General features: G+C 34.2%; 8 protein-coding genes, 1 long non-coding RNA gene and 1 other non-coding gene across 10 annotated transcripts; 5 read left to right on the top strand and 5 right to left on the bottom strand.

Moving 5' to 3' along the window:
• Positions 1–942: 942 nt before the first annotated feature.
• Positions 943–7000, bottom strand: LOC112032233 (probable receptor-like protein kinase At5g24010). The gene is given in 8 exon segments (XM_065773280.1): positions 943–1940; positions 1943–2842; positions 6155–6295; positions 6298–6489; positions 6492–6582; positions 6585–6726; positions 6728–6848; positions 6851–7000. Coding segments are annotated over 8 exon segments (2475 nt in total). The 5' UTR covers positions 6927–7000; the 3' UTR covers positions 943–1128.
• Positions 7001–12333: 5333 nt separating this feature from the next.
• Positions 12334–14175, top strand: LOC136067428 (uncharacterized). The gene is made up of 3 exons (XR_010628915.1): positions 12334–12508; positions 12915–12980; positions 13930–14175. It is a non-coding gene; the product is annotated as an uncharacterized LOC136067428 (long non-coding RNA).
• Positions 14176–16898: 2723 nt separating this feature from the next.
• On the bottom strand, positions 16899–19817 carry LOC112032232 (probable receptor-like protein kinase At2g23200). The gene is made up of 2 exons (XM_024065000.2): positions 18665–19817; positions 16899–18490 (listed from the first exon to the last, which is right to left on the bottom strand). The coding sequence occupies exons 1-2, from the start codon at positions 19575–19577 to the stop codon at positions 17055–17057; spliced, it is 2349 nt and encodes a 782-aa protein (XP_023920768.2). The 5' UTR covers positions 19578–19817; the 3' UTR covers positions 16899–17054.
• A 3558-nt stretch (positions 19818–23375) lies between these two features.
• LOC112032247 (uncharacterized) lies at positions 23376–24293 on the bottom strand. Its single transcript, XM_024065011.1, has 2 exons — positions 24210–24293; positions 23376–24101 (listed from the first exon to the last, which is right to left on the bottom strand). The coding sequence occupies exons 1-2, from the start codon at positions 24291–24293 to the stop codon at positions 23376–23378; spliced, it is 810 nt and encodes a 269-aa protein (XP_023920779.1).
• A 2856-nt stretch (positions 24294–27149) lies between these two features.
• LOC112032260 (uncharacterized) lies at positions 27150–28450 on the top strand. The gene is made up of 4 exons (XM_024065026.2): positions 27150–27475; positions 27588–27686; positions 27787–27936; positions 28138–28450. Exons 1-4 carry the CDS (start codon positions 27236–27238, stop codon positions 28177–28179), a joined length of 531 nt encoding a protein of 176 aa, XP_023920794.1. The 5' UTR covers positions 27150–27235; the 3' UTR covers positions 28180–28450.
• Positions 28451–30573: 2123 nt separating this feature from the next.
• Positions 30574–33119, bottom strand: LOC112032257 (uncharacterized). The gene is made up of 2 exons (XR_010628916.1): positions 32745–33119; positions 30574–31030 (listed from the first exon to the last, which is right to left on the bottom strand). It is a non-coding gene; the product is annotated as an uncharacterized LOC112032257 (transcript).
• Positions 33120–35869: 2750 nt separating this feature from the next.
• LOC112032256 (WD40 repeat-containing protein HOS15) lies at positions 35870–47583 on the top strand. Its single transcript, XM_024065022.2, has 14 exons — positions 35870–36218; positions 37243–37388; positions 37504–37885; positions 37994–38088; positions 38171–38217; positions 38751–38898; positions 39753–39816; positions 42486–42644; positions 42741–42862; positions 43268–43342; positions 44843–44896; positions 45008–45081; positions 46867–46941; positions 47039–47583. The coding sequence occupies exons 1-14, from the start codon at positions 36158–36160 to the stop codon at positions 47256–47258; spliced, it is 1722 nt and encodes a 573-aa protein (XP_023920790.1). The 5' UTR covers positions 35870–36157; the 3' UTR covers positions 47259–47583.
• Positions 47584–47885: 302 nt separating this feature from the next.
• Positions 47886–51879, bottom strand: LOC112032246 (pentatricopeptide repeat-containing protein ELI1, chloroplastic). Its single transcript, XM_065773302.1, is given in 4 exon segments — positions 47886–48135; positions 48137–48748; positions 50064–50640; positions 51837–51879. Coding segments are annotated over 4 exon segments (1482 nt in total).
• An 839-nt stretch (positions 51880–52718) lies between these two features.
• Positions 52719–55309, top strand: LOC112032259 (protein NONRESPONDING TO OXYLIPINS 2, mitochondrial). Its single transcript, XM_024065025.2, has 3 exons — positions 52719–52961; positions 53053–53171; positions 55023–55309. The coding sequence occupies exons 1-3, from the start codon at positions 52807–52809 to the stop codon at positions 55028–55030; spliced, it is 282 nt and encodes a 93-aa protein (XP_023920793.1). The 5' UTR covers positions 52719–52806; the 3' UTR covers positions 55031–55309.
• Positions 55310–63611: 8302 nt separating this feature from the next.
• On the top strand, positions 63612–64561 carry LOC112032258 (zinc finger protein 7). Its single transcript, XM_024065024.2, has one exon. The coding sequence runs from the start codon at positions 63868–63870 to the stop codon at positions 64444–64446; it is 579 nt and encodes a 192-aa protein (XP_023920792.1). The 5' UTR covers positions 63612–63867; the 3' UTR covers positions 64447–64561.
• Positions 64562–71683: the final 7122 nt, after the last annotated feature.

A 71683-nucleotide genomic window follows, 5' to 3' on the forward strand; every position in this document is an offset into this window, starting at 1 on the left:
TGAGCCAAACTTTGTCTACAATTTATTTCCTTTCATGCTCCTTTTTAACCAAACAAATGAAATTTATAATTATTTCTTAAACTAAAAAATTTGGTATCACAAACAAATGCACAATTTTTACCATAATTCTTCATGTAGAAAACTGTGAATGGCAAAGAAAATTGATAGGTTCATACAAAAGAAACAAGCAATCAATCATAGTGGCAAAAGTTGTAAATTTATTCACGTTACTAGAAGAACTAAAGAACTCATTTAAAAATATCTTCTTCGTTCTCTCACTTTCATTTCATTCATATGTTCTTGCCTCCTATCTTCTTCAAGGGCTTAGGTTGATTCGGTTTCTTAACATACCGGTTATTACAGCTTGCTGGACATAGATGACAATGAACCACAAATCAATTGTTATGCCACTTCACATTCCCACTATCTTTTTAACGTTAGAACTCTTTATCAACTTATTGTTGGGTTCGGTTAATGTATGTCCTTAGGGCATACATTAATCATCCATTTTAGAAAACGTTTTATGAGAAATTGAAAGAGTAACTAACTTTTTGATAATTTTTTCAATTTATAATAAAAGTTTCCTAAAATGGTTTACGCTAGTAAAACCCTTAATTGTTTGTTCTCATGCTCAATAATTCAATGAACCGGCATAACAATTGTTATGGGAACTCTATGATGTGTTGATTTTAATAGCTGATGTGGCATCTACTTTTAAGGTTTTTTTAAACAAATTAATTAATGAATCTGAACCATTGATTTTAAAATAAAAGGTCAAGATTAAAAGACTTTTATGTAATAGATTACTCTAAGAATTCTAGAAGTTTTGAATTTAAGTTTGTGATGGGATCAGCAAATAAGAAACCCTAATTTAACTTCCAAAACCCTAATTTGACTAAACAATATTAAAGACAAATAAAATTAAGAAAATAATATCTTTAATCCTAAAAATCTGAAAATTTCATAAAGATTCTCTTACATCAAGTATTCAAATATGTACACACCACCAAAGCATTTTTAGTGGACACAGCCTAAAGCATTTTACAGTTACGATGTCGATGACAGGAAGCCACAAACGTAATAAAGCCAACGTAGCTCAAAACGACCAGTGAAGACTATCTGGCACCATCAATCCTCAATTGGGTTTTGACTTCCAAGGATAGCCTTTGTATCAGAATCATCATCCCCTCCAATGGGTGTATGATCATCTTCCACCGTTAGGATTCTATCAGAAGGCAATTGCCAAGCAAGAGGTAACTGCAACTCGAATGAAGTATTTATTGTGCTGTCTTCACGTGGGTCTGCGTGCATTGCAGTTTCTTGAAGCTTCAGTGCATATTGCAAGTCATATAGCACTTCATGCATTTTAGGCCTGTCAGCACCACTTGTCTTCAAACACTTCTCAGCAGTCTCACCAAACTTTCGCAATGAACTGGGCTTGATTTTACCAACTAGCACTGGATCGATAATTTTCTCAAGTAGGCCTTTCCTTTGCCACAGCATGCCCCATTCAGCTAGGTTGATCTCATCCATTGGAAGCGAGTTGTTAATAGCTGGTCTGGCACAAATAATTTCAAGAAGTACAACTCCAAAAGAGTACACATCAGATTTTTCTGTCAACTGTAGGGTGGTAAGGTATTCAGGATCAAGATAACCAAAGCTACCCTTTACGCCCATTGTGAAATGTTCTGGATCGAGAATCCCTGACTTTGAAAGGCCAAAGTCAGCAACTTTAGCCACATAATTTTCATTAAGCAAGATGTTTGTAGTCTTCACATCACGGTGAATGATTCCTCCAGCTGGACCAGTGTGTAGGTAATGTAGACCCGTGGCAGCACCAATGCATATTTCAAGTCTTTGCTTCCAAGATAATTCAGACCGCGAGGGTGAACTCTCAGAATTGTCATTTGAATGATAGAGGTGCTCTCTTAGAGTCCCTTTTCCAGATATTCATAAACCAGTATCATCTCAGACCTTTCATCGCAGTACCCAATCAAAGAAACAAGATGTTGATGCCGGATTCGGGATAACACTATGATCTCCGTTTGGAATTCCTCAATACCCTGACCATGCCCTGCTTCACTTCGTTTCACAGCCACTCTTGTACCATTGTAAAGAGTTCCTTTGTAGACTTTCCCAAATCCACCCTCACCAATCAGAAGTTTTGCATTGAAGTTCTTAGTTGCAAACTGTATTTCAGCTAAAGATATTCTCCAACTGAGGTTCAGATTCGAAGGTAGGGATGAATTAGCACTTCCTTCAGTCAACCTGTTAAAACTTAGCCCTCCAAAAAGAAGCTTTGTCAAACTTTGGTCAGTTACTGATTTCCTGCATTTCAAACTCAATGCCACCACTACAATCACAATCATAAATGCTCCACTACCTACAGAACCAATGATCTTTATAACAGGGGAGAGTTTCTTGACTGGTTTACATTCATCCAATATGGAATCTGATGTTATCATGAACTCCATAATCTCCAGCCCATTCAAAAACGCATTACGAATGGGAGAGCCATTCTCCAAAGGGCTTATACTAAAATTGGCAAATCCTGAATCATCTGAATCAACCACATAATCGATGTAAAAGGGAACAGCGAAGTCTTCAGTTTTATTATAAGGATCTATCAACTGAACAAAGTTGCTATATATATAGAGATTGAACATTGTGTCATTTAGTGTTTTAAAAACTATGTCACAGAAATGGACCCGAACAAAGTGAGAAGTATTCTTACTGACAGGAAAACGCCAAGTTAAAGTTCGGAGACTGGCGTTGCAGCTATCGCAGTCTGTCTTCAATTGTTTGGCTGTCTGATAGACATCATCTGGGGCTGTATAATTTGTGGCCAGTGTAAGTTCNCAAGAGGTAACCTCGAAGCCCATCACGTGGAGGTGTGGGGAACGATGCTATGAGCAAAGCCTTGAATCAAATCTCTAGGTCACCCTTCACGCACAGGATTGAAGGAGCGAGACTTACTCGAAGTTTTAACCAGCCAACCTTCACCATTTATAATGGTAAAACGGATCCTGTGGAACATGTGAGTCACTTTAATCAGAGGATGGATGTCTATTCCAGAGATGAGGCTTTGATGTGCAAAGTTTTCCCCTCCAATCTTGGACCGGTTGCAATGAGATAGTTTGACAGCCTAGAAGCAGACTCCATCGACTCCTTCAGAGAGCTTACTCAAGCATTTCGTTCCCGTTTTGTCACATGTAGAAGAGTGGCCAGGCTCCTGTCTTCACTTTTATCCTTGAGCATGCAAGAAGGTGAGACCTTGAAAATGTATTCAGATAGGTACTAGGAAATGTTTAATGATATAGAGGGCAATTTTGATGGCATGGCCCTTAGCATGTTTAAGCTCAGCCTCCCCATTGACCATGTTTGAGGAAGTCCTTAACTGGCAAACTAGTACTAACATGCGTCAGCTCATGGACTGCATCGAAAAATATAAAGAAGTTGAAGAGATCAACAGCAAGGAAAGGAAGGATAAGGTTATCCCCCAAGAGATGAGGGATTTCAAGTCGGACTGTTACAATAACAACAACCACGGAGAGATTTCGCTGGGCAATCAGGATAACAAACCTTCAAGTAGTTAACACTGTATTCAAAGAGCCAGATGTACCAGGTTTGGAAAAAGTTAAGAATGAACCATTCTTCAAGTGGCGAACAAGATGGTAGGGAACCTTGAAAGCGCAACCATAATCTCTATTGCCAATACCACCAAGATCATGGGCATACCACAGAAGATTGCAGGAGTCTGTGGATCATTTGGACCAACTGGTCCGCGAAGCTAAATTGAGACACCTCTTGCATCACTCCAGTGGCCGAGGAGGCCAGATGAAGCCAAATGAACTCTGAACGCCAGAGGAATGATTCTTTAAAGCTTCCATTGGGAACTATCAACGTCATCTTCGCCGCACCAGGGAGAACAGGATCCTAGCCGTCCAAGTTATGTCGGTAGCCCGATTATCGGCAGGGGACTTGGCCAAGATCCGAAGAAATCTAGACTAGATATTCAACCTGTTTTAGGCTTCTTGGACGAAGACAAGATTAGGACCATCCAACTCCATGATGACGCTTTAGTAGTCACCCTCAGAATTGGAGGATATACTGTAAAGAGGGTAATGGTGGACTAGGGTAACTGGTAGAGGTAATGTACCCTGACCTCTAAAAGGGCTGAACCTAAAACCTGATGACTTAACACCATACAGTTCTCCCCTGGTTAGCTTCGAGGGAAGAATCGTCACCCCAAAGGGCCAAATACAGTTACCCGTACAGACTGGCTCGGAGTAGTGGATGTGGATTTCATTATTGTAGATGTATATTCCTTTTATACGGCAATTGTAACCAGACCTTGACTTCATACGCTAGGGGCTGTTTCCTCTACTTGTATCAAAAAGTTAAATATCCATCCAAAGTGCAAGTTTGTGAAATCCGGGAGATTAATCCTCGGCCAGACAATGCTTGATGGCTGCCATCCAGCATAAGCCCGAAATGGAGTCCTCGGCCAGGGCCGAGGAGATTTATAACAGTTAAAAAGTCGGGTATCGCCCGGTGAAGATCTAGATGAAGGCGTTAGATGTGAAGATTTAATAAAAGTTCTAATTTGAGACAATTCCGAAAGGTTCTTTCAAGTCGGATCTCAGATGCCTCTACCAGAGAGAGAGGAGCTAGTACATTTCTTTAAAAGAAACCTTGATGTATTTGCCTGGAACGCTTACAAGCCCCAGGGGTGATCCAGAATTCATTTGCCACCATCTGAAAGTCAACCATTGATTACCCCTAAGAAGCAACCTCCTCAGCGCCCATCTAAGGAGCATGCTGATGCAGTAAGAGAAGAAGTAACAAAGCTCAAACAAGCTGAAGCTATTAAAGAGGTTTTTATCCTGAGTGACTAGCAAACACTATGGTGGTGAAGAAGAAGAATGAAAAATGTGAGGTGTGTAAACTTCACTGACTTGAATAAGCTTGTCCTAAGGATCCATTCCCTATGCCAAAATTGATCAATTAGTAGATGCCACTGTCGGCCATCCTCGGATGAGTTTCCTGGACGCCTTCCAAGGTTACCATCAAATACCGTTAGCCCTAGGCGATCAAGAGAAGACTGCATTTGTCACTCCTATTGGTAACAACCATTACAGGTGATGCCCTTTGGTTTGAAAAATACAGGATCTACTTACCAAAAGATGATGACGAGGATGTTTAAGCCGCAGTTGGGCAAAAGTATCAAAATCTATATAGACGACATGGTGGTGAAAAGCAAGATCGTTTCGGAGCATGTAAAAGATCTTGAAAACATTTTTGAAATTCTAAGAAGCACAAGTTATGTCTAAACGCCTCCAAATGCTCATTTGGTGTGGGGTCAAGCAAGTTCTTGGGGTACATGGTGACTCACAAGGGAATTGAAGTTAACCCCAATCAGATAAAGGCTATCCACAATCTACAGGCTCTTCGGAATCCCAAAAATGTCCAGAAGTGTACCGGAATGACTGCTGCCTAAATCGATTCATCTTCCTATCAGCAAATAGGTGTAAACCTTTCTTCTCGTTGATCAACAAGTGGAAGGGTTTGAGTGGACTAAAGAATGTGCTATGGCTTTTCAGCAACTTAAGGACTATCTCGCTCGGCCACCCATCATGTCCAGTCCTGAACCAGACGAAGTCCTATTTGCTTACATTGTTGTGGCTACTTGTGCTGTGAGCTTGGTGTTAATACGGGCAAATCGCGTGTGCAAAGGTCTGTCTACTATGTAAGTAAGTCGTTGCATAAGGTCGAGATTCGTTACTTGCCACTGGAGAAGGCTATCCTGGCAGTGTGCTTGGAACGTGAAAACTCCCTCATTATTTCCAAGCTCATACGGTCTTGTTCTCACCCAGCTCTCGCTCAAGGCTATACTCCGAAGTGTTGATTACACTGGAGGATTGATAAATGGAGCACGATCTTGGGGGCTTTTGATATCAAGTACATGCCTCGCACATTTGTCAAAGGTCAGGTCCTTGCAGATTTGGTGAGCGAGTTCACGGAGCCCAAGGTAGAAGAAATAACGCCAACCTCGGACATTGATGAAAAATCGATTGGCATGATTCTCAACAAAGCCCCTCACATTGGGAAGTGTATGTGGATGAAGCAGTGAACCAGAAGGGTTCTAGAGTGGGGCTAGTGCTAGTTTGACTATAAGGCGTGCTGTTCTTCGCAGAATCGTTGTTGGGCATTAAGTAACTATCATCTGCTACCCATTTCCTCCAGTAAGTTCATCGTATCAATTTGAGAACCTCCAAAGTTATCCTATGGATTGTTGCAGAGCCCGAGAGAGCAAACCTTTGTAGTTACCAGCATTTCCAGCAGAAGTAACGCGAGTGATTATAGTGATGCGGGTCTCGTTGGCGAGAAAGACTTCTATGGCGTTTACGAAGGCCAAAGATGAGTTTTGAGAAGGTATGAATTGATTCTGAAGTCTCCTTGTGGATGTGAGCAAGAATTCCTTAATCACGGAGAATCACTACTGTTTCGGATGCTGAAATTGGTTAAAAGTGAAAACCCAGAGGCCGAAACATTGAACAATGCATCATATAGATTGCACGACCTGACGAGTAAGCAAAGAAATGGAGCCGTACGATGTATGTACCATTCTGGTCTATTTCAAATCTATACGAACATGGCTGTCTGTAAACTCTTGCTGTTTGATAGAGTTTTGGAATCCATGTTGATGTGTTGCTGACAGTTCGCTTTTCCAGTTGAGAAAGAAGCCGAATTTCTGTCGGCAACAAAGACGTGGTCGTTGTGAGCTTTGCGTCTAGCTTGCTCCACAGTTGATGAAGTACTTATTGGATCAGTGTAAGCTAATGAGAAAAGCAAAATGAAGAGAACTGGAGAGGTAAGAGAAAGCAAAGTTGGAAAAGAGTCTTATGGGAGTGAACCATTTCCATGGATTTTTTGTGAGAGCAGCTAGTTCTTCTGTGGCAATTATGAGGGTTGCTGAGGATGTAATAAACTTGGTAAACAAAGACTTTTGACTTAAAAGTCTTTTGTTTCTTGTTGTGTGTGTGGTAAACAAGACTTAAAAGTAAATACATTCTACACTTTTGACTTAAAAGTATATACATTCTACCTAATTGGAATAGTGATTCAATCATTCAATATTGATACGGATTCAACAAAATGCATGTCGCCAATCTAGGAAATACACGACTTTTTATGAAAAGTTCTATTTATTGTCTCTAATAAAGAAATTACACCGACCTAAACTTTTAATTCGATAGCATCTGACTAACTAGTTTTTTTGTATGATATATAATATTTTTTGTTTCTAATTTTTGATTTGTTCCTCACTAATTAAAATGACAAATCTTAAACACCCTTAACTCAACTAACTTAAACTATAATTTAATATTAACTAAGTATGAATAATACTAATGATCTAAGCTAAATATACTATATATAGCTGAACTGAATCATCATTAGAATCTTCATTGTAAACTATAAAGAAATTATTAAAACATGAAAAGATAAATAAATGTTAACGTATCTATGATTCTATCTTAACTTACAAATTAAAAAATAAATAACCTACTTAAATCCTAACAAATTTGAAATAAACTAATAAAAATTCTTAGTTTACATTGTACTCTCAATTTAAGATTTATATTGTCTCTAAACAAATGTGTATTGTACATTTTTACAAATTTTACAATATTGTACACATTTGTTTAGTCTACAATGTAAATCTTACATTGACAGTACAATAAAACCTATAATTTTCCTAAACTAATAAATAAAAGTATTTTAAGTAGTAATAATTAAAGTTCACTTAATGGAAATAATTAGTATTTCATTGTATTAAGAAAAAAATATATCAAATGAAGTTATAGTTTATTTTTAATATTCTTTTGTAATACAAACATAGACAAATTTGTAATAAGAAATCTTCGTAGAGTATAAGATTCATCTCTTACTTAAAATAGATCTTTTATGACCCTCCAAGGAACTTGGTAATTCCGAGGAAGCAAACCTTAAAGAAGTGACAAGCTGGTTAAATAAGGATATTATTTTGATTACCTTCCTGAGGAACATGAGGAAGATGTTGCAAAGCTTAATGTGATGATCATCTCCGAATTAATGAGCACTCCTACTTAATGTTAGCCACATTAAATGCTAAATAACTAGTCTAAACAGTGAGAACACCCCAAAAATCTGTCTTCGATTAAGAAATAACAGAAGGAAAGGCTGATAAGACAAGTGTCCCCAAATCCAGCTAAGAAAGATACAACTCAAGATAGAAGGGGGGGGGTGAGAGTATAAAAGGAGGAGGCAATGAGAAGAGGGATCTAGAAAAATTTACAAAGAAGAACAAGAGAGAGAAAATAGAGAGAGCAAAAGCTTGTATTTTCCTTTTAAGTCTTCATTTGTACCTTGGGGAACCATTTTTCTTCAATCAAAATGCCTATTCCTACTTTCTTTGTCTTTGATCATCTGTCTAGTTCTCTCATTGTGGAATTAAACCCCTACTTAATTATAAATTAGTTATGTTAATCAAGAACTTAAGTTTGGTTCTTCTGAGTTTGTGTTTTAACCCCCACAATATACATATATATATATATATATTTGAAACGATATCTTAATTAGTGTCATCACAATCAATAAAAGTAACTTGACTTTATTGGGTTGAGGTGATTTTAGGAATAATAGAAATGAAGGAAGGAAAATAATCGGTAAATGGACATTTTTACTTTTTTTTTAAAAAAATTTTATAAGTAGATATCAATTGACACCAGGGTGGGAGGGTTTTTTTTTTATCCAAGTCTACAAATTTTTAGCACTAAAATGGAGAGAATATATGTAGGGAAGGAAAATTTACCTTTTTACCCCTAATCACTTTTTTTTTCTTTTCTTTTTCATCATTTTGTCAAATATTAGGTGAAAAATATTTTCACCTTACTACTATTTATGATATTCCATTTACTTTTTTATTGGTCTGAATATATCGTTGGAATCTTATAAGTTAGATTTCAAAAAAATAAACAAAACGAAACATACTGCACATATATTACAACAAGTCCATAATGAATTTGAAGCATATTTCTTGAAATTTATATGTTGAAATACATTGTTATAAGATTTCTGTTGTTGTTATTAACTTCAAAGTTCAAAAAAAAAAATTAGAAATAATGAAATCAAAAAAAAAAAATACTTATATGATAAATTAATAATAGAAATTAATAAAAATTAGGATTAACGTAAAAGGTTTGGCTTCAAACATGTTTGAAGGCTTGAAGCTTTGGGATCCAACCAACAATTGAAAGATAACATGTGTCCAATAATTTGTGCAATGTACGTAACTTAATGGGTTAGTTGGGTTAAGTGTGTCATGTGTATTGTATATAAAAAGAACTAATGTCATCTTCTTATTGTTTTCGAGCCAAACTTTATTTATAATTTATTTCCTTTCATGCTTCTTTTTAGCTAAACAAATGAAATTTATAGTTATTTCTTATTATTCAATACATAATTAAAAACTAAAAAAATTCTAGTACCTATACCACAAACATATTAACAACTTTTACTACAACTCTCCACATGTCAAACTATAAATGATGGAGAAAGTGGTGGGTATGAAAGTAAAAGTTGGCCAATCTTATTCTACAACGTAAAAGAATTGTGGTAACAATGTAAATTAAGAATTGTGATAAGAGTTGTAAATTTATTTATCATTCTGAAAAAACTCATTAAAAAATGAATTAAGATCTGGTGCATTATGTGCAATTACTACCCCTTTCTTTAAACCAAAAAAAAAAAAAATTACTACCCCCTTTCTCTCTCACAAAAAGCTTTTATTACTCTCACTTTTTTACTTTTTCTCACTTTTTTTTATTCAAGGGTTGAAATTGAAAAATATTTTTTTTCAATTTTCAATCTTAGCAGTAGACTTTGACATCTTTTTTTTCGTCTTTTTCGGGAAATAGGAACTAAAATACGTACGATCCAAAAGCAAAGCTTCTAAAACAACAAAAGGAGGCTGAGAAAATACAATAAAAGGTTCTGCTCGAGAACAACCATATTTAGCAAGAGAATCTACAGCTCCGTTAGCCTCTCTGAAGTAATGCTCGATTTTCACCTAATGGAAAGATTGAAGAATGGCCCTGCAGCCACAAGCGATATTATATCCCTGCATTCACATTGACAATGAGCTTTTCAATCCTAAGAAATTTTGCCATAAATAAGCCATTTCTAAGAGCCAAAGTTCTGCCAAAAGATGAAAGAAGTCCCAATTGCACGAGAAAAGCCCCGAACCCAATTGCCATTGGAATTAAGAATGTACCCACCACCTCCGGCATAGGCGGAGTTGAGAGACCAAAGCATCCATATTCAACTTACTCCAACCTGAGAGAGGTGTTTCCCAGCAAATGTAGGAGGTATAACAGAACCGAATGGGAGATTTGCCCTTGTGGTAGTCCTCCTCAGACTGTTTGAACAAATGCCTGAACCAAAGTTCCCATCACCAAAACTCATCATCAGGTCCTGGGTGCGTGAATTTCTAAGTAAACGTTTTGTTGCTTATTTAGTTTCAAAACTAAATAATCTGAATCCATTAACTCGATCATACAATAATCTGAACCATGATTGCATAAAAGACAACTATAAACTCAGCCTTACTAACTTATAAATCTAAATTTTGTCATGCTCTTTGTTTCTGACTTGATGCTATGTTATCATGCTTTGTTCAATTTAAATTATTAACAATGCTAAAGTGAACATAGTATGTGATTGCTTAATGCAAGAAATTTGAGGACTGTGTCATAAACCAATTTCTGCTATTTGCATTGTTAGTAGAATCTACACTTATCTGTCCTAGTCTGCGAGACCATTATAGGAGCAGTTGGTGATTGGTTCTTTGGTAGAAGGGTAATGTTAAGTTCTTGGTAGTTCAGAGATTAGAGAAGGAAGGAATGAGGATTAAGGATGAAAATCACAGTTGCTTCAAGGGTAACCAACCTCCTAAGCAAAGAAAGAAGAAGATAGGCACAAACTTGGGTTAATTCTCTGGATAACCTCTAATTGATCATCTTAGTAGCTTATATACAATGCAATCTCTGCTTAACCAATTCCCACCAAAAAGCTAACTAACTAACTAACTCTATTTCAGCTTAACTGACTAGCTGCATTACTGAACTAACTAACTGTATTACTGTGCTAACAATACTAGCATACAATACAACACATGGTAGCTTCAGTGCATAGAGCTGATACAGCTAGTATCCTAACAAGTAACCAAGAATTCCAATAGGCTATTCCTCTTACAGACCTAAAGATATGTTATTTCATATTATTTCACAATCTAAACCATTTTATCTAGTTAGTTTCAAAACTAATCTATTAGGCTAGATTTATGATGAAAAAGATTCTCTCCCCATATGATAAAAAATTCATAAAGGTTCCATATTTTCTCTCCCCATTCGTACATATTCTGTTTTGTTAGATTTCTTTCTCAATTCTTCTTTTTTATGTTGTCTTTTAGCTCCAAAAGTATGTACTAACTATGTATTTAGTATGTTATTTGAAGTATTTACATAATATGTTATGTAGAGCTAAATGAGATTTTTACCTTTTCTTTTTATGGGTCTCAATTTTTGAGATGAGAAGAATAGAACTGGGTACTAGAAAAATCATTGTCTTGTATTTGAGAAGAAGATTCATTTGACATAATTCTCCCCACTCCAATATATGTAGAATTGCTGAATTTAGCTATGTTGACAATGTCAACTATGGTATCATATTTGCTAATATCATATTATTTCCTGAGGATATGTTTGGTATGTTGTAATAACTTCTGTAATGGAATAATTATTCATGTGTAATAGCAATTCGGTCATTTGGTTGCATCTTTATTTCATGGATTGGTTATTACATTGGAATAACTATTTTTTAAATTGAAGAATAGCTATTCCTCTTTAAAATTGATGTAATAGTTATTCCTTAGTACATATAATAGGTTTTTTTTTTTTTTTTTTTATAAGTTAGTGCATATAATAGGTTTTAAAATTAATATATTTCCAAAAATATAAAGTTTCCTTATACATCATCTTTTACAAGTTTTCTCTATGTAATAACCAAACTTATAGCTAGTAATAGTTATTCCATTACAATGTCTTCTATTCTAAGTAATAAAGATTACTATTCCTAATGTAATCTACATTCAATGTACCAAACATACCTAAAGGTTTTTTAAAGTATATCAGTCTCCTAAAAAAATTTGTTGCCGTTTATTTTCTTGGTCATAGCTTCCCAATTGTAACCTCGTGTAAGGATCCCTTAGATTAGGATTGTGTGCCTCTATCTCAGATTAGGATTGATTTCCTCTGGCTTTTCTTTAATGGTAAAGTGGACTACTCCTTCCATTACAACTACATCTTGCAAGCTTTCCCAAGAACATTTGTTTGCTAAATGAGCTTCAATGTGTTTCAGGGGAAAATTATCTGCAGAAAAAATTTTCAACAAAAACTTATTTTTCTCGGTATGTTAATTAGTTTTTCTTTTGAAGGTGTATGTTAATTACTTATTTTCCTGTGCGCAAATTGGTCTACTATTATTGCTGCAATTGGCTGCATATAATTTCATTCATGTGACATGCTTATTTAGTTTAAAATGGTTTTGCCTTTTCTTTTGTTATTTGGAAATTTTATATTTGGTTTGGTAATGAAGGTGTTTCCTTGGGCGATGATAATACATACTTACCACCATGTTGCTGTGATTAACAAAAGCCCCACAATGACCAACCATTTTTAATCTTGCTGTCTGCAACATCACAGAGTTAATTTTTCATAAAGGCCATTATAATGGATGATTAGCAGGTGTCACCTTATTAACTGCATATAAGAAATGGGAAAAACCCGCAATTTCTGGGATTTTTTTCTTTGCAGATGCTGCTGAGCATTTGGAGCAGGGAGCTACAGATAAATAGGTTGAACGTGACCCAGATGCTCCAGGTGGGTACCTAATTGTTCTTTCCATATTCCTGAAAGGATTTAAGCTCTAGACACCTGAAGGTTTTGACAGTATGATTTGTTCCCAATCTAATTTCTAGGCCAAAAGGATTATAATCCTGTTGGAACATTTTGCCAACCTTTTTGCAAATTCTATTTGTTGATAAAAAGATACTCACTTCTATGAACCTCAAGCTCCAGTTTTTTCCAATTGATGATGGCACTTGGAGAGGCTTGGAAATGGTGAGATTAAAAAAGAAAAAAATATATATATTCTTATGAGTGTAGTATAATCCTTGCCTATAGCTCACTCTTATTACCTGGAAGAAGATATTATCAGTATTGGAACATCTAAATCGCAAATGGGGAAATTCAAGTGTAGCATCTGGAGAGCTAATGTCTTTCCCTTATGGACAAAGACATATGTTGTTATCAAAGCAAGATTGATATTGTTGTTTTAAATTTAAAGGAAACCATGTGCCTTAAGACAAATTTTCTCAAAAATCAGGAAGTGAGCTACTAATTTTTCAGATGGTATCCTTTTTTTCTTTTTTAAACTTTAAGTTGATGCTTAGTTTTTAATCTTTTGAGGGTTTTTTTTGGGGAGGGTATATTATTTCTTAGAATTTCAGGTTAGATATTTTTCAACATTGTTCTGTTTTAGTATTAGATTCTTCAATGTAAGCACCTTACAAAGTTTCTTATCTATGGTCCTTTCTCAAACAAAACAGAAATTGCAAAAAGATTAATTAAATGCATGGTGAGGTAAATGATCTGCAACATACACTGGAATGGACAGTGGAGGCTTATTTACAATTTTTGTTATGTGCATAATTAGTCGTTTTTGGTTCTGTGTGTAGTTTCAAATTTGGAGTTTTTTGTCAATTGATTATTTCTTGATTCGGTTGTTATATAATTCTCTCTCTTGAGGATACCAATTCTGCAATTTCAGATCTACGTTGCCAAGAAGGCGTACTATTCCATCTATATTCCACCATGGCACCCTAAGACTAAGCTGCCCATTTGCCTCTTTGTTCGAGTACTTATTTTCCTTGTCGCATATATGTCAATCATTATCTAATCAGGTAGAAGAGAGCATGATATCAGGCATTACTTGCATGTAGTAGTCTAACTTAAAGCCCAATTGATAAATATTACATAGTTTAGCTTTTATTTAGAACTTGGTACGTCTACTTTCATGAGGAATACCATTTTGAATAGTTTATTATTATTATTTTTGGTTAAGTTTGTTCTGATAGAAATTGTCACTATCTTTTGTGTAACTGTCAAAGCTTAGTTACAAAAATACACTAATTAACATGAATTTTTTGAAGCTCATGAAGATACCTTTCTTGAATTTCTAACAATTTCATGTATTCAAAATGATTCTATCAGATCTCATGAAGGCTTAATTGCTGAACTTTGAAACAATTAAAAAATATTTAGATTAGATTGGCACTTTGAAAAAATAATAAAGAGGAGTAATGCTTTATCAATTGTTGATGAAAATAGTGAAGATCAAAAACCTATTGAATCAAAGTAGTTTGAGATAAGTATAATTAAGTTATACATTTATGTAAAGTTATTTTTCCATGCATCACATGAGTTTGAACTACTTTTATAAATACTTGGGCACTACATACTTTATCACAGGCCTAACCTTGTAGGCTTTTATACATTTTCAATAATTGGGTATAAAAGAAGTTTCTTATATGGAAAACAAAAAATGCCTTTTAAGTTTACTAATTTTATTAGAAAATGATAATGAATATCATTTATACCATATCATGGACGGCTCTAGGCATGGTCTAGGGGGTCCAAATGAACCCCCTAAACTGGGCCAAAAAAAAATTATATATATATATATATATATAATTTTTTTTTTCTTTTTGTTTGATCATCTAAAAATAAAATTTCGAACTTCTGTACCTAGTTTTTTTTTTAAACTTAGCCAAAACAAATTTATTAATTATTTCTTAATTAAGAAATTGTTGTTTTTGAACTCCTAAAATAAATTTCTTAATTAAATTTTTTGTTGTTTTTAAAAATTGCACATCCATTTATAAGAATTATGTTTTAAACTGTACAGTCTCCTTGGCATCGTTTTTTTTTTCTTTTTTTTTCTAAAAGAAAAGGCCGCCTTAGTGCTGCACGCTCATCTTAGGCTCAAAAGAAAACAAACAAACTCGAGAACATTTACAAACAATTTATTTAATTAAAATTGAAAAAAATTTATTAAAAATATTATAAATAAAATTAAAAACTAGATGAAATAGTATAATAAAATTTATAAATAATAACAAAATAAATTAAATAGTAGTAAAAAAAATTTAATAACAAAGAAAGCTGGCTTTTCAGTCCATACGCAACCTTCGTGACTTATCACGGGCAATATTTAACTAATAAAAACTAAAGTCACGTGTCNCCATTTATAAGAATTAGTGTTTAAACTGTAAGTCTCCTTGGCATCGTTTTTTTTTTTTTTTTAAAAGAAAAGGCGCCTAGTGCTCACGCTCATCTTAGGCTCAAAAGAAAACAACAAAAATCAAGAAATTTAAAACAATTATTTAATTAAAATTAAAAAAATTATTAAAAATATTAAAAATAAAATTAAAAATTAGATAAAATAGTAATAAAATAAAATAGTATAAAAATAATAATAAAATAAAAATAAATTAAATAGTAAAAAAAAAATTTAATACAAAAAAAAAAAAGCTGGCTTTTCAGTCCATACGCAACCTTCGTGCTTATCACGGGCAATATTTGACTAATAAAAACTAAAGTCACGTGTCTCTCTTTCTCATCCATTTGTTACAAGGTAAAAGAAAGAGGAAGGAAAGATCTTGGGGAAAACAAGAAAAGAAAAAGATAGGGAAAGGAAGATAAAACTCTTGTTGGTTGAAGAGAAGTGGAATCCATGTTGATGTGCTGCTGACTTGTCCGCTTTTCCCAGTTGAGAAAGAAGGGGAAGTGCTATGCTCCACCGTTGTTGAAATACTTATCAAAAACAGTGTAAGCTGAGTGTAGCAGAAGTAAAAAGAGCTGGAGAGGTAAAAGAAGGCAAAGTTAGAATTGAATTTTCATGAATTGGAGCGAGATGAGATCGCTTCTATCTGGGCCATCAATATCATTGATACTACTTTTATTCTACATCACTCATAACAAGTTATGTGTGAAAAATATCTCTCTATACTTATTGATCTTACTGATCAAAGAAAGTGGGTGGAACACTATTTTTTACTTGGATCCTCGAACTTTAATTTCTCTAAAATAGAGAGAAGGATGAGAAAAATATGGACGGAAGGCAAATTTATAATTTTACCCCAAATCTTAACGCTTTTTTTTTTTTTTTTTTTCCTTTTGGATTTCATTTTGTCATCAAATATTAAATGAAAAATAAATTTCCGATCAAAAAATAAATAAATAAAAATACACAATTTCAATTTATTGTTTTTATGAATATATTGTTTACAAACAGTTTAATGCCTAGGCCACTTAGGACTTGGCCTAAGCCCCCAATAAAAAAAAAGGCTTATATTTTAATTCCTAGATAAATTTTAATTTTGAATTTGTACTAAAACATATTAATTTGAATATTAAAAACTTAGAAAATTAATATAAATATTAATTGAATCTCAAATATCTTGATACATTTGTTATTATTGTAAAAAAGTGTGTATATATATATATATAAATTAATAAATTTAAATATAATAAAGCGTATGGCTTCAAATAAAATAAAATAGAAAAAACAAATACATATGACCAACCTTTGACCCAAAAAATTTGGGACTAAAAGTTGTTGATGTAATAATAGTAAATTTAGGTGAAAAACTCATAAATTAATGGACAAAATCATCAAAAAGAATTAGAGGATAATGAAATAATACAAGAGAAAGTTAACAATGAAAATAATTGTAATGATATTCAAATAATAAAGATACTTAATTATATAAAAATCTGGGGTACAACACTAAAGCATTTTTACAGGCACAGCCTAAAGCATTTTACAGTAGGAAGCCACATAAACTTAATAAAACTAATGTTCCTCGAACCAGTGAAGACTATCTGGCACCATCAATCCTTAATTGGGTTTTGACTTTCAGTAGACTTTGTATCAGAATCATCATCCCCTCCATTGGGTGTATGATCATCTTCCTCCATTTGGATTCTGTCAGAAGGCAAATGCCAAGCAAGAGGAAACTGCAACTCCAGTATTGCGTTTGTTGTGCTTTCTTCATGTGGGTCTGTGTGCATTGCAGTTTCATGAAGCATCAATGCATATTGCAAGTCATATAGCACTTCCTGCATCTTAGGCCTGTCAGCACTATTTGTCTTCAAACACTTCTCAGCTGTTTCACCAAACTTTCGCAATGAATTAGGCTTAATTTTACCAACTAGTACCGGATCAATAATTTTCTCAAGTTGACCTTTCCTTTGCCACAGCATCCCCCATTCAGCTAGGCACATCTCCTCCATTGGAAGCAACTTGTTAATAGCTGGTCTAGCACAAAGAATTTCAATTAGTACAACTCCAAAAGAGTACACATCAGATTTTTCTGTCAATTGTAGGGTGGTGAGGTATTCTGGATCAAGATAACCAAAGCTACCCTTTACGCCCATGGTGAAATGTTCTGGATCAGGAAGCCCTGACTTTGAAAGGCCGAAGTCAGCAACTTTAGCCACATAATTTTCATCAAGCAAAATGTTTGTGGTCTTCACATCACGGTGAATGATTCCTCCAGCTGGACCAGTGTGTAGGTAACGTAGGCCTTTGGCAGCACCAATACAAATTTCAAGTCTTTGCTTCCAAGATAATTCAGATCTTGAAGATGAACCCTCAGAATTGGCATTTGAATCATAGAGATGATCTCTTAGAGTCCCCTTTTCCATATATTCATAAACCAGTATCATCTCAGACCTTTCATCGCAGTACCCAATCAAAGAAACAAGATGGCGATGCCTGATTTGGGATAACACTATGATCTCCGTTTGGAATTCCTCAATACCCTGCCCATGTCCTGCTTCACTTCGCTTCACAGCCACTTTCATACCATTCCTAAGAGTTCCTTTATACACTTTTCCAAATCCACCCTCACCAATCAAAAATTTTGCACTGAAGTTCTTAGTTGCATACTGTAATTCAGCTAAAGATATCCTCCAACTAAGGTTCAGATTCGAAGGTTGGGATGAATTAGCACTTCCTTCAGTCAACCTGATAAAAGCTATTCCTCTATAAAGAAGCCCTCCCAAACTTGGATCAGGCACTGTCTTCTTGCATTTCAAACGCAACACCACCACTATTATCAAAATGACAAATGCCCCACTACTTACAGAACCAATAATCTTTATAACAGGGGAGTGTTTCTTGATTTTGACTGGTTCACATTCCACCGGTATGGGACCTGATTTGCTCATGAACTCCATAATCTCCAGCCCATTCAAAAACGCATTACGAATGCCATAGTCATTCTTTGAAGGGCTTATACTAAAATTGGCAAATCCTGAATCATCTGAATCAACCACATAATCGATGAAAAAGGGAACAGCTAAGTATCCAGTTATATTATACGGATCAATCAACTGATCAGAGTTGCTATATATATAGAGATTGAATATCAGCAAATTAATAGTATTTGATACTATGTCACACAAATGGACCCGAACAAAGTGTCTAGTATTCTTACTGAGGGGAAAACGCCAAGTTAAATTTAAGAGCCTGGCGTTGACGCCACTGACTTCCTTCAACTGTTTGGCTGTCTGGTAAACACCATCTGGGGCAGTATAACTTGTGGCCAGTGTAGAGTTGTAATTAAGATTTTGACTATGATGCGTGCTGTTCTTTGCAGAATCGCGGTTGAGTATTAAGTAACTATCATCTAGTACCCAATTCCTCCCCAAGTCATCGGATTCATTTTGGGAACCTCCAAAGTTGATCCTGTGGATTGTATGCAGAACCTGAGACTGCCAGAGCAAACCTTTGTAGTTACCAACATTTCCAGCAGAAGTAACGCGAGTAACATTATCAGTGATGCGGGTCTCGTTGGCAAGAAAGACTTCGATGGCGTTTACGAAAGCCAAAGATGAGTCTTGAGAAGGTATGAAATGGATTTTAAACTCTCCTTGTGGGATGGTGTGGAAGAATTCCTTGATCACCGGAGAACCACTGCTGTTTCGTATGCTGAAATTGGTTAAAAGTGAAAACCCAGAAGCCGAAACATTGAACAGTGCATCATATAGATTAGCAACATGTGACAAGTAAGCAAAAAAATGGAGGCGTACTATGTGAGTACCATTCTGCTCGATTTCAAAGCTATAAGAACATGGCTGTCTGTAAACTCTTGCTGTTCGATAGAGTTCTGGAATCCATGTTGATTTGTTGCTGACTTCTTCGCTTTTCCCAGTTGAGAAAGAAGGGGAATTGCTGTCGGCAACAAAGATCCGGCCGTGGTCGTCGCTGGCATTGGAGCTTGCTCCACAGTTGATGAAGTACTTGTCAGGAACAGTGTAAGCTAGTGAAAGAAGCAGCAGTGAAGAGAAGTGGAGAGGTAAGAGAAGGCAGAGTTGGAAAAGTGTCTTATGGGAGTGAACCATCTCCATGGATTTTTTGTGAGAGCAGCTACTTCTTCGGTGATTATGGAGCTTAAGGATGGGAAGAGCTCGTGATAATAATCGATAGATTCTAATTATCTACATCAAAATTTTAAAAATCATACAAAGGACTTTTGACTTTAAAGTATAAGCTTTCTACCGCACGGGGTGCGGGTTGATGGTAAAAATTCGTGATAATAATCAATAGCATCTGATTATCTATATCAAATTTTTAAAAATCATACAAAGAACTTGACTTTGACTTTAAAGTAGAGTGTGGCTTGATAGTAAGAGTTCTTATCCTGCATCTAGAGAAGAGCATTTCGAGCAATAGTTTTAGTAAGGCCTGTGTGATACACGTAGTATTACTTATTACCATCACGTGACGTGGGGTCGATGAGCCCACACTGAAGACCCTCTTTTTTATTAAGGGAAAAAAAAAATATATATATATATATAAGCTTTCTAACTTTTTTTCTTTTTTTCTTTTTTCTTTTTTTTTTTTTGGGGTAAAACGACATTGCCTTTTACCAATTTGAAGTAGTTAAATTTGTTGCAAAGTTATAAAAAGAGTGCCTCACTAAAATGTTATACAAAGTGTGTAACATTTGTTATAAATTATTTACAAATTAATATGACAATAAATATGATTAGTAAATTTTAATAACATATTAAACGAATGTCATAATAATTTATTGCAATGAATATACTTCTATTTGTTAGACGTCTGTAGTAATTAGTAAAGTTCATCACTAATATTAATTTTATTTATTTGAATCCACAAATTTTTATCTCTGAAATGGAGAAAAATATGGAGAGAAGAAAATTTTATTAATTTACCCACATATTATTTTTTTTTTATTTTTTATAATTCATCTGATAAACAAATATGAAATAATATATATATACACACACATTCAAGTCATTATTTATGAATTTACTATTGTTTAAAAAAAATGTTAATTGCACTTTCCCCCTTAATTATTGGGTTCACTTCAATCCTTTCCACCAAATTTTAAAATCGAGCTATGTCTTCTCTTAAGTATTGAAAATTAGCAAATTGCCTCCTGTGGTAGCTAGCATATATATAATAAAACCCAATGAGAGAATTTGCAGAAAGTATTAAACATGATTAAATTAGAAAGAAGATCAAAAGTAATTATTATAGCAAATTTTGATAACAGATCAGCATCCAACACGTTCTCAGCATCTCGTCAGATCTTAGCTCGAGGCCACTTCAGCTCATGTCAAGTCCTCAGTCCATAAGGCATGAGCAATAAATATTGTACTAGCTGTTAAGTTAATATGAGAGTTGGTGAAGCTGTTAAGTTTGATAGTACTATTCAGTTACCAAGATTTGTAACATAAGAACTTGAATGAGAAGAACGCATCTTCCCTCATCAGAAATCTTAACAGAACAAGGCTCTCTCCTCTTACTTTCCAATAAACTAGATGACACAAACTACATTCTCTAGAAAAAACCAGATCTCAACAATTCTGCATGCCTATTCATTACTTGGCTTTTTAGATAGGACAATCCAGTTTCCTGAACAAAATGATTAGAGATAGTGGAGTGATGGTAATAGATGATGAGAATCCTCTATATCATTGAATTTCAACAAGGCCAATTATATCACAGTATAAATTGCGAGTTTAGAGAATGTGTTAATAAATTGCAAGTGACATGTTACGCATCTGCACAAGGAGCTGATCTTGCAGAATTTACACCTAATAATTTTCCATGGAAGAGTTGACTTAAAGACAGGTAGATAGTAAGGAAAAGTGAGATGGAGTAGGGTTTGATCTACAGACATGGAACATTACAAAAATTTTATTACCATTGGGTTATCACTTGAAACCCTATTTTAGTCAAAAATTGAAAAAATAAAATCAAATTTTGGTTTGCCTAGAATCTTGTAACTCAACTTATATCTCTTGATATTTTCAATAGAAATGTACAGGGTTCAAATGCACTACTCTCCCATTGTATCTATCAAGATTGCAATTCTAGCCTAAGAACAACATTATACTGCCTTTTTTTTTTTTTATGAACAAAAAGAGTAGGAGGGGTTGACTGTGTGTGTATGACAAAAACTATTATTATTATTTTTAATAGTCTAATTTAATGATTTGTGGTTTAAGCTTTCTTTATGTTTTTCCCCCCTTTATCTGATATTAGTATTTTAGTAAATTATACAATTTTAGTGTTTTGATATGATATTATTTGAAATTGAATAACGATTGAGGTTTTTTTTTTTTAATAAAGGGATAAAAAATTGAAAATTTATGATATTAAATTCAATATCAATTCTTTGATGAGTTGGATATTGATGTGAAGTTGCACCAAATTGTAGCCTTTTAGTTGTCGAAAATCCTTGTTGAATGAAAATGTAATATTCAAGCCTATAAGATATGGAAAGTATGATATCAAAATGTATTGAGCAATTTTTTGGCCTATTGGACCAAATTTAGATGTAGGTATAAAATAAATTGTTAAAATAATTAATGAGTTTGCAGTACAAATGATAAACTAGAAAAAAAAAATTGATTAATTTTTAATGTTTGTTTTAATTAGTACATATATTTGTTTCTCCATATTGGAGTTGCATTATGCAGTTTTATTTTGAGTTTTGAAAGTTCTCTTTAAATATTTTCGTCGTGTTATGCTCTTCCATTTAGCTTTTTTCAATGTTATTGTATTATATATTGTTTGTGTTTGTTTTACTTAGTTTCCAATGCAGTTTAAGAGTTATCATAGTTTTCATAATCCACTTACTAAACATATATAGATGTGAAACTATAATTTTGTAGCAAGTTTTGAAGGTATTTTGTGGTAGCAGTAGCACAAAAAATTACTTCCTTATATATATGATTCAAAAAATTAAAATGTCATTTCATATAGAGATTTCATATTAAAATGTTAACTAATATCCATTCGTTAGCATTTTTTTTTTACTACAAATAATATATGATCATTTTATTCAAATGTCAAAACACACATATGCCTGTGATACTAGAAGACCCCACAACAAGGTCAAGTGATAGACTCTTATGGTTTGTTATTAAACACAACTCATAACAAGACGTGATCTTTTAGAGGCGAAAAATTGTTGGATAATACTCAAAATAACACTAATGATCATGTTCGAATTGCACACCATTTATGATCATATCATAAAAGCTCAACAAAACATGCATTTCATCTAAATATATTTACTCGTCTTCTATGTAACAATTAGAAATGCAGAAGCGACACATAATCGTAAAATATAATGTAGAATATGATTGTGAACTAATTTTTTATGATTTTACTTTTAGTTGGTTATCATTGTGGTTTTCTTGGCTTCTGTGTTAAATGTTAATGTGTCATTTATTTGGGCACAAAAATTAGAAAATTAGATAAGATACATGACACAAAATTGAAGTCAAATTTATAATCTAATTAATTTTTTTTTTTTTTGAGTTTTGGTTAGGACAAGTGGCACAAAATTGATAATCCAATTGAAATCTAATTGGATTTTCTCTCTGCTTCACCTATTATTATATAATTGATTAGAAATGCAGAAGCGACACATAATCGTAAAATATAATGTAGAATATGATTGTGAACTAATTTTTTATGATTTTACTTTTAGTTGGTTTTCTATAACCTTATAACCGTATGCAGGTTATTTATTTATTTTTTATTTAATTTGCTTATAGAATTCATCATACTACATGCTCAATGGTTAATGTATTCGCACTTGGGCAACTTACTTTATATGATGGACAAAAATGTTTTTTTTTTTTTGAAACCGGAACAAACTTTCATTTATTTAATTGTGAAAAGTCATAACACAGTGCTTCTAACACAGGTGGAGGATGATTGTCCTCCATCCAATACATGTCTTCGTGTATATATTTGGCATATCTCGCTAGCCCATGCGCCACAGTATTTGCTGCTCTCCTCACGTAGCTGAACGAAATTCTTCGAAAATTCCGTGCAAGCCATTTGATGTCTTGGATTATATGGCCCAGCCATGAACGGTCCAACTCTGATGCAGCGAGTGCTTTCATCACACAGAGATTGTCCCCCTCCACCACCAAGTCTGTGAATCCTGCCTCACGCGCAAACTCCATCGCTCTTCTGCAAGCTAAAACTTCTGCCACCGCACTATCAGCCACCAGTGGGCCTCTTGCTGACATTGCGGCCATGACCTCGCCGTTATCATTCCGAATCACCGCTCCAATGCCTGAGCAACTCAACTCGGAGAAGACTGCTGCGTCAAAGTTTAGCTTGAAAGGAAAAACCGAAGGAGGGCGCCAAACTGATTCACCTGGACAACTAACATGAATCCGTAGCTGACCTTGCGCTTGACGAAATTCGTCCAAAAATTCTTTTGCCCATTTGTTTGGCCACTTCGGGTCCTTCAGCTTACCACCAAAAACCACCGTGTTCCTTTGGTTCCAGATAATCCAACGTTGAATGACGAATAACTCGAATTCATTTGTGGATACTTTACCCAGCAACTCTTGAAATAGATGGAGCACATCCTGCTGGATGGACAAAAAATGTTTTAAAATCTCGATCTTGATGAAATTTGGTAGTGGCTAATAATATTTGTATTACTTTATTTTAATTTTAATAAGATATAGATAAACATAACCAATCAAATGAAACTCTCTAAGGTTTTCAAACAATAATGTCAGCATCTGCACACCAATTAATTGACGAAAGATGGACATTTATGTAACGGAGATTCCAACCATAACCAAATAATAATAATAATAATAATAATAATAATAATTAAAGAAACAATAACTAACCACTCAATGTTTTACATTGCCTAGTAGTAAATAGTAAGTAGACACAAAAACTTACTAATATCTTTTATATTATTTCAACATGTGACAATAATAAGCTTTAAAATCATACTACTAATTCACATGACAACTTATTTGCATATAAGACAATGAAATAATAGTCCCTCAAAAAAAAAGAAAAAAGGAAAAGACAATTAGATAATAGATATGAGAGGCAAATTTATGAAATGATTTACATATTTAAACATGGCCAATCAAATGAAACTCTCTAAGATTATCAAACGATAATGTCAGCATCCGCATGCTAATTAATAGATGAAGATGGATATATATGTGATGGAGATTTCAATCATCAGGGACGGACCTACATAGAGGCAGGGAGGGGGGGGGCATTGCCCGCTTCCCCACCCCCCCCCCCCNACCTAGAGAAGAGCATTTCGAGCGATAATTTTAGTAAAGCCTGTGTGGTACACGTAGTATTACTCATTACCATCACGTGACATGGGGTCGATGAGCCCATACTGAAGACCCTCTTTTTTATTAAGGAAAAAAAAAAATATATATATATATATATATAAGCTTTCTAACTTTTTTTTCTTTTTTTCTTTTTTCTTTTTTTTTTTTTGGGGGTAAAACGACATTGCCTTTTACCTATTTGAAGTAGTTAAATTTGTTGCAAAGTTATAAAAAGAGTGCCACACTAAAATGTTATACAAAGTGTGTAACATTTGTTATAAATTATTTACAAATTAATATGACAATAAATATGATTAGTAAATTTTAATAACATATTAAACGAATGTCATAATAATTTATTGCAATGAATATACTTCTATTTGTTAGACGTCTGTAGTAATTAGTAAAGTTCATCACTAATATTAATTTTATTTATTTGAATCCACAAATTTTTATCTCTGAAATGGAGAAAAATATGGAGAGAAGAAAATTTTATTAATTTACCCACATATTATTTTTTTTTTATTTTTTATAATTCATCTGATAAACAAATATGAAATAATATATATATACACACACATTCAAGTCATTATTTATGAATTTACTATTGTTTAAAAAAAATGTTAATTGCACTTTCCCCCTTAATTATTGGGTTCACTTCAATCCTTTCCACCAAATTTTAAAATCGAGCTATGTCTTCTCTTAAGTATTGAAAATTAGCAAATTGCCTCCTGTGGTAGCTAGCATATATATAATAAAACCCAATGAGAGAATTTGCAGAAAGTATTAAACATGATTAAATTAGAAAGAAGATCAAAAGTAATTATTATAGCAAATTTTGATAACAGATCAGCATCCAACACGTTCTCAGCATCTCGTCAGATCTTAGCTCGAGGCCACTTCAGCTCATGTCAAGTCCTCAGTCCATAAGGCATGAGCAATAAATATTGTACTAGCTGTTAAGTTAATATGAGAGTTGGTGAAGCTGTTAAGTTTGATAGTACTATTCAGTTACCAAGATTTGTAACATAAGAACTTGAATGAGAAGAACGCATCTTCCCTCATCAGAAATCTTAACAGAACAAGGCTCTCTCCTCTTACTTTCCAATAAACTAGATGACACAAACTACATTCTCTAGAAAAAACCAGATCTCAACAATTCTGCATGCCTATTCATTACTTGGCTTTTTAGATAGGACAATCCAGTTTCCTGAACAAAATGATTAGAGATAGTGGAGGGATGGTAATAGATGATGAGAATCCTCTATATCATTGAATTTCAACAAGGCCAATTATATCACAGTATAAATTGCGAGTATAGAGAATGTGTTAATAAATTGCAAGTGACATGTTACGCATCTGCACAAGGAGCTGATCTTGCAGAATTTACACCTAATAATTTTCCATGGAAGAGTTGACTTAAAGACAGGTAGATAGTAAGGAAAAGTGAGATGGAGTAGGGTTTGATCTACAGACATGGAACATTACAAAAATTTTATTACAATTGGGTTATCACTTGAAATCCTATTTTAGTCAAAAATTGAAAAAACAAAATCAAATTTTGGTTTGCCTAGAATCTTGTAACTCAACTTATATCTCTTGATATTTTCAATAGAAATGTACAGGGTTCAAATGCACCACTCTCCCATTGTATCTATCAAGATTGCAATTCTAGCCTAAGAACAACATTATACTGCCTTTTTTTTTTTTTTATGAACAAAAAAGAGTAGGAGGGGTTGACTAGAATAGCTTCATTACCTAGGTGCTACCATAGTAACATCATACCCGTTAGATCCAAAATTGCAAGTAAGGAAACCAACAAGCTATTATTGTTATTCTAGCCTATTAGAGTACTAGTGGGTATTAAACCGAGGCATAGGATTTTTTTCAAGTGTCTTCCTTTATGAGATTCAAACTTGACACAGCATAATATCGTCTTATTCTGACTTATGAAAATTCATAAAATTGACAAGGATTTGGCCAGGGATTAACGAATGTACCTTGGTTGATTTCCCCGCCAAGAAAAATGGAGTAGCTGATGAGGGATAACCTGATGATTTTTTTTTTTTTTTTTAATTTGCCATTCTATGAGCTTTTCGGCCCAATATAGTCAATCACACAATGTGATAGAGCTAGCCGAGGGAGCGCTAGCTCTAAGCCCAAACTCACATCCTAAAGGCATCGGTTGATTACTCATTTCAAGCCCACAACACATCGTGTATTTCAATTTTCAATCTACTTCTAGAGAGCGCCACTCCTGTACAACTCCCGGCACACGGTTTTACGTGGCCCCTAGTTTTCAATTTCCTTGCACTTTATATAGTTCCCAACAGACTTTCTCCATCAAAAGAGTGTGAGAGGAGTACCATCATAGAATAGAATAAGACCAGACAAAAGTAAAACTCACAATGGTGGGGCAGTATACGGTGACTAAACCAAGCCGCAGCGACGAGGTTTTGGATGTAGATCAACAATTGAGAATTGCCAGTGAGATCAAAGCTCAGTTCGAGTCCATCGCCCCCAAGCGTCCTGTCAAGCCCAACAGAAGTGAACCTGACTCGTCAACACCAACCCCAGTGGAGTCCACAGCCGTAGACCAAAACATTCCTGAGCTTAACAAGTTCCAGGCCCTTCAATCGCAATCTCATGTCTGTCACATGCTCCACTTAGATTTAACTCTTTTTTTTGTTGTGTTTTTTGGTTGTTTCTTGGATTTGTGGTTCTTGAAATTGCTCTCCCTGACTGTTGTAAGAATGGCAGGTTATGCTTTCGGCAGAGGGAGTTACCGAGGTACAAGAAGAGTACGTGGAGACCCAGTACTACAACGAGTTGCACTCCATCGACAAACAGCATCACACGGTTACATATCGATCTATTTAATCATATAGATATATGTTTCGGTTTTGAGAGTTTGAATTTTTGTTTTAAATTTGGCTTTTTTTTTTCTTTTTTTGAACAGACTGGGAATGGGTTTATAAGGGTGGTGGGAGAAGAAGGTGAAGGTGGATATGATATTCAGTTGCAAGAAGGAACAGGTGGGATGGCGTACACAGGCTTTAGAAGCAATCCTGCGACAAACGATTGGGTACCAAACATTGATGAAGATCAGGTACTTGGTGTTCCATAATTAGAATTTGGGTTTAGCTTTTGATGATTGCTGTTACTTAATTAGAATCTCACAGAGGAAGAGAAAGGATTTATAACATAATAATCAAGAATTAACTGGTACATTCTTCTGGGCTTGAGTTTTCCATCTTCGTATCTTCTTTCATTAAGTAACTATTTTGTTTTGTTCGTTTGGTGATCACAGGGCTTTGTCTCCTCAAAGCCAAATCGGAGCGAGAGTTCTTAGATCTGCTGGGGAAAAGGCTTTGAGAAAGTGACTTGTACCAAATTTCCATGGACTGTGATCTGTAAAATTGAATAAAGATCGGATAAGGATGTGTTAGGTGGAAGATTAAAAATTTCCATTAATGGCTTTTGAATCATTGGAAGCAACGACTTCTACATTGTTCTTATCCTTCCCTCAAAAAAAAAAAGAAAAAAACGTTGTTCTTATCCAACTGCATTGTACCAATGTGAAATTTAATAGTAATTAATTCAATGATTCAAGGCTTTCGTCATTGTTAAAGACCAATAGCTGTTTGCTAAATATTCAGCAAATTTATTTTTTTTTTTAATGTGGTTGTTAGAGAACAAACAACAATAAGAGAGAGAGAGAGAGAGAGAGAGAGAGAGAGACATTTCTCAAATCAGGTTGAGTGTTTGGTGCAGCAGCCATAGAAAACCTATTTAAAGTCCAAGGGATCCCAACTGGAATGGTCATTAGACTCATTACTTATTGTGGGCGAGCATTGTCAATACTAGCAAAGAAGCAAACGTCATGCCTGCAATCCCATTGCTAATCAGACTCTTTATTCGTATTTACGATAGTGGCGAAAATCAAGAACCACTGACAAAGGTATTAATCTCTAAATTTGCAAGACATGAGAGGAATTGAGAGGTCGAGCTGTACTGAGTTGTACAACAGTACAAGTTCGATCTGGCAAGCTTTAAGGTGTTCATTTTCATAAGGGAAAAAAACACACCATTCCTAACAAAACTAGAGGTTCTTCAGGGACCACCCTTTATTTACTTATTACATTAGGTAAAGGCTGTTAGGATCCTTTTTATTTATTTTCTTACAAGAAGTAAAGGAGGGATTGTTTTCCTTGTGAAAGAGACAGGACAATACTACATAACTTTGAGTTCCTCAAGGTTCAAAGGTTGAACTAATACTAAACAGCTGGGGTAAGACCATATTGCTTGATCAAATATGTATTCCAAATTGACAATTTTTGTAGTGCGACTCCAGCCACATACGGGTTAGCATAATGATCCATTTTCATTACTCTAAAAGAAGGTTTTGCTTTACCAAAAGTGTTATGACTCAACTAACATTTTCTAGTGTTTTCAAGAAAGAAATCTCGGGCTTAAAATATCTGAACCACCAAGAATTATCAAAAAATGAAAAAGGTAGCTTTGCTTATGTACCATAGTAACTGCTGCCCTTTAGCACAAATTTATATGTTTGGCTCCAACAACCTTCATTACAAGTTCGGTTTATCACTCTACCCACAAGAAATAAAGCACTCTACCTACATGAAATAAAAGCCCAAGTGTATCCAAAAATGCTTCAGTATGCTCTTATTTTTAATTATTATATTAAAAAAAAATTTCTTTTTTGGTAATTAAAAAAAAAAAGGAATTCTTTAACGGTAATAAATTAGGAAAACGATTGAATAATGAATAACCTGACGTATTCTAGTTATTAGAGCTAAACGACAACTTCTCTGTTTTTTTGATATGTTCTCCATTCATCAATGCATTCAATTTGTTTAGGCCTTTTTTTTTCATGTCTTGTTGTTGTTGTGTATAGGCCAGGTGCTTCTGTCTTGATTTCGATTGCTCCTCTTACTCTCCTTTGGAAATACAAGCATTATGTTCAGTATGGAGCCCAGATTGTGGCTATAGGATGTACTTCCTACTACCTTTCCAATCGCTTGGGACTATCCAAATGGTTGGGACCTTTCAATATGTCGAATAGTTTGGAGAAGAAGGTGGAAGAAATTAGTGCTGATTTGAAGGTGGTCAAAGAGAAGATCATCAGTTTGAGTGATGATGTGGAAGAGATTAAGGGAAGGGTGGACGCTGCCACCGTGACCAGGGCAACTGTAGCAGCATATCCATGGCTGATTGAACTAGGGCAACCGTCAGGTACATATGCTGGATCATTTGCAATAAGCAAATAGCGTCATGCATAAATTCCATATATAGCACTCTTGCCTTTACAGTAGAATATGTGAGGTGTGAATCTGCATAAAAATTCAAAAATCAAAACTTAAAATAGAACTCTACATTGTAAACTACATCAGTATAACCATAGGATAGGCCTACCCTTCAACTTGATCATCAAAACTTGAAATAGAACTCTACATTGTAAACTACATCAGTATAACCATAGGATAGGCCTACCCTTCAACTTGATCATCTACCAGCCATTGACGCCACTCATCAACAATGGACAAATTTAGAGATTTGATCCACAATTGGGTTCCTACGTATGAAATGACCAAACCCCAACAAAACTATTGCACATTAAATCAAAGTTTAAGTGGGATTAATGGGTTATAGTATGAGCAATATACCCTATTACACTCATACCCATTAAAGCCCTAACCTTATTCCTAAATTTCTTTAAAGGGAATTACACAAGAAAATTTTCCTAGGCAATCCCATAAAGGTGAAAGTATTCATGAAAATAAGCTATATTTGGAATTTATGTATGACACTATTTGCTTATTGCAAATGATCCAGCATATATACCTAACGGTTGCCCTGGTTCAATCAGCCATGGATATGTTGCTACAGTTGCCCTAGTCATGGTGGCAGCGTCCACCCTTTCCTTAATCTCTTCCACATCATCACTCAAACTGATGATTTTCTCTTTGACCACCTTCAAATAAGCACTAATTTCTTCCACCTTCTTCTCCAAACTATTCAACCTATTGAAAGGTTCCAACCGTTTGGATAGTCCCAAGCGATTGGAAAGGTAGTAGGTAGTACATCCTGCAGCCACAATCTAGGCTCCATACTGAACATAATGCTTGTATTTCCAAAGAAGTGCAAGAGGGGCAATCAGAATCAAGACAGAAGCACCTGGCCTATACACAACAACAACAAGACATGAAAAAAAAGGCCTAAACAAATTGAATGCATTGATGAATGGACAACATATCAGAAAAACAGAGAAGTTGTCATTTAGCTCTAATAACTAGAATACATTAGGTTATTCATTATTCAATCGTTTTCCTAATTTATTACTGTTAAAGAATTCCTTTTTTTTTTAATTACCAAAAAAGAAAGATTTTTTTTATATAATAATTAAAAAAAAGAGCATACTGAAGCATTTTTTTACTGTTAAAGAATTTTAGAAATGTTGTTTGTATTTTTTGGAAATACATATGTGTGAAAAAATACGTGTAATGTTGTTTAAAAATGGAAAACATGTATTTAAATACATGTACCAAACGAGCCCTATATTATAAAACAAAAAGTTGAGCTAATACACTCTAGTTTAGATGACTCCTCTTTCCATTGTAGGAACAACTGAACAAGATGGAAGATGTGGTCATGGGTTCAATACTCTGCATGTGTGCATAATGACTAATTAAATAAAAAATAAAAACTTACGCACAAGTTGAACCATTGTATTAAGCCAAAGGCAATCCTCATTTCTGTTTTTCTTCTAGTTTCAATAGGTAAATTTTGGCCTAAGGGGAGGGACAAGGGGAATTCCAACTAGTGATCTTTGCTTCATGAGGCGTAAAGCCATAAAGAAAACAAAGCAACATCAATCCTCCTTTCAATTAATGTTATACACTCCTTGTTTCTCCACAAAATCAATTTAGACACTGAGCATGTGCTAACAATTTGCCTTACTGAAGTATGAGCTTCCACCTGGAGTTCCCTTCAAATCAAAACTCATTCAAAGCAAAGAAAGCATCTCCCCCCAACCCCCCTTTTATCCCATCTGCAATTAGTCACTTATTCCATACTAAAAACACCGTACCCCTTAGTTTCTTTCTTTTTCTTTTTGCTATTAAAGGAAATTACCTTGAACCAAACTGGATGACACGAGCTCTGTGGAGGGCAGAGGTACATGGGGTAGGCTTTTTTTAGCTCAAAGAGAATAAAATATACAGTGCAGGAAAAGCTCCGTATTGAATGTCCCAGAAACACTTCAACAAAACTCCACTTTGCCAAAAGATGAGCTACATTATTATTCTTCCAATGGACCTGGGGTAGGCCTAGCAACCAATAAATGTATCTCTCACAGACCATTTTCCTAGCTCTAAGTGCTGCTTAATTGGCACATCTATTGACCCTCTTCATAGAACATTACACAATGTCATAATATATCTTTACATCATCAACAATCGACGCAAAATTCCAATCGGAAACCATGTCTTGCTTCATGATGGGATATATAGACATTGTTGCATCTCCATCCATTATGATCCTGTTCCAGTCACTTATCAAACTACATCTATGTTTGTTCCAGAACACAATAGTTCATTGATCTTCCAGATATATTTAAAAGGTTAAAAAAAAAATTGTACAGATACTAAATGCTAGCTATCCCTTCATTTTCAAACACAAAACTTCAAATTTACAATAAAAATAACCATACAATACAAATCGATAGTTAAACAACCCGTATAGCATTCTCTTATAAAGCAAAATTATCTACAAGGCCGATCATCAATTCCGCAAACACACAGCATACAAGCTTTGCAATCAAAAACCAAGAAGAAATTCAAATCAGATTAAGAAGATTCGGGTTTAATTAACAGAAGGGAGTTCCTCAGTAGTGACCTGAGTAGCCCTAGATTTGAGCATTTCCAAAGCTCGCTTGCTGATCTCCTTCGCGTACACACTAAGGGTCTCGATTTTTCCGTCCACGTCACCATCGGCGACAGAGGAAACGTCGGCGGCGGAGAATGCCTGGGCTTCGATGACGCGGGCGGCGGAGGAGGCCTCGTCGGCGGGACGGGTTGGTAGAGGTTGGAGTTGGAGAGGATGGAGTCGGAGGATGATAGGGTTTCGGAGAGGCGGACGATCACGGCGTCGCGGATCCGCTGGGAGGGGGGCCAAATGCTGAAGGAGAATTTTGAGTTTTCGGGTTTGGGTGCTGCAGCGTCTGCCATTTCCTTGGTAGTCAAGCATGTTTGATTTTAGGAAGTATTTTAAAATGTTTATTATCATTATTTTTTTTTTAATAAAATCAAAATAAAATTCATTAAAATTCAAATTATACTTTATTTGGTAACTTTGGTTAATGCATGCATTTATTAAATATTCATTTTTAAAAAAATTATAAATAAATTACTTAAAAAATTAGTTACTTTTTCATTTTCTCATTAAAAAAAATTTCAAAATAGTTTGTTAACATATGCACATAGATAATAGTATATCTTAGTAAAACCCTTTCTAAATTTAGTAATTATCTATTACATTTTTTTATCATTCATTCCTTAAACTTAATATTTGTATCAAATTAGTGTTTTTGTCCATTTATGTTTGTACAGTAATACCTCTTTGGTCTTTGCTGGAGTGAACTTCTAGAAGTTAGAAAGAAAATTTTCCTTCAATTCAATTGTAAAATTCGCTTGTGTGAACATTTCACAAGCAATTGAATTTCGCTTAAGCGAAAATTTACAAAATAGGTATTTTTCAACTTATATTATCTTTCATTCTTCCACTTACTTTAAGGAGATTCCTTGAATTGCAATGCTTTCATGCCAAAGAGGAGTTTGTGGAAGAAGTTCACTAAAAAGAATTTCATAAGTTATGGGGTTGGAACTTGGAAGGCAAGTGGGTCATTTGCAGCGATTATAATAGAGAGTTTAATTGTACAAGAGTCTTGTAAGTAGATCGTTATAATTGTATTTCCTATAATGAATTTTTTACGACACTGGTTCTCCAAAGTGATTTTTCTATTGAAGATAATTTAGTTTATTGGTTTTCCCTTTTGATAACAATTTTATGTTGGTGCCTCACTTTATTATTATTGCTTTAAATTTGCGCCCCCAAAAAAAAGCTAGTACCTAAAAAAAAAAAAAAAAAAAAACTAGGAATATTGGTCAAAACATAGCTCTCATTTTGGAAGTTTCATTGAATTCAAGGTGAGCTATTCTCTCTTTTGTTGCGAACTTGATGTTGTACCAATCATCTACTCGCCATTTTTTACTCGTAACTTTATCTCTTTCACATGCCATAGACTATAGAGTTTGTGGGGATAGTTTTAAGCCTGTATTTCATTTCTTGAATAATGTCCCCAACATAACTTCTTCTTCTGGGCTTCGGTAAGATTTTAAATCCATCATTTAAATTTATTTCTTTTCTAACTTTTTTTTGTTCATTACTTTTGTTCATTATTATTATTTTGTTCAATTATAGACGACTTTCAAGACTTAAAAGAGCATCAAGTTCTAATTTGATAAATGTGTTGAAATGTTTAAAAAACACTTATTTTGTATGTTATACTTTGTCGACATTTTTATAATATCAAATTTTTAAGAAACACTTATTTTATATGTAGTATTTTGTTGAATATGAAATATGTGTTAGTTTTTATTTTCATTAAAAAAAAAAAATGTTTCAAGCTTGCCCCCCCCTCCCAAGTTCAAATCTTGGTTCCGTCCCTGTCAATCATAACAAAAAAAATTAAATTAAATTCAAAGAAACAACTGACCACTCAATATTTTACATTGCTCAGTAAATAGTAAGCAAGCAAAAAAGTTTAATAATATCTTTTATATTATTTCAACAAGTGATGATGATAGGCTTTAAAAGCATACTACTAAATTCATATGGCAGCTTATTTGCATGTAACACACACATTTATGTTTATAAAAAATGTAACTTTTTCATGTATTTGCGAAGACAACAAAATAATAGATATGAGAGAAAAATTTATAAGATGATTTCCATATTTGAATGCATGAATTTCTCAAAATTTTGAAGTTCCTAATTTTATTTAACTGCGTATCATTTTATTTCCATGTCTTTCATAATTTCAACCAAAAATTCACTAATTGGCTTCTGGCAAAAAAGTTTAATAATATCTTTTATATTATTTCAACAAGTGATGATGATAGGCTTTAAAAGCATACTACTAAATTCATATGGCAGCTCATTGCATGTAACAAACACACAGATATATATATATATATATATGTTTATAAAAAATGTAACTTTTTCATATATTTGCGAAGACAACAAAATAATAGATATGAGAGAAAAATTTATAAGATGATTTACATATTTGAATGCATGAATTTCTCAAAATTTTGAAGTTCCTAATTTTATTTAACTACATATCATTTTATTTCCATGTCTTACATAATTTCAACCAAAAATTCACTAATTAGCTTCTTAGAATAGGTAAACCTGTTTAAGTCAAATAGAAATTAGGAGATTGCTATAACTATTGTTCTCTTAAACTTTTAAATGATCCATCTAGGCATATGAAAACTTTTTACTATTGACGTGTGAAGCACATCTTTCAATGTATAAATTATTCAACATACTATGACAAATTTTTTTAAAAAATAATAATGTTCTCTCCACTTTTTGACAAAAATAATTATATATATTTTTATACAAGCACTCAAAATAATTAATATGATAAAACAAGACGGCTAGAAACAAAATCTTTAGTTATGTGAACGAAAGAAGCACCAATTTTTTTTACCGAACAAAAAAAAAAAATATTGACACAAAAATTCTTAATTGTCCTACGCGTGAAATTACTCTGATTATTTTTTGTTCTTATGAGAAACAATGTGAACAATTATTTTTGTTGTTTTTTGGGCCCCTCTCCCTTATTCGGTCAGAGTGGGGCCTCACACAACTCACCAAGTGAGGCCCGTCAATCCTCCGGAACATTGAATAGGTACGGCATGTCAGCCAACACGATGCCAAATTGCCCAAAAATAAAAAAATGTCATAACTCGTGAGTTGCTGTGGCCAAGCGGTAACCGTTTGTCACGGGAAAGGAATTGCTAACGTTACGGTGCTTGTTTTTACGCATTATCGACAATCAAATCAATACACTACCCCACCCTTCCCTTCCGTTCACGATTTTTCCAGAACTCCTCCTCCTCTCTCCGCCTCCATCCCACTCCTTCGCAAACCAAAAACCCCAATCTCTCTCTCTCTGGTCTTCATGTTTGTTTAAGCTTTGTATCCACAGCCACTGAGCTCAGTGACTCCGCTACGCGACGATGAACTCCATCACTTCCGTCGAATTGAATTACCTCGTCTTTCGTTACCTTCAAGAATCAGGTAATGTTATAGCTCCTCTAAATCTTCTCTTTCTTTTGCTTTCTTTTTCTGTTCTCTTCTCTCCAAAGTTGATTAGTATTCTAGGGTTTGTACAGGAAGCTGTTCCTAGAAGTATAATAGTTGCAATTTCCGAGCAAGATTTAACTTTTCCTATTGTCTGGTCGAAGCTTGATCTTTTATGTAGGTTTCAATTTATATTTATATTTTTAATAATATAATGTAGCCGTAAGTATTTGCAATAATTGTGTACCAATGGTTGCGTTAGGGTTTTTAAATGCTACGCTAGGCTTTGTTTAGCAGAGTATAATGTGCGTTAATTTAGCATATTAAATATAGTCTTGATGAAAAAAAAATTGTTTTTGTTACTTAGCATCTTCAGAAGGTTCTAGTTTTAGTGATAGGTTATGGCCTTTCTTAGAAGAGAAATGATTAGAAATAGACAAAGAATATGAAGTATTTGAAGCATCCACACATGCTTATAATTTAAATAAAAAGCCTTTTTTAATTTAAAAATTAGTTATATTGATTATTAATATGGAGCTGAGCATTATCTCTAAATCAGGCAGGTTTGTGGGACATGCACTTGGTGTTTAAGGTCCCTTGTAATTGTTGGAAACAAAGTTGCGAAAATGGCTTCACTATTTTAAATAAAAAAATACATTTTGTTACCATAATCTTTAATTTTTTCCAGTTTGCTGGGGAAAGCGAGACATGAATTATATTTAACACTTGAGTTGTAATTTAAACAATAGTAAACGAAAAAACTTTTCAACTTGTTTCCTTCATTCACATAATGAGAATTTTTTTTTTTTTTTGATAGGTAAATGACAATAAATGAGAATTTTTTCAAAAATTTATTTTCATATGATTTATTTAGCAGTTTGATGAGACATTATGGTTGGAGAAACTTAAAAACTTTACATTGCTTTTTTTTTTTGGGGGTGGGGGGTGCTCTTAATTTTTTGAGCATTCTAAATCCAGTGGAAATTGAATATACTAACTGCTCCTTGTCATACTCTTGTAGGATTCACACATGCAGCATTTGCTTTAGGATATGAGGCGGGTATCAACAAGTGCCCTATTGATGGCAATTTGGTTCCACCCGGTTCTCTTATAACATTTGTACAAAAAGGACTTCAGTACTTGGAGATGGAAGCAAACTTGAGTAATGTTAGCATGTTTAATTCTTTTGCTTTCATCTGTCTTCCAGCATGAATTTAACTACTTTTGCTATTCTGCTTATCTCATAATTGAACTTGATCAATGTTTGTTTTAAACTTGTCAGAGTGACACAGACTTGGTGGAAGATTTCTCATTCTTACAACCTTTGGATCTTATCACAAAGGATGTCTATGAACTGCGGAAAATCATAAATGAAAAAAGGAAAAATCTACAGAAGGATGGAGATAAAGATAAAGAGCTCGACAGGGAACGTGAAGGAGAACGTGCACGGATAAGAGATAAAGAAAGACATGAAAGAGAGAAAGAGCGTGAAAAGGATAAAGAGAGGGCAGAAAGGGACAAGGAGAGGGCAGAAAGGGACAAGGAGAGGGCAGAAAAGGATAAGGAGCGAGAAAAGCAACGTGAGGATCACATTGACAGAGAAATGGTTACAGATGTTGAGGATAAAGTTATTGTAAAACCTGAAGATAATGGTGTATCTGCAGGTAAGTTTACATTGGCATTGAAAGTATTTCCTCTGTTTTCTTGACCTCTCTTTGTATTATCCTTTATACCAACCATGAAGTATAAAACTCTCTGGATGTGTTTTATAGGACCAGAACCAATGGATATCTCTACAACCTTGACATCTCAGGCATGTGAAATTCCCAGTTCTGATGTGACAATTTTGGAAGGACATACTTCAGAGGTTTGAACATGTCTCCAATCTTTCTGCATTTTTTTTGTCCCCCCTTCGCCCACCTCATAATGATTTTCCTGTCTTCCTTCAGGTATGTGCTTGTGCATGGAGTCCAACTGGTTCTCTTCTTGCATCAGGGTAAATATTTCTTTGCTGAATGACATACTTCTTGTGTGATGGTTCATCATGTGTATCTATAACTTATTTTAAACATCTTATGTGTATTCTGTTACATGCATCTTTCAAGTCAACTAATTTGATGTGTTTTCATGTTGTGATCCTTTTTTGTTATTGCTGCATTACGGACTTCCTACATCTTAGTCCTCATTATGAAGGGTTACTGAGAATTGCTTTATTTTTTACTGAAGCAAATAGGGTTTTCTAAGGATTTCTTGTGTGATTATATCAGCTTCTGCATTAAGTCATATTACTGCAGATCATTATATTTTTCAGAAGTAGACTTTAGTATAGAAATGCAGTTGAATGCAACATTAATTTTGAATGAAATGATCATCTGTTTTGATTTGGCAACTAAGAATTATAACATGTTGCATGTGTTAATTTCATTGTAATTCCTGGAATTTCAGATCAGTTTTTGTTATGGTATGGTAACATTATCTAAGGTTGTGAATTTTAATAGTTTTTGGCTGTATGCCTGATAAAACTTCTAGATCCGGAGATTCAACAGCTCGTATATGGACAATAGCAGATGGTAGCTCGAGATCTAATTCTAATGGTCATTTGAACGTGCTGGTGCTGAAACATGTTAAGGGTAGAACAAATGAGAAGAGTAAAGATGTCACCACACTTGATTGGAATGTGAGTTTTATCTCACTATTCTGACTTAAGTTCATAATAGCTGCTAATTATGCTCTGGCTGAACCCACATTATCATTTAGTTATACTATCAAATATATCTCAAAGTTTGCATGTCATAAGCATGTGCTTTTTTAAAGCTAAGCTTTCAACTTGTTGGCTTTTATTATTCTGTACAATATGGTGCTTATTTTTAGGTTTGATACTTGGTTTGGATTGGAATTATCTCCTGAGAGCCTTGCTTCTGAAGCTAAGAATGAAATAGTCCAATGCTAGAAGAGTGCCTAACTGCCAAGCATTTGGCATGGTCCATGTTGATTTCATGTATATGGAAATGATTTTAATTATAAAAACTTAATATAGTCATTTCATTATCTGATACATATTATTCATTATGTACTTTTCATTGGAAGTGTTTTGGCTCAACAACAATAATAGAACCAATGTTATTGTCTCACCATTTTAGATTGTATTATCTGTTTGAAATCATGCTATGACAGCAATTTCAAAGATTCAGTGCTAACTATATCAATCAGGCAGGAAAGGACACCCAAAAAGATAATAGAGGTGGCACCTTTCTTACATACAGCATGAGTTAGTAACATCCTAGGTATTTGGTATTCCACATCAATGTGGAGAGGGAATAGTTCCCTCCTTTGTGTGAATGATAAGAATGTGCATTTGTACATAGCAGTACTTTTGCATTACTAATATATATATATATATATATTAATGTACCTCTTGAAAAGCAAGAAATGCACTTTTGAGATGCTATTTTGATGGTACCAAAGGCTCCTGCTGATGTTGTCACCATTTTGTATGAAAAATTTGTGATACTTTTGCCTGTCCTTATGCAGGGTGATGGAACGCTACTTGCAACAGGTTCGTACGATGGGCAAGCAAGAATTTGGAGTACAAATGGTAAGATGTTAAAGCATGATATGTTTTTAAGTATATGCAGACCATTCAAGTGTGTGTGGTTTTTTTGTTTTTTTGTTTTTTTTTGGGGTGGGGGGGGGGGGTGTTGGGGAGGGGATGGATAAGTAGGAGTGTGCATTTCACTTGCCATGTTTAAGGTCTTTTCAACTGATACTCAATTCAATTGAAACCTAAATAACCTTGTCACGTGACAATATTGTAGATAGGCATAAGCAATTTTATGACCTATTTAAAGCAAGGATATTTCTTATGTGAAAAAGGAACACTAGGATATTTCTTATGTGACAGAAACTAGATAAATTCCTTCTGCTTGGTATTCGTCATAAATTGTATTAACCAGTGTAGTCAATGGAGAAAGAGAAAGGTGACCTTAAGGCACCAAGTCCTTGTATTGCCTGAGGCATGAGGTGCCAAATGATGCTCACCCAAGGGAAGCAAGGCACCAAATACTAAATATAGTTCCTTGTATGTATTATGTACATATAATGAACTCAAATAATGTATGTCTAATACATTTGGAATATGATAATTAAAAGATGCAAAGATAAAAATTATCAAATGTGTGCTGCATGAAGAAAAAAGAGAGTAATATAGAATTTTATGAGCATGCAAAGTTCATAATTTGTTGTCTTTAACTATTAGAACTTTCACACACTCTTTAGCTGCTTCAGGGACAAAGTAGTCTAGGCACAATTTTGAAAATTTCAAATTGGATGGAGGCTCAATTAATTGATCTTAGAATGGGCTTTACAGTAGCTTATATAGAAAAAAGTTTCGGTGAGAGAGAGGGATAGAAGTATAAAATAATGAGAAACAACATGCTTGGTAGCTGATAGTTGAGGTCCCAAGGCCTAACAACAGACAAGAGGACAATCGTTTGCTTGGATTTGCTGTGTTGATTGATGAGTCTCATTTTTGTTCTGTTTTGTGAGTCTCTGTCTCTCTCTCTCTCTCTAAATGTCTGGTTTTGTCTTTAAGCTGGTTGTGGCTGCCAGCTTAACCCTTATTTACCTACATAAAAGTACAAAACTGCTATATATATAGGCTTAATTTCATTGAAGATATCACCTTTAAAGCACGGACACCCCAAATCCCTGGCTTGTCAATGTCGGAGACGGACACTCTGGGGACTATTGGAAAAAATAATTTTTTTTATTAAAATATTTTCTTTGATTTTATATATGCTTTTGGTTTTGATAGTTGTTAATTATATTGAAATTTAAAATAAGTGTAAAATATGATTGTATGTATATATTTTACTTAATTTTTGTTGCCCAACTGTGTTGTGTCTTAATTTTTCAAAACTTGCCGTGTCTTCATGTCCCATAGCATGTTGTGTTTGTGCTTGTTATCTCATCTCAAGTGCCTTGCAATCGTTTGAAGAGAGGAAAGTGCCTCGCTTCGCTTGAGTGTCTAGAGCGTCCAACTTGCCTTTGACTACACTAGTATTTAAAAAGTTTTTGGCGTAGTTCAGTCCCCCTCCCCCCTTCCCCCCCCCCCCCCCCCCCCCAAAAACTCTACTTGGCAATGTTACTGCCACACGGTAGTTTGTGCATGAGCTGTGCTGTCAGTGATGTTTCTTAACTGTTAGAAGTCTATCAGATACTTGTGCTCACAGCCTCACACACATGCATATATATGTTTTGCTAGAAATCTTCCTTAGACATACCTGTCACCAAACTAACTTGCTATTTGCTAAAAGATAGTATCTAAAAGGATGTGAGAGAAGAATGTGGATAGAATAAGTGAATTACGAAAGTCGTGGAGATTTGATTTACACAAAGTTGAGTTCCTTGCACATAGATATGTGGTTAGGAATTTTCACTAGTTCTTTTTTCTTGAGTATTTCTTTCTTTTTTTCTTAGTTTTTTTTTTTATAGTTATTTCTAGTGTGTGGTTGGAGAATATATATATATATATATATATATTAATAAATAGGATATATGGTTAGAGAATTTTCAATTGAAGTTCTTTTTTCCTAGATTTCTTTTGATTTGTTAAAGAACATTGGGGATTATACTTTTTCCTTTTTCTTCCAATATAATATTTTTACTTACCACCCCCCTCCACCAAAAAAAAAAGAAAAAAAGATTCAATTTGAGCTTTGGTTATTTTACTCTTTCTTGTTGGTTTTTGTGTTTGTTTGAGATAGCATATTTTCATTGGTTTATTTGGCTTAAAAGATAAGCTAGGCAAAAGTACAATTGTACCTTTTTTTTTTTTTTTTTAGTTGTACATAGTCCAAATAAACTGAATGGCAGATGCATGGGACTTTTATTCCATTTTCAAAGATCCAGTTTTCTCTTTTACAGTAGGGCAGATGTAATTTTATTTTTTCCCGTTTTGTTGTGTTGTTAATATTATGTATAATATCTCAATCTGTTATAATTATATGGATATCTCTTTCCCCAAAATATATGTCCACACATACACACTTACACAACCTAAGCATATAATATCTGCATGTTTAAGCAATTTTTTTCTTGGTTGGTTTGATATCTTTCATGTGGAACCTATCATAAAAAATATATATCTTTCATGTGGTGTGTGTCATATTTATGTGGGAACTTGGAATTGTAATTTTATGCTAGTCTTCATTGCATCGCACAAATTTATTTGGTGTACTGATTTTTGTTGTTATGTTTGTTCAGGTGAATTAAGGAGTACTCTAAGCAAACATAAAGGACCCATATTCTCTCTAAAGTGGAACAAGAAGGGTGATTATCTTCTTACAGGCAGCTGTGATAAAACTGCAATTGTATGGGATGTGAAGGCAGAGGAATGGAAACAACAATTTGAATTTCATGCAGGTGTTGCATTTGAATGAATGTTAATACTCATCAGTGTTTGTCTTGTGCAACAATTTCCTTTGTTTGGGTTTAAACTTGAATATTTGTATCATTTAGGTCCAACACTTGATGTCGACTGGCGCAACAATGTTTCATTTGCGACAAGTTCCACAGACAATATGATATATGTTTGCAAGATTGGAGAAAACTGCCCTATCAAAACTTTTGCTGGGCATCAGGTTTGTTCCTGAATTCTACTGCTCATATTGCTCCCTAAGTATTGCTTCTGTACTTTTCTATTCATGGCCAACCTTGGGGCTTAGTGTGGATTTTTGCTGGGAATTGCCAGCTCCACCTTTAGGAATGTTTCAGTTTACTCAAAAATTATACATCGACCCTAAGATTAATCATGTAGCAAAACATGTATTTACCAGCTTAGTGCCTACATTAGTGGTAGTAGTTACTAGAATTGCCTCATTGTGTCTAAATCTGTTCTTTTTGACTATCAAGTAGCGAAACTTGTTGACTTTGGTTGGCTTCTGAATGTTTGGAAAGCATTAGATCAAACTGTGTGCATTGACTTATGAAAAGATTTCATGTAAATTTTTTTTTTAAAGCTAATTATGAACTTTGTGCAATTTCAGGGTGAAGTTAACTGTGTCAAATGGGATCCAACAGGTTCTTTGTTGGCCTCTTGCTCTGATGATATCACTGCAAAGGTTATTTATGCTACTCCTTCCTTTTAGGAAATTTGATTTACATCTTATGTTTTATTTTTATTTTTATAAGTAATTATTGCTTCATCAAATAAAAAACAAAAGTACAGAAGGACTTATCAAAAAAAAAAAAAAAAAACAAAAGAACAGAAGGGACCTGAGCACACAGGCAGTGTGCTAGGGGCCAACAAAGAAAACAAAATTATAAAGCAATAAAATTACAGCTATCAAGTAAATCAGCCAAAGAGTTAAAAGTAAAAACACCCGAGGCATTTGTCCACTCAGATAAAGTCTGGAACAATAGCAGCTTCAAATCATGAATCAACCTCTTTGGCTTCCTTCAAAAGTGTAAGTATTCCTTTCCCACCAAATACTCCTCATGAGACAATGAGGGATCATGGCCCAAATTGCTGCATATCTATATCTGTTAAACTTCCTTGGCCAGCTTGCTAGAGGATCCACAACCCCATTGGCATGACCCACAGAACGCCAAGTAGAGAAAACACCAAATTCCACAACTCTCTAGCAACAGGGCAGTGCATAAGTAAATGATCAATAGTCTCCTCATCTCTCTTATACATGCAACACCAATTGATCACCATTACTCTACACCTCCTCAAATTATCACAACTTAAATACTCCCCAGTGCCACAATCCAAAGAAAGAAACTAACCTCTGTAGGTACTTTCGGCTTCCATATAGACTTCCAGGGAAGAGAAGTTGACTAGAAGAATGTAAGGCCCTATAAAAAGATCTAACATCAAAAGTTTGCTTGGAGGAGGGAATCCAGCAAAGCTCATCCACTACATTCTTTCTCCTCAGGCCAGAATAGATCAAATCTCTAAAGGAGACAACCAATTCCAATTCCCAATCTTGTGCTGGTTTAACAAAACTGACATTCCAATGATAACTATCCTCTAAAAGAGATAACAAGTCTGCCACTGAAGCATCCCTGTTACATGCAAAGCCATAAAGTTCAGGGAAGTTGTCTTTCAGAGGAAGCCCCCCACACCAAGGGTCATGCCAGAATTTTATAGAAGAGTCATCTCCCACCTTAAAAGTGTCGCACCCCTTCCTGATCCTCTTCCAAAGACAAACTCCGTCGGGCCCCTGCACAGAATTAGAGCACCAAACCCCCTTGCATCTTATGTGTCATTGACATAGATTTTCACTGTTGGCATTATATATATGTGCATGTGTTTGTGTGTCTGCACTTTTGTCACTGCAAGGGTTGTTTATGGTACTAGTAGTACATTGATTTGCATCTTATGTTCCATTGACATAGATGTTTGCTCTTAGCATTATCTGTGTGTGCGCGTGTGCGCCATCTTCAGTTTGTATTTCAATCTTCAAATTAATTTAACCTGTTTCATACGGTTTAATAACATTTCTTCTTGGCTTATCTTGGTTCTTGTCACTCCAAAATATATATTGTTCTGTTGGTTGTTTTCTTTTTGGTGTGTTTTTGTTTTCAATTTCAACTAATATATGGCAATGTTGTAGATATGGAGTATGAAGCAAGATAAGTTTGTTCATGACTTAAAGGATCATGCTAAGGTACTGTGGAAATTTTGTTTCTCTTTTTAATCTCAATGTGTTTGCCTCTCAGCATATGCACTTCTGATCTGACTGGATTGTTCTCAGAAACATTGAATAATTGTTTTGCAGGAGATATATACTATCAGATGGAGTCCAACTGGACCTGGTACAAGCAACCCTAACCATCAGTTATTGTTGGCAAGGTATATGCTGTTGATTTAATGAATTTGAATGCCATTAATTTTTTTTCTACTTTTATGCATTTGCACCAGTTATCTAGTTATTCTATTTGGTAGTTCTGGAATTGCTTTTTTAGTTGATCATTTATTTTTTATTCCTTGAAAAGTGAATTTACTATGGATTATGAAATTATGGATTTGTTCTAGAAAACCTGTTAATGTTATCAAAATTTCATAGAGGCACAGACTTATTAAAAGCTTGCAGCCTGTAGTAATACTCAATTGATTATATGAGGTGCTGTTAAAGAAGTTTGTATTTGACATCTTCATAAATACAAAACACATTGAACTTTAATTAGTTTCATACAATATTATTAAGAGGTAAGAGTGCATCAGGAGTTGTTAGGTGAAGCCACCATTGTGTTGAAAATGTTCCATTGCCATTTGGTCTTCAATGATGGTCAGGTTTATTTTCTCTACTGTAGACTTCATAATTTTTGACTTGGCCCATCTTCAACTCCTGTCTGTAGTGACGGATAACTTTATTGCATTAATATATCATGCTGGTTTCACTATTATCATTTAACTTTCCTATCAAAAAAATATATCGTGCTGGTCATTGTATTTCTTCACCCCCACCCCCCTTTCACATTTAGTCCTGAACCTTCACCCCATGATTTAAAATGGTCCTCAGGCTTTGAAATGTTTCATATTGGTCCTCATAATTTTAAGTTTGTGTCTAATGTTCATTGTCGTTAGCTCTTACTTTGATTCTCTCTACTCCAAAACAAAGTATTTGAATAGCCAATCCTTTCCCTTATATGCTGCTATCAAAATCCTTGGGATTTCACTGAACAATCTCTACTCAATCAGCAGGAGTTAACTGCAAGGACTTTTTTTGACTCAAACTTTTCTTTTTGATAATTATTTTTTTGACACAAACTTAAAAATGTAAGGACTAAGTGCCCGTTTGGATTGGGCTGAATAGCTGAAACACGCGTTTGCATTTCAGCTTCCCCCCCCCCCCCTCCCCCCCACACATTTCAGTCAATTTTTTTACTGTTAATTTACTGTTACTGCTACTGTTCATGAACAGTAGCAGCAATATTTGACTTTTTCCACAAATTTCACTTTTCAGCAACTTTTTCATTAAAAATTGGTCCAACGGTACTATTTACACATTTAAAAATTATTTGCTATAGTGTTTTTCAGTTTTCAACTGTACCCAAACGGATCCTAAATGAAGCATTTCGAAGGATAGGAAATTAGAATAACACCCCTGAGGGTTGCCATGCACACTTCACAAATGATTGATAGCTCAAAGGTGGCTTTCCCCCATTATTTTCCAAATATTAGTCATTGGAGTGACTAGCAATTAACAGAGGGAGAGATTCACTTAAATGAACTAACATAGGCATAAATACTTCAAAGCTCAAATGCAATTGAAAAATGGAAGTCCAAAGTTTGAACTCACCTTCTGTATAATATCCATGGGATTGAAGAGCGTATGACTCATAGGAGAGAAAACCTCAATTACAGCAGTAGACGCATGGTCCTGTTTATATTTTAATGAATTTGAAACATGGGTCAAAGGTTGAGGACTAAATGTGTAACTAAGCCTATATTACTGTGTTAAGATAAACTAAGGTTTTTCTATGACAAGATCCGAATAATATTCTTTGTGCATCATATTGCATACAAACCTCACACACACAGTTAAAATATTGTGTGTTGCAGGACATATTTAGGTCTTCATTCTTGTTTTACTTATTTCAGTTAAAATATTCAGTTGGTTGTGTTTCTATGTAGTGCATCGTTTGACTCAACAGTGAAGCTATGGGACGTGGAACTTGGGAAACTTCTATACAGCTTAAATGGACACAGGTACTGGCCCTTGCTGCTGTCATTGATGTTATTTGAAGGTGATTATAACCGAAGAGATGCTTTAGAATTTCACTGATGTCTTATATTGAAACTTCAGGGAACCTGTATATTCTGTTGCATTTAGCCCAAATGGTGAGTATTTGGCCAGTGGATCTCTTGATAAATCCATGCACATCTGGTCATTGAAGGAAAACAAGATTGTCAAAACTTATACAGGCAATGGGGGCATATTTGAAGTTTGCTGGAACAAGGAAGGTGACAAGATTGCTGCATGTTTTGCCAACAATACAGTTTGTGTTTTGGATTTCAGAATGTAAGGTCTTGGAAAATGCTCTACAATTTCCCTAGTTTTCCAAAGCACCATGACCTCAGGAATGATAATTAACTTCTTAGTTGGTCTTCAAAGTTTAGTTGTGGAGATGTTACTTTTGATGGGGATGGGTAAAAATGTATTTTGGGTGGGTAGGTTTTGCGTTTTAACCATAGATCAGGCATTACTCACTTGTATTGATCGCTTTTTTAATTACATTTACTCAATTATCTGTCAGGCTTATGCTTGGTAGGAGTGAATTGTAAGTTTGTAACCCAATTATGTACAGAATTATTTGAATTGGACCATAATTCATGGTTTCTAGTTTACCATTTCTTTTCCCAATTATAGTTATTTGGAACGATGTTTGTTACCCAGTTACATTTTGTTTACTATGTTTGTTTCAGTTTTTCTTTGCTGAGTGTTTATCTTTTCAGTTGATGTTGAGGAATGAGCCCAACTATCACTGATCAAACAGATTAGGCAAAGTTGGAATTTGATGGCAATTGCTTTAAAAAAGTTAATCAAATCATATGATCAATGGAATGCTTAGTAACACTGTAACAGTGATATATTACAGTTCATTAGTAATTCTCACAACCACAAGAACATGATCCGTTAACAGTATTGCAATTCACCAGTAATCCCCACAAGAACATGAACCGTTCACAAAGTGGTGAAATCGATTATGGTCCCTCATTACGATCTTACGTCCAGTTATCATTGAAATCAGCTTGGTCACAGCATGGCAGTCCAGGCATACACGGAGGTTCCTCACAATCTTTAAAGTAGTTCCGGGTTGAGTACTGATGATCCCAAAAGCCATAGCTAGCTTCTCACTGTGAACTTCAAGGGATTGTTCCTTTTGTCTCTCTCTTAAGTCGTAACACAATTTCTGTCTGTGGAGGGTAGCTGTGTGCCTTAAGCCAACAATTTGTCTCCTCTAGCATAATGTAAATTTCTTTGCTGTTTGGGTGTTTCTTATCTCTAGCAAGAAACTCGTGTACCTTATTATTCACTTCAATTGAGCTACAGCCTGGTTCCTTCTGCACTCCACTGTCTTTCATCAAGGTCCTCACCCTTGCCACCCCATCCCAGTTGACAGCAGCTGCATATATGTTTGATAAAAGAATATACGTTCCTGAATTTGCAAGGTTCTTGCCAATCAGAAACTCTGCAATTTCCTCTCCCAAAGCAATGTTATCATGGATCCTACAGGCCGCAAGCAAAATTCCCCATAAGACAGGATCTAGCTCTGTGTTCATGTTTTTGACAAGCACATATGCTTCTTCTAAATGCCTAGCACGGCCAAGAAGATTTACCATACACCCATAATGCTCAATCCTTGGTTCAATCCCATATTTATCTTTCATTGAAAGGAAAAAACTCCATCCCTTACTGACTAAACTAGCATGAACACAAGCACTCAAAATGGCAACGAAGGTTATATGAGTAGGATGATCAGTGGCGGTTCCAGAAATTTTTTTCAGGATGTTCCTTAAGAAGGATAAATTACACAATCTAATAAAAAAGGAAATTATTAATTATTGTTATTTAGTTGTTTCATTAATTTGTTTGTCTTTTATAAACTATAATCTGTTATATTGTTGTTTCATTAATTATAAAATTATTAATTGTTGTTTAGCCTAACATAATTTAATTTGTTTGTCTTTTATAATGTATTGGTTAATTAAATTATTATTTATTAGTTGCACTAGGACACCTTATGTGCATTTACTTCCCCCAAATCAAATATCCCACCCTAGCCCCATGCCCCCATCTACCCCCCACTAAATAGACAAGCCCCATGGCCCCCAATCACAAGAGCCAATCAGATAAATTCACAATCACAATACACTAAAAGACAATTAATTGTATCTCACCAACACCAACGGATAAAGCCAAAAACGGGGGCAAATATTAATAAAGTGATAAGGTAAGGCTAAGCAATCAGATAAAATCTCAAATAAAGTCTCAAAGAGAGAGAGAGACTCTCATTTGCTTTCAGTGTTCAGATAAAGAGAGAGAGACAGAGAGTCTAAAAGAGAAACCCATACCCATTAACCCGTATATGTAAGAGACTAAAGAGAGAAAAAGATGAAATACCTTGAGGTTGAGGGAGCAGGGAGGCCTGAGGCTAAGCTGAGGGGCAACGCTGTCGGGCAGCATGTCAAGGCGTGGCCGATCTCCGATCCAATCGGGCCAATCTCTGATGCCCAATGTGCTTTAGAGCTCGAGTTTGAGGCCCGATCACTAATAACCGATGTGCTCTAGAGCTCACGCTGTCTGTTGGTTGTTGTCGTTGATGGTTGATGAGGTTTTTTTTTTTTTTTTCTCTTTATGTTAGGTTTCTGATTTCAGTTTTTGCTTTACTTGATGAATTAGACGTGTATATTGGGTTTTGGTTTGTTTTGTTTTGTTTTGTTTTTTTTTTTTTTTTTGAGAATTCGTGGGTTTGCTACTATATGTAATCTATTGGGTTTGCATCTGTAACTCGTGGGTATGCTACCATCTGTAATTTGTTCATGTTGATGTTGGGCTTTTTTTCTCTAGTGGGCTTGCTCTATTACAATTTTTTTTTTCCAGATTTTAGTTCAAAATTTTTTTGGGCTTTTTTTTTTTTTTTTTGCTTGAAAGTAGAACAAATAATTTTTTTATTTGAGGGTGTTCCTAATTTTTTTTAAGGGTAAACAAATAAGAAATTTTAAATTATTATATATAATTTTTATTTATTTTTTCAGGTTATTGAGTTCTTGGGAACACCCTGGATTGAACGTGGTGCCGTCACTGAGAACGGTGACCAATTATGTACATTTCATTAAACAATTGCAAGGCATTTTGGCTAAATCCGTAACTTGCATACCCTGTAATCATTGAATTCCAAGCAACGACATCCTTGTCTTTGATCCTATCAAAGACCAATTGCGCCTCCCCCAAACTACCACATTTGCTATGCATATCAACCAACGCCGTACCAACATGAACATTGATCTCAATCCTATTATTCTCAATATAAGAATGAAGCCATCTACCAGACTCCAATGCGCCAAGCTGCCCACAAGCAGAAAGTACAGACAACACCGTCACTTCGTTAGGCTTAACTCTTGCCCTCAACATTTTTCTAAACCATATAAAAGCCTCATTTGGCATCCCATTCTGAGCACACCCATCAATCATCACATTCCAGCAAATTACATCCCTCTCCTCCATTTCTTCGAACAATACACGAGCCTTGCCAAGTTCCCCATATTTAGCATAACAAGTAATCATTGCCGTCAAAGAAACCAAACTCTTGTCAGGCATAGTATCAAACAGTTGTTGTGCAGACATCACATCACCCCCTCTTGCATAAACATCAACTATACCAGTCCTAACGAACAAAATAGTTGCTGCGCAGACATCACAAATCCGACTCGAGCATCTCAAAGTTATCTAGAATGATGCACAAAAATGACCGAGGAGGATTCTAGTTGCTTTCTTTTTTTGGAAAATGCTAACGAGTGCCCTTAGGACACTGGTTAATAATTCATTTTAGGAAAATTTTGATATCACTTTTATGGGAAATAAAAAAAACTGTTAAGTTTTTATGAGAAATAAAAAAAAAGTAATTAATATTTTGACAGTTTTTTTATTTTTTTTTTATTTTCTATAAAAGTGATATCAAAATTTTCCTAAAATGAATTATTAATCAATGAATTAAAGGCACTTGTTAGCATTTCCCTTCTTTTTATATAATCCCCTTCTTTTTCTCTTTTCCTTAATTATATCCTTTTAACTAACTATTAGTGTTTATTACGCTAATGCACGCACATTTACGCACGAAAAACAACTTGAAGTCTAAAATTGTTCTATTACAATTTCCACCAAAATAAAAGGGTCGTAAACAACATAAAATTGGGTAAATTGTACTCTCTTCTTATTTTTTTATTTTTTTTATTATTACTTTAACTATGGTATAATTACAATGTTGCTATTAACTATTTTTATTAAGCATTTTATCCTCCAAGGATTTCTATCAAAATTAATATAAAATTAAATTTTTATTAGACATGTTTTTGAAAAATTATGACAAGGGATAAAGTGTTTCTTTTATTATTATTATTATTATTATTTGAGAAGAAGTGTTTCTTACTTTAAGGCAACGTTGCAATTACATCCTAGTATAGAGTAATTAATGTTTTATTACATTGATCAAGATAAAGTGAGAATATTTATGCATGCAAAAAAGTCAATTAACTCGTTAAAAAAGTTACATAACTAAAGTCACATAGATAATATTTAAAATAGGGTTTTACTAATGTATGTCCTAAGTGCATATGTTAGTAAACCATTTTAGCAAAAATTTTATTAAAAAAACTAAGTTTCTGAAACTCTATAAACTCCTCATATATCTCTATATTAAGTGTGAATTTTGAAAATCTAACTGTGGGTACCTAAGATGTATCCTTGGCATGTTCTTCAACGTCCTAGGACGTCCTCGGACGGCTTCGCAACGTCCTAGGCATGCATGACAACGTCCTAGGCATGCTTGGCAACGTCCTCGGACGGTGTCCTAGGAGTCCCACATCGAAGGAAAACCCCCCACTTGCTGCCTTATAAACTGTGAAGCGAAGGGAGTAGTGTACCATCGGTTTAGTTATTTGAATAACTATAAACCGATGGTACACTAATCCCTTTGCTTCACAGCTTATAAGGCAGCAAGTAGGGGGTTTTTCCTTCGATGTGGGACTCCTAGGACACCGTCCGAGGACGTTGCCAAGCATGCCTAGGACGTTGTCATGCATGCCTAGGACGTTGCGAAGCCGTCCGAGGACGTCCTAGGACGTTGAAGGACATGCCAAGGATACATCCTAGGTACCCACACTAACCATTAGATTGCATATTTTTATTATATTCTTCATCCATGTAAAATTTTAAGAAAATCAAAGATCAATTGCTATCTCATCAAATAAATATTAAAATTTCATATTTTTGTGATCTAAAATTGTGTATAAAAAATAAGTTTATTGATCAAATAGTAAATAATATATAATTTGAAAGAAATTTGATATGCATGTTAAGAACATAAGGAGCATGAAATTCAATGGTTAAATTTTCAAAATTCAAAAAAAAAAAAAGAAATATATGAGAAGTTTGAAGAGTTTCTTTTCAAATTAGTTTGGAGAGAAATTTTGTTCTTCTAAAAAATATCAAACTGATTTGACAATTTTTTTAATTTTTCATAAATTTTTTTAAAAATAGATAGTTAATATATTAATGAGGCCCTTTAAAATAAAATAACTTCAAATATATTTGAAACCCAACTTTATTAATTGTATAATGATTAATGGATGAAATGTTCGAGGCTCGAAAGGAGTGAAGGATCGAATTCTTTCCCCGGCCCACACTTTAAGCAAAATGTGCCTCCTAAATCCAACAAAGAATTGGGCTGGGCTTTTTAACTCTAGGGTTTTAAACTAAAAAGTCTTAAACCCCAACTCAGCTCAGCTGGCTTCAAAATTGGGAATTCCAAGTGAGCAAAGAAGAACTCTTCACTTCAGCAAAAGAGAAGAAGAATGGCTGGGCGCTGTGGATCGCTGTCGAGGTCTCTGCTCTCCACCGCCAGATCATCAATCCGATCATCTTCTTCCTCCTCAACCTCCCTCCCCCGCCTCCGCCCTTCGCTTCCACAACGCCGCCACTCTCGCCCACCCCTCTTATCCTCCACCAGGTATTCTAATTTCCATCCTCTTTGTTTCTTTAATTTTAAAAACACAATTGAATTCTTAATTTATATATATATATACAAATATTTGGCAAAGGACTATGGGAGAGCTAGGGTGCGTCCAATCGCTGATGCCACTGCACAGCGCAGTCGCCGCGGCTCGACTCACTTCCCATATTTCCATCGAAGCCCGTGCTTTCTGCGAGTTGTCTCAGGGTTCGTAAATTTCCCAGGATCGCTCATTTTCTCTTTGTGAGTCTATATTTTGTCCAGTATTTACATATTTATACTATGATGAGCTCTTTATTCATATCTCCTTTCCATTCTACAAGGAATTAGCCAACGGTTAAATGAATTAGTATTTGAAAGTAGAAGTGTGTACGTGTATATATATATTGGGCTTATCTGCTTATAAGCTCGCTTTTATGTAAAGCTTTTTAAAACCTTTTTTTTTTTATGTGAGTCTATATTTATTTACCACATATCTTTGAGTGTGATGACTCTGGTGAGTGAGTGGGTGAGTCTCGAGTTGGTATCATTGGGTAGCATGGAGAACCATTTAATTGTGTTTGCCGAATATTTAGTTTAGACTTGAGACTAAAACACAAATTACACTATGATTAGGTCAATTTTTGTTTTGGTCCTAAATTCCTAATGTTTATTTATCACTTTTGATTTTAGTTCCTAAGTTGGATGTTGTTTTTAATGTTGTTCTTCTGTCAATTAAAATTATTGACATGTTAAATGCCAATTTAGTTCAAAACAACATAGTTTTTAATGTATTAAAACCATTTTTTCATGTTAGAATTTTTTTTTCCCAAACAATATATTTTTCTCAAAAAAAATTTATTTCTTCTTTCCCTATACTGATCCCCTTTCCAACCACCTTTGCCAATCTCGTCTCCAAACTAGAGTTGTGGAGATTGATTTTGATTTTGATTTTGATTTTATTTTTTGGGGGGGGGGGGGTGGGGAATTAGTAAAATTTTATATTCACATATTTTTATTTTTAATGAAAATTATACAAGGGAGGAGGGAAATTTTTAAAAGGCCTCTCTTTGCCAGTGCCTGCACCCACCTTGAACCACAACATACTCCTCACCTGGGGCTGGGATCCATGTTAAAACTGTGCTTGATTTTAGTGTTTTAGTTTACCATATCATATTTTTCCATCCATTAGTTGACGACAAGGACCTTTTTGACATACATTTAAACAGTTAAGGATTAAACTAAAACATTTGAAAGGTTAAGGACCATTTTGAAACTTAGGGAAAAGGTTGAGGACCAAATGTTTAATTTGACCTTATTTTAATTAGTTTTATTTAGTTTTGTAGTCAATTTAATTTTTTTGTTTTTAGGTCTTACTAGTTAATTAGGTTAGTAGTATTTTAGTTCTTAGAGTCAACATTTTTATTTAGTTCAATAATTGGGATTTCCCTAGTCATTTAGAATTGGGTTTCCTTAGTCAATTATAATAAAAATTAGGGGTTGCTTATGTAAGTTAGAATTAGGGTTTAGTAGTCTATAAAAGCATAGTATTGTCCTCTTATGGGGACAGATTATTTTGATGATGAATAAAATTTCTCTTGAAATTCTCCCAATTTTTTGGTGTTGACTCCACCTAACCATAGGTACCAACTCCTAGAGGTTCTCTCTTCTTTTGTGCTGACTCCTAGTTACTTTTGTTTTCTCTTCTTTGATTTTTGTGTTGCATCATTTGGTTTTATCATGCCTCGGTGTTTGCCTGTTTGGGTTGGGTAGGGAGTAAAAAGGTTGGGAATGAGTGTTAAGGAAAAAGATTGTAATGGAGTTGACAGTGGATCATAATTGTGCTTCGCCATTTGCCATGATTGATCATATTAATTTTCCCAAGTATCTTAGAAGTCATCCTTCTCAAATTTCTTGTTCACGTTTGAATATTAGGCTTAAATAAGAACCATAAATGCGTAAAACTATTTTCTTTGAGAAGTTCATAATTTACTTATAATGGAGCAATGTTTTTTGTGTCATGGGAATTATATGGAACTCCTCTGCTGATAAATTTTCTGGTCTTTTGCTGTCCTGTAGGTACTTAAATACACTGTAGCTCTGCACACCAGGTGCTATGTCATATGGGATTAGAAGTACATCCTGTTGGAACTCCATGATTCTTATCTTGATGGAGGGTGTAGGGAGTACTTTTTGAACATTGCTCGATTCAATAGGTATTATTTCAAGAATTTGTCCTGTTTTTTGTTGTTGCATAAACTCACAAAGAGTTCCTGCTTTTCGTTAATGAACTCATATGAGTTCTTGTTTGATTTTTCAAGATTTTGTATTGCAATTTTTATCATTAGAGACTACTTGTTTGACTTTATGGAGCCCATAATTTTGGTGTTGGATATTTATCAACAACAAGCAAGTCTTAGTTCCAAAATTTAACATCAAGGGAAGTTTCTAGAATTAATTTTTGGGCATTACTGAGACCCAAGAATTTAATGGAATGCGGCTGAATTGGTACAAACGAACACATGCTTCAGTCAAGTGCAGGCAATCTAATACTTTGTTATGTCTTTAGGGGAATAAGAAATGCTAGGTAGCTGGCTTTTTTGGTTGCTTGTTGGTCATCTATGTTGATTACCCTCACTTGAACAGCACTGCCATGTCATTGGTTTTATTGATGAATGATGAGTTACAATCTTTTCTTTTCTTGTTTCTTGTTAAATATTTATGTTGATGCATAACCATTGCCAAACCCTAAACTATGCATGAAGGAGAATGATTCATGAATCATGAAATACATTGGTTGGCAATGAAGGAAAAAACAAAAAAAGACACATGCAGGTTATTCATAATGCCATTCCAAAGAGATTTTCTCTCCTACTATCTCGTACATGCCATTTATCACGGGCAGAATTGCCTTAACCTCGCATGCCTGTACTCTCTCAATTGCATTATGTGGTTAACTATTTCTTCTGGATGAAGAGGAATAAGATTGACTTGTTGGACTAGGAATTCTGTTGGGAAGTACCTGTCATAGCAGAACAGGGCCTGATACAGGTTGAAAGTTGATGCTCTGCTAATGTATTAAGGTGCAATTTTGTTGGGCACATGCAGGTGTTAGAACCGTGCCAGGCACTCTGTCCCGCACCACTGTACCTCTATAGTGTCCTGTCTGCTTTTATCTTGGATGATGCAATAGAATATGTTTATCTTTCAATCTGAATCTTTAAGTCGGGAGTCAGGAGGCAGAGTAGTTCCTAGTTGGGACAAACTTTATTATTGGTGAGTATTGTATTATTGTTTAAACAAGTCACACGATTCATTAAAAAGGTCATGTGACAAAAATTACATGTGGATGGTCTTTTCAAACATTACATAATGAGTTGGAATGATTCTGCCGAACTTCCAAATACCCTATCTGTTTGCCATTAGTTTGTTTTTTCCCTTGCCTTTTATTTTTGCACATTTTTAAAGTTTTATTTTGTTTGTATTTTTTTTTTAAAGGTACAACCAATATTTAACCAACTTTCAACAATCAGCAAATTGAAATAGTTACCTCCGAAGGCATTCCTAAGTGTTTCGGATAAATGCATATGCAGTTATCCACATTAAGCCTATAGGAAGTTAATGTGGACATCTACGAACATTCGTGACTTCATGTGTCATTGTACATCATCCACCAACTTTCTGTTTACTTAATTTGAGAAATTATTCAAGTTCAGAACCCAGGAAGTCATGAATTGTATCATTCAACCCCTGGTTGGTTTTCTTGTTTTCGATTAAAAAATGGTTCTAAATGTGAAAAATCTCAGCTGGCCGAAAACTGAAATCTGCTCAAGGGCGGTGAAATTGGATGAGAATGTACAATATTCTCCCAAGTTGCAAGTTCTTGCTCATAATTCTTCATTATTGAAAGCTGAAAAACCATTCTGCTAGTTTTGAAAGCCTTTCGGAATACCAAAAAGAGGAAAAAATTTTAGAGGACTTGATAGTGTCGGTTTCTGCGGGAACCAGATCCAAATGATCAACAAAGATGCCAAGGGCTGTGTTGGGTCGCTTTCTTGAAATGAGTCATGAACAAAGTTTCTCATATTCTCACGTCATCACATTCCACCAAAAGATTTACCTCAAGAATAGATCAGAATATGCCAACAAAAAGTTTTAGTTATGGATTCTTGGGTTATAACTTATAAGAACTATCTCACCATATGGAACTACTTTGAGACCAATCTTCGTGAAATTTTAAAAAAAAATAAAATAAAAAAGTATTAGCTTTAGTAATGATCGGTTTGCATCACTACGTTATTGACTTATCATATTATAAAATGCCAATCTGAGAGGCATATTTCCTTCCTCCTCGAATCAGCACTTCCATGGCATATGATATTTAATTGTTGCTTGCTAGGATATTTGTCAACAGATGCTTTAACTTGATTCTGATAAGACTGTGACTTGATAGTTGATATGCATACATTAGACGGAGGAAGTGCAAACATGCATTGCCTTTGTCTAACATGCTAGATAGCCATATTCCTTATCTTTCTGTCCACACACACACACACACACACACACACACAAATAAATTTAAAGCAAAAAAGAAAAACGTATTAATTATATACACACACAAAGTGTGTGAATAACATTGCTTAATATATATTATTTTCATATATATATATATATATATATAACTATTTACATCAAGTTAGTCTTTGGACATAGTTTGACTACAAATTTGATTGTTGTCCTAGACTCTAACTTCCTTTAATAAACTAATATGTGTGTAATGCATGTGACAAGTGTTGGTTGGGTTAAGTGTGATTAAGCAAGTCATGTGTAAATAAAGATACATATCAACTTCTTAGAAAAAGTTGAAGCCAAATGCTACAATTAAGTTTATAGCCAAACTTTGTTCTTAATTTTTACTTTGGTCAAAACACATTTTTCCTCATCTAGTCAGTTTATAAGCTGTGAACTATTTTTACTTCTCATTGTTCAAAATTAATATTCTTTTACATTTTAAATCAATTTTCTTTTTTGCCAAATAACTTAGAGATTACACATTTAGAGTATAATCATAGTTTTAAAAATTGTGGAACAAATAAAAGTTTAATCATTTTATAATAATTTAAATAATAAACATCACTTTAGATGCCTAAAAATATGCAATTCAATAAAAGAAAAATATAATAATAATATAAGCTAAAGGGAAGCCTTATTTCTTGACAATGAGCTTTTCAACTGATTAAGATGCACCGTGCAATTCACCCTTACCCAATCACAATATGTTTTTACTTTTTATTTTTATTTTTACTTTTACTCATTGTTTATATTTAATGGTTGAGATTTAAAGTTTGCAACTTTAAATTTCAGCCATTTATACCAATTGCACCTGATCTCAATCCCTTTTCAACATACACCATCCGATGAGCATCCAATAAGCAAAGGCTTACTTGTCCGACATGAGACGCTTGACGTGTCCTCCTTGTTAGTTATGAATACCAATAGAGTGATCATACTGAAATTACCTTCAACCACATGAGTCGTCCAATAATTGATACTCGTCCAACATACATGCCAAGTAAGCTAACTAAAACTCAAGCCGTAGTTTTGTCGATTGGTTAATATTGTTTATCCATCACCTATCATGTCGGACGAGTGAAAACACTTAGCTCTTTGTCGGTATTTCACTCTTCAGGTTTTCAAATGTTGCGAGTTCGGATGATTGATTTATTGACGATTTTGTGCATTATCATTTTTCATAGATGACTCATATAATAAGAATATCTAACTTCTAACTACGAATTTGCAATTTTCTTTTCCTTTCTAACCGTGAAGCTTTTATATTTTTAGGAAACACATATCTTTAATTTGTTTTGGCTTTAGGAGATACATACGTATAAGAACACAAATTGAGTCCTAAGCCCAAAAGGTAAAAGGATTTAGGCCCAAAGATCCCAATACAATGAATTTGTAGAGAGTGAATTGGAAAACTAGGCTCTAATGAGTTGGGTCACAATTATAATGAATTTAGATGACAATAAAGTAAAGATAGACTGGTTTTATCTAAGAAAAATCGTCCTCGGCACAATCCGAGAAGATTAGTTCTTGTATATATTCTTTGAATTTGATTACAAGCACAAGTCTTGTTGATACAATATTTTTCTCTTAATTCCCCGATCCCCTCCTCTTAGGATCTTCTCTTTGTTTTATACCATCTTCCTTCCTTCATCTCTACCTTTCACGTGTAGATTAGATTGTTGGTGTTGATCCTTATCTCATCAGTACCTTCCTGAAATCTTAGGGAAGCATATGTAAGACTGAAAATTACTGTTTAAATATCACTTTCTCATTAATACGACCAGAGAGAGCTACAGAGCATTCATTGCGGTGGTAGTAGCTTTCCCTTAGATATTATATGGCTTCCCTCTGTCTTGTGCTTTTAAGATGCTTGTCCTTATCAATAAAACCTCCTAGAACGTTGCCTGGATGGCAGACCACACCTTTAAATCTTGCTCAGTCGAGGATGCATTCATCCTCGGACCACCTTCTTGGACTCCTATGACCAAACTTCACCTCTTCACTTACTAACATGGATTCCCATGACAATGTTTTACCCGTCCTCGAACTACTTAATGTCCTCGGATTGAGCCCCCGGCTCAATATATTCCTAGATACCTACTAGTGGGCCTATCACCTCTACAATACGTATAAGAGTAATTAGTGGAAAAATAAATAATATAGTACTTATTTACATTAGTTATAAATTTATAATTTTTTTAATGTAAATTAGGGGATCCTTAGTTACAATTTGTATACAATTTCATTTTTTTAAAGGAGAAATCACACTTTATCACCTTAAACTATATCTTATATTACACTTTACGCCATAAACTTTTGGAATGCACATTTTGCACCCTAAACTATGATTCTTGTTACACTTTACATTCCAACGTTAATTAAGTTTCCTGTTAACTTGGACAAAAATTCAAAGTTTAGGGTAAAAAGTGTAATAAAGAGTGTAGTGTAGGATGATAAAGTGTAAGTTCTCCTTTGTTTTTTAGGAGATTCAGAAGAGGAAAAATTAGGTCTTTTTATATGATGTCATATTTTTCCATCCAAGTTAACATGAAACTTAATGTCGGGGTGCAAAGAATAACAAGGATCATAATTTAGGGCACAAAACATGTATTCAAAAAGTTTAAGATGTAAAATGTAATTAGAGGTATGGTTAAGGTGTAAAGTGTATTTTCCATTTCTTAATAGAAAAGTAAGAGCGTGGGAGAAGATTTTAGAAGGTCGGGGGCCATGGCCCCCCCTCCCTTCACCAATACAACTATCTATTATTAATTTTTGCTTTCATTCGCTCCTACTATTTTTGGCTTGTTTGAAATACCAATTGATATGACAAGTCGAGAGGATTTTTGATAACCTACCTTTAAAACAATATTCTATTGTCAAAAACAAATAAAAAAAATGGAGCCCACCAAATGTGTTTGTGCTTAATGACTATTTAAAAAAAAAAAATCAATTTCAGAAAATTGTTTTAAACTATGATTAGTTTTCGGAAAACACCTTTGGGGTGTTTATTGTTCTCAATTTATGTTCTTTAGTGGCATTTTTGTACTAAAAGCAACTTAAACAACAACAAAAAAGAGCGAAGTTCTCTTTCTCTCTCTACCCCCTCCCCCAATGTGGCTAAGGGTACACTGTTCCAAACCACCAATTGGCGGTGGTGGTTTGAGATCAACCACAATTCCAACAATGAACCAATCTCTCTCTCTCTCTCTCTCTCTCTCTCTCTCTCTCTCTCTTTGTGCTCTCTCTCTCTGCGTGCACACAGGCTATAAGTATGGATTTTTTTGTTTAGTTTTGATAATTGTGTTTTGCAAATGACGATTTATGTGTGGTGGAGGGATTGGCTGGTGGAGGATGTTGTGCAATTGTTGTTGTTGTTGTTGTTTTTTTTTTTTTTTTTTTTTTTAATTATAATATAATAATAATAATAATAATATTATTATTAATATTTTTGTTGTTGTTGTTGTTATTATTATTATTATTATATATTTTTCTTTATGAAAAAAATGACTGAGAATTAAAAAAAAATGCAAGAGAAAACAAATGTCAAACAAGCTTCCAGGGTGGAAAAATATTGAAAACTGTTTTTGAGAACAATTTCTCAAAACACCGAGAAAACAGTTTATGAAAACACAAAACTGAAAATAGGGATCGAACAGACTCTGACCTCAATCCAACAACACAACCATTTTATCTTTATTCATTAATGAAGCTTCTGCATCACAGTTGACTTCATCAAATCTCTTATATGTGGGGAAACCTTTTTTTTTTTTTTTTTTTTTTTAAACACCAATATTCTGATTTCTCAGAATAAGCACAAGTGGTTCTCAATGCGCTTCTAATCCTGTACATATGGATTGCCCACTAGTTGAAGGCACCCACAAAGATCCTCTTGTTAAAGAGAAAGCCAACTAAAAACAATTGACACCCCATCTTCATTGCCTACCTTTTTTCAGCATTATTATCAATAACTTGGGCCCCCCGAAATCCCTCAAAATATAGTATGAATTCCATCAGATTTTATTAACGTTAAATAATAGCATCCCCCTCACTCCACTGTCTTCATTTCTTGTCATATGCTACTTATTGTGAAGAAAGGCTTTTCTTTTGATTATGATATATGCACAATCTTTAGTGGCTGCAACTTTGATTTGGCATAAGATATAGAAGTAACATGAGTGAAGGAGGCAGAGTAGGATGGTGCTAAAAGAGAATTTGCCCGTCCATTGTAATTATTCTTTTTCCATGAGACTATAGGATTTGAACCGCATCATCTGCTAACAATATCCCAATGACCCGTAAGTTATACAAACTGTACTAATAAGCCTTTGGATACTTAATAATGTTTTCTATTTTTTGCTTGGTGGATAGACAAGAATAGAAACAACGTGGACGATGTGGCTTTAAGCAAATAAAGTAATTATTCTCTCACACTCATTGATTTGCATTCTATATTAGGGGTGTCCATGGCCCTGCCAGACCTGACTCAGCTAAGCAATCCGACTAGACTTGATCCAATTCGATTGATATAGTGGTCGAAGGTGGATCTCTGCCTTCAACATCCAATGATGACAGGTCGAGTGGCAGGTTACCTCCTCCAAAACCTAACCCACCCGATCCTATTGACAAGGAAATTAAATTCTAGCAAGATCTTCTAGATTCAGCGAGATCTTCATCGAATCTGGCAAGATCTCACTTGAACTTTTTCATTCTAAGCATTTTACCATCTTTTTTTGCTGTCGTTCATTGCCAGTGATGATTGATCTGCCCACTACCTATGGAGAGCTCGATTCATCCAATCCACTGCACCTTGTCAGTCGACAATGGGTTGTAGTTTTCTTTGCCCGATTAATTCAGGCCGGGCACAAATCCTGGACTAACTCGTGGACAGTCCTACTTTGTAAACATAATGTTCATAATTGCCCACACGATATCTACATTTAAAACAAAAAATGGATGATGTGTACAAGCGATGTATAATAAAGAGGGTGATAATCAGTACCCAAATAAATTAACCTAACATTTGCCAAAACTAGAATCATTATCCACAATTGAAACATAAAATAAATGATTTATATGAACACTATATAATAAAAAGTGTGCTAGAATCAATGCCCAAACAAATAAACCTAACCTTTACCAAAATTAGCATGATGCTCATAGTTATGAGCATAAGTGTATAACACATCCACTGAGTGGTCCATTATTTTATTGCGGAGCAACTTGGGGGCTATAAAATAGGGTATATAAGATACAAAGCATATGTTAGTGTGTTTGGACTATGGTTTTTTATTATTTTTTATTATATTTTTATATATTTTTTTTTATACTTATAGTTTATTGTTAAAAGTACGTAACTTAAAAAAAAAGTTTTAAATAGTTGTATATGAGAAAATAAGCTAATAAAATACTGTAACCAAAAAAAAAAAAAAAAACTAACTATTATTTCACACTCTTTTATATCCGCTATTTTATACACATGTGAAATAGTAGACTCACCCCCCACCTCCCTTGAAAAATAATTCCAAACCCACAACATTATATGAATCCAATCAAGCTGTATCATTTCGTATCCTATCCAATTTACAAGACATGCAAATTAAGCGAGTCCATTAGAATTTAGATGGAGACGTATTTGTTAAATTTACATTGTTTGTATTTGCTTTAATCCCCATTATCTGAATTTTTTTCTATATCTAGGCTATCATCTTCGACGAGAGAATTATGGATAAGGATACCTCCCAGCATATCAAATAATTTGCGTTTAGGCGTATTGTAATTATAAAAAATCTCTTGGTTATTATTTACTTGTAACTACATTAGAACTTCATTAAATTTCTAACGGGAGATATTTAGGAGTCAAATGTTCATTTTTAAGTATTAAATTATATAAGTTTTTTTAATTTTTTAATTTTATTATTATTATTATTATTTTTTTGTGAGAGGGAGTAGGGTGGTAAGAAACGACAATGATACTAAATTATTTATGAATACAAATGGCATTGTCAACAGTTAAGCTGCTGTTATATATCAAGTTAAATAGAATCATATAGTTGATGCTACGACAGAGGTGAAGAAAAAGATGAAAGGGAATCCTAAGTTTGATGTGGCCAACACCATTAGATGACACAAGCGTTGGCCCCACAATAATTAAGCATCACCGGCAGGTGCGAGCACCAGAGATAATTGAGATGAAGCTCAATAATCCATTGCCACTCCCTTTTTAGATACCTCTTTTATTTGCCATTAACTTCAACCTTGGATTATCCCTATAAGAGCAAGCACCCCACTTATTCAAGCCCCTGTACCCTAAATTTCTCCATTAATCTTCCAATTAGATTGAAGTGTTGCTGCGATGACTTTGCAGAGAGAGGAAGAAGCAGACAAGATACAAAATAATAACCAAGATACTGAGTCCAAAACAAGTGACAACGATGAAGTAACTGCTGGAGATGATAACTTGGGAGAATGGTTGAGTTTAGGCCTCAACAGAAATGAGTCCTTAACAGTTGGACATTCTGATTCCCAATCAAAACCTGCCAGTAACAAGGTTTTCTCATGCAACTTTTGCATGAGGAAGTTTTTCAGTTCACAAGCCCTGGGTGGTCACCAAAACGCACACAAAAGAGAGAGAGGAGCTGCCAAAAGATTTCAGTCTCACAAGACGATGATGACAACAATGGGGTTTCCTTTCAATTCCTTAACGACTCGATCACTCGGAGTGCAGCCTCACTCGCTTGTGCGCAAGCCTAGTGCAGAAGGGTCTTCCACGGTAGCGCGATTTAGTGAAGCCAACGCAGGATTTGGGATGACTTGGACACCCTTCATGCCAGAAGAAGCAATGGATTTGACTTGGCCAGGAAGCTTTCGCATGGACAAGTTGCTAAAGCTATCATCGGAAGTAAATAAGCTTGATTTAAATCTTCGGCTTTGATACATTATCCTTCTGGTTTTATCTCAATATATGTTATCTTTTATTATAAATTTCAACCATGTAATATGTTGTTGCATATGTTGATCCATCAAATAAAGTAAATATATTAACTTTAGGTGTATGGACTAAGGAGCAATAGTCTTGCAACTCAGCATCTCTTGTTCCAAAGTTTAAGGGGTTGTTTGGTTTAGCCCATCACTCTATTCTTATAACTTAAAACATCTAAACTTATCTATCAAAAAAACTCAAATGTTAAACTAATATATCATATATCTGCTCTATTTCTACCTTAATTCACTCTACAATTCGTTTGAGTACAAATTTCTCATCACAAAAACTCAACTCTAACTCCAAACATGTGGAGCCCACAGGTTAGATTTTTTTCAACGGTCTTCTTTCCTTACCTGCGTGACTTTACATGAAGAGGATGAAACCCACGCCCAAACCCAGCTCCATCACCAACAACAATCCCAATGGCTACACAAAATCCAACCATCAACCCCACCACCAACAGCAATACAATCCCACGTCCATCACAGCCCAAGCCTCAAATACAACCACAGCCAAAAATCCAAATCCACCAACATACAAATGCATAGAAAACCCAAATCTAAATCCAAACCCACAGCAGACCCAAACTCAGAAATCCTTAGATCGGAGACCCAACATCACAAAATCACAAAATTGAGAGAAATGTGAACTGATTTGGCAAAGGAGAGAGAGAGAGAGAGAGAGAGAGAGAGAATGATTGTGGTGGTGGCTTGTGGTAGTGGCAACTGGCGGCTTGTGGAGGAGCAGTGGAGGTTTAGTGAGGAGAGAGATTTGGGTGGAAGAAAAAAATGAAGAATGAGAGGAGAGTTGAGCAACTCAAAGGCCAAGATCGAGACCAAGACCGAGAAAGAAAAAGATGAACCAGACCTCCATGGGAGAGGGGCTCACTCTTCAATTCTTGGAATGCAAGAGGGAGGGAGGAAGAGAAGATGGTGAGATAAGAAAGAAACAAAACTAAAAATAAAGAAAAAGGCAATTGGAGAGAGCCATTGGGTGTAGTCAATGTGAGCTGGTAAGGATTAAACAATACATAGACAGTGAGTCCCACAAGTTTGGTGAATTTACAATATTGACATTATAACTCATTTTTCATCACTCGAAATTACCAAAATCTTGTTTTTATTTTCACTCACTCATTACTCATTTTGTTAAGTTATGAGTGATGAGAATGAAAAGAAAACTTCGCTAAACATGCTTCTTAGGTATGAGACGCACCAAAAGTGAATAATGGGTGATGAAAACAAAGTAATAGGTGATGGAAATTGCCTAAGTGAGCATTTGGATGCGCGTCTCTTCCTCTGCGTTTGCCTTTTAGATGTTTTTTTTTTAGCGCCTCTTGCACTGTTCATGGGACATGAACAGTGCATTTAGGCTTATGATGAACAGTAAACCGCACTGTTCATGCACGCGGATTATACTATACACAAGTGCACTATTTATGCACTGTTTATGAGACCCACAACCACTTTATTCAAAAATATATATATTAAAAATGGGTTCCATGATACTATTTACATATTTAAAAATTAGTTTGCTACATTATTTTCAATTTTCAGCAAAATAAATTGTATTCAAACGAACTCTAAGCTAAACAGGCTTTAAATCTCTCATCTTCTAATTATTGGATTACTAAAAAAACAAAAAACAAAAAGAGAGGAAAATTTCTCTTTATGCCTTTTGAATCATATGAGACTACTAACTGCTTGTTAAAAATTATAACAGAATCGTATGTCGCTAGTAAATTAAACTCAGTTCAATTGTTCGTAATTACACATTTTGTTATATAACTCGCATTTTGTTGATTGACTCACACTATGATGATAATGCATCAATGATACTGATGAGAACAAAGATTTATTAGCGCATTTAGTACTCTCATAACTCCTAGAAAATGCACAAATTTTTCAATGATCTACTGAGTGAAGGAATAATATCAACAATATTAATAAAAAAGGAAAAAGGAACAAGATAAAGAAGATGTTAGAAAACAAAAATACTGGAATTATAGTATGGATAGAAACTAGGTCTTGATGTGATGATAAGTATCTTTCACCAAAAACAACAGATTGAAAATTTGAGTTCGAAAATTAGCCTCTCAAAAGGAAGGGGAAAAAAAAGAAAAGAAAAAAGAGTAAAGAAGAAATGAAGCCATATAGTGTTGAAATCTCTTATCCTAACTATCGAATTAAAAAATAAATAAATAAATAAATAAGGGAGGAACACCTAAGACTTTACATTTGGGTCAAGAGTTTTACAAGGGGCTTCGGTCCAGCCAGGATCCGCACCCAGTTGAACCTTACGACCAACAACAGAGTTCGGTTCCATGATCCATAAAGAAAAGAGGAAATTAACATACAGTTGGGCCTCAGGAGAATCATAAACCCATGTCGTCTAGACATACCCAGTTGAGCTGTTCACCATGACTAGAATGGCATCAAATAATCGAATTTATAACCAAAAAAAAGCCCAAATCTAAATCCAATTAAATTTTGCATCCAAACCCACCGATTTATCTTACCATGATTTTGATCAAAATGAGTTGGATCAGATTCGGTCAATATAGAAATGAATTGAAAAATAAACCGACTTAATTTTACACTAACAATGTTTATAATAATCTAATTACAATCAAGCACTATAACTACTCAACCGTCATCTTAACTTATTTTATATAAATAGTCAACTATTATCCTAACTTATTAACATTTGCTAATGCATGTTCCATGCTGAAGTAATGAAATTATCGTATCTGTCATATCTCTTTTCATTAAAAAAAAACCAATTCCTTGCCTTCTTGTGTGATGATCTCCCTCTCTTCTCTCTCCCATGATCAATCACTATTGCTTTGTGGTCGTCTCCGTCCATCGTTTTCATGCCTCTGCCATATCAAAACCATTCTTTACAATAAAACCTTACCCTTCTTTCTTGTCGGCTAAAATGAAGATAACCTCAAATGTTAAGGGGCAAAAGTGTACTTATACCTTAACAATCCTTTAATATATCTAAATAGATAATTTTTAACAAAAATAAATGAAAAGGAGAACTATCCTGCAATGTTTTAAGAAGAGTTTTTAATTATGCAACCAATGATAGGTAGAGACATCTAATTCAATTCTTGAGCCCAAAAAAAAATCATAAATTGGCAATATCTTATAAAAATTTGAAAAGAAGTATTTATCCATGTGGATTTTGTGAGATTATATATAGGAACATATTGAATGTTAATAAAACTAAGTTAATGGATAAATAAAATTAGGAAAAAAATTTGCTACAAACTTGGTTGTAACCAATGGCTATAGTTCCATTTTATATCTTTTGATTGGTTGTAAATTTTGATAAATCCATAATTAGATTACGTTTTCTTTTTATATCCTTTATACTTGCAAAATTTGTAGAAGACTAAAGATCAATAATTATGTCATTAATTAAATATTTAAATTTCAAGGTTTTTTAGTCTAAAATAATGCATCAAAATAAGTTTATAGATCAAACAGAAAATTATATTTGATTGATACAAAATTTAATGTACGTGTTAAAAACGTAAAAAAATGTGTAATCCAACAATTATGTTATAAAAATGTAGTCATATTAAATTTTTTATTAGGAGTTGTAGCCATTAACTATAACTAAATTTGTAGTCAAATTTTGTACATAAAAATTATGTTATTTAAATCCTTTATTAGGGTTTTCCAAAAAAATTGAATAAAGCGCATCTAGAGAATCCCGTTTGTTTCTTACCTTTTTCTCAAAGAAAAAAAAAAAAAATCATTGCAACTGCAACATAAAGACTAATCTTATAGCACCTCTCTTTTCGCCAATATTTATATTCATTATATATATATATATATATTATAGGTTCAGTATTTTGAAAGCCCAATTTAATTCATGTTCATTCTCTTACATTAATGGTCTAACATTCTTACCAATATTTATATTCATTAATTTCATTATTTTATAGGTTTCAGCATTTTGAAAGCTTAATTTACTTCATGTCCATGTTGTTCTTCTATTATTAGTTAGTTAAAATCATTGAAGAATGAAGCAGAAACAAAATAACACGGGAAAAAGCAAAAGCTGAGCGGCTGAAGCGCTTACCCAACATGTGCAAATTTCGAGCACTAGTAGGGCAGCAGGTAATTAGGTCAAAGATATGATGGTATCCTAGCTATAACAGTCATGTGAGGTTAAGAACTTAGAACAAATTGTTAATTATATGCCTTTGACCACAGGTTAGAATCGAATATAAGCCTATAATGATCGCTTACAACAGCCATGTGACATTGGATAGTTAAGAGTTCAGAGGTCTTGACCAACATTCGCTACCAAAATAAAGATGTAATGACTACCATGGTCGTTTCAACCAGCCTAACGTGGCTATACAGACAGCTACATTGAACCTCATTTGTTTTAATGTTTATGGCAAAGGGCTACACAAAACGTTGAAGAAATGAGATGGTTTTGATAGCTGTAGTAGACTGCCCTGCATGCCAAACAAACTTGTCACCTATGATCTGGCCCTTTTACATGGATTTTTCTATGACATGATTTACGTTCCATGTCGGTATACTATGAGGCATAGACTAGCACTTGGTAATATTCAGAATAGTTTCTTGTGCTTCTTCTTGACTTTATGTTTTGCGTGTTTTTTTTTTTTTAATGAATGAATAAGATACCCTTTACTAAAATGAGAAATAGAGATGGGAAGCCACACATGCATGTGGAGGGATCTGAGAGATGGGAAATTTCGCTCCTACAAAACACATGAAAGTATTAAGTACGTTTCTCATTTTACATGGGAATCTGGCCAAAAATCAAATAGAGAGAGAGGGTCTCCTCCTAGTCTTTTATGTTGTGCTTAGCCTCACCAGTTCTTAATTAGAGTCTACATATGGAGTCAAGTCTACTAATTAAAGAAAGGATTTAATAAACTTTTAGTATGATTTAGTAAAGAAAACTGCAAAACATTATATATTTGTACTCCGCAGAATTGTCTAGTTATCAGTGCCTTTGATGGAGAACAAACGGACCCACATGTATCAGCACAAGATTCTTTTAGTTTCAAGATATCAATGACAACCATGCACATTGAAATTGAAATCCATGATTAATTAGAGGAGGATCGATTAGCATGAAATACGCAAGAGCATTGAGGCATGGTACACGAGGGCTAGGAAATATGAATATTACGAGTAAAATAGGAAAAACATTGAGTGATCTAAAAAGACCTTATCCTCCTACTCCTGCTCCCTTAAATAATTAAATAAAAATTTACAAGTGCTGAAGTACATGCTTAACTATTAACTAGATTAGGAAGAAGAAGAAGATAATACAGTAGGGTAAGTAATGATCGTTGCAGACGTGGACGTGGTCCTCCTTGAATGAGAGAGAGATATTCATAAATGGACAAACGTATGGCTTTTATTTTCCTCTTTTCTAGATGCATGCATCAAACTGGGTTGGGTCTAATATGCCGTGCACTGGAACCGTTGCAAATGTGATTTGTCACATGTTCACATCGCAACCATTCAAGTCACAGGAATACTGAATACAATCCTTATCCATGCATTCACATACATAGGCATGAGCTACATCTTTAAGCTAGGCCTCAAATTCTGTCAAAAAGCTTATAATTTACTTTGACTCAAACTCAAAAGTAATTATTAGTAGTACTATTCATGCTTCACGCTTAAATTTTCATGGTCTACATTGTGATTAACTAGAGAATTTTTATGCCAATTTATTAGACTTGATCCTCTTATGGAGCATGTATGCATAGACTTGAAATTTCCTTCAAATATGATACAGCAACAGAATGTCAATGTGGTTGAATGGCGGTATTTCGTTTAATCTTTAAGACATTTATATATATGGAAATCAATGATCAATCTGCAAATTGAATTTAATTGTTTTATGAAGTAGATAATAGAATGTCTTCTTCTTCTTTTTTTTCTTCTTTTTTTTAATGATCGAGTTTGACCCTTCAGGGACAATATGTCTTGTACTCCTAGTCCTATCTACTTATTTAAAATTATCTTCAGCAAGTTTTTTTTTTTATTTTTTTTAATTATAATTATATTCATTCAATAATTTCCCGCAACATGTCAACATCTTTCTAAGCAAAGCTGCAGTAGTAGAAATGAGCATCGTTCACAGAATCTCTTTGTGGAAATTCTTAAAGATATTGTGTTCCCTTATGTTCATCTTCTTATTTTCATCATCTTTAACACGTATCCTATCTATCTCTGCAAACTAGTCGTCAGGTCGCTGTAGAGTACATACCATGCATTTTCTCAACTGTTAATGTTAGATACTATGCTTGTCATCTAGAAATTTAACTAGTGTCTAATGATAAATAATCAATTGTTCTAAAAGTTTAAATTGTTAAGAGATTGTGAGTTTAATAATTTAGTTATAATTTTAACACTCTCCCTTAACAATAAAGAGCAATTATCATGATGAAGTGAACGCTATAAGTTAAATTCTATCTATTTATCTTAAAAAATAAATTCCTATTAATAAATGAAGTCCAACACGTGAGATTTTTAACATTTTAAATAAAAAGTAAAGTAAAGATATTAATTGAACTTAGGATCTTTAATTTTGATATCATGGTAAATTACGAATTGTCTCAAAAACTTAAATTATTAAAAAATTATAAATTTAATTATAAATTGTATCTGAATGCTTCCAACATCAGACCATAAACAATATGCCAAAAAATAATAAATGGTAAAATCTAAATTAGAGAGTCTAAGTAATATAAAAAGATTGTTAGACATGAGCGTGGATAATGGTAATATCTTGATAAATGGTAAAATGAAGAAAACTCAATAAAGTTGATAATGAAAATGTCTTTGGTCTTGTCCTTGTAACAACTTTAATCTTTCTCTTTATAATGTCTTTGGTACATTAATCATGAAGAGAAAGATTATCAGTTAACTAAAGTGTGCGTGTGTGGCAAAGACAGAAAAAGTACACGCTGCAACTAGTGAAAGATGAGTTGCAACGTTAGGTACATTACAAATCTAGGTTATGTAGCTTAGGCAAAATTGTGAATCTAGTGTTGTAGGTCTGCCTTTTCAATAATTGAAAAAAATCTAGTGACGCTTATTCTTACCAAAAAAAAAAAAAAATTATAACCTTATAATTAATAATTAAGTTGCTAATTCAATTGACAAGTCATGAG

Source organism: Quercus suber, unplaced genomic scaffold (assembly GCF_002906115.3).
Source record: "Quercus suber isolate HL8 unplaced genomic scaffold, Cork oak 2.0 scaffold_72, whole genome shotgun sequence".
Lineage (NCBI taxonomy): Eukaryota > Viridiplantae > Streptophyta > Magnoliopsida > Fagales > Fagaceae > Quercus > Quercus suber.

Coding starts and splice junctions, on each gene's coding strand:
- LOC112032258 (XM_024065024.2), top strand. CDS start 63,868: ATGACTTTGCAGAGAGAGGAAGAAGCAGACAAGATACAAAATAATAAC.
- LOC112032260 (XM_024065026.2), top strand. CDS start 27,236: ATGGTGGGGCAGTATACGGTGACTAAACCAAGCCGCAGCGACGAGGTT. Junction 27,476..27,587: donor CCCTTCAATCGCAATCTCAT/GTCTGTCACATG, acceptor TAAGAATGGCAG/GTTATGCTTTCGGCAGAGGG. Junction 27,937..28,137: donor CAAACATTGATGAAGATCAG/GTACTTGGTGTT, acceptor TGGTGATCACAG/GGCTTTGTCTCCTCAAAGCC.
- LOC112032259 (XM_024065025.2), top strand. CDS start 52,807: ATGGCTGGGCGCTGTGGATCGCTGTCGAGGTCTCTGCTCTCCACCGCC. Junction 52,962..53,052: donor CCCCTCTTATCCTCCACCAG/GTATTCTAATTT, acceptor TATTTGGCAAAG/GACTATGGGAGAGCTAGGGT.
- LOC112032232 (XM_024065000.2), bottom strand. CDS start 19,577: ATGGAGATGGTTCACTCCCATAAGACACTTTTCCAACTCTGCCTTCTC. Junction 18,491..18,664: donor AACTTGGCGTTTTCCCCTCA/GTAAGAATACTA, acceptor TGGTTGATTCAG/ATGATTCAGGATTTGCCAAT.
- LOC112032256 (XM_024065022.2), top strand. CDS start 36,158: ATGAACTCCATCACTTCCGTCGAATTGAATTACCTCGTCTTTCGTTAC. Junction 37,389..37,503: donor TGGAAGCAAACTTGAGTAAT/GTTAGCATGTTT, acceptor TAAACTTGTCAG/AGTGACACAGACTTGGTGGA. Junction 39,817..42,485: donor AAGAATTTGGAGTACAAATG/GTAAGATGTTAA, acceptor ATGTTTGTTCAG/GTGAATTAAGGAGTACTCTA.
- LOC112032247 (XM_024065011.1), bottom strand. CDS start 24,293: ATGTCCATCTTTCGTCAATTAATTGGTGTGCAGATGCTGACATTATTG. Junction 24,102..24,209: donor AGTTTCATTTGATTGGTTAT/GTTTATCTATAT, acceptor TCCATCCAGCAG/GATGTGCTCCATCTATTTCA.